The sequence below is a fragment of the Rattus norvegicus genome, chromosome 5 (assembly GCF_036323735.1).
Source record: "Rattus norvegicus strain BN/NHsdMcwi chromosome 5, GRCr8, whole genome shotgun sequence".
Classification (NCBI taxonomy): Eukaryota; Metazoa; Chordata; class Mammalia; order Rodentia; family Muridae; genus Rattus; species Rattus norvegicus.
Genome location: NC_086023.1, coordinates 40859585 through 40927500, shown reverse-complemented (window position 1 = coordinate 40927500; position 67916 = coordinate 40859585). Strand labels below are relative to the sequence as shown.

At 42.2% G+C, this 67916-nt stretch overlaps 1 protein-coding gene and 2 long non-coding RNA genes across 4 annotated transcripts; 2 read left to right on the top strand and 1 right to left on the bottom strand.

Annotated features, from left to right (window-relative positions):
* Positions 1 to 36817: 36817 nt before the first annotated feature.
* Positions 36818 to 39538, top strand: LOC120102845 (uncharacterized). Of its 2 annotated transcripts, none has more exons than XR_010051726.1 (2): positions 36818 to 37162; positions 37696 to 39538. It is a non-coding gene; the product is annotated as an uncharacterized LOC120102845 (long non-coding RNA). The 2 variants fall into 2 exon arrangements; XR_005504676.2 differs by lacking the exon at positions 36818 to 37162 and adding an exon at positions 37210 to 37580.
* Positions 39539 to 41384: 1846 nt separating this feature from the next.
* LOC102553820 (uncharacterized) lies at positions 41385 to 45209 on the bottom strand. The gene is made up of 3 exons (XR_005504675.2): positions 44685 to 45209; positions 44409 to 44504; positions 41385 to 42403 (listed from the first exon to the last, which is right to left on the bottom strand). It is a non-coding gene; the product is annotated as an uncharacterized LOC102553820 (long non-coding RNA).
* Positions 45210 to 46961: 1752 nt separating this feature from the next.
* Pou3f2 (POU class 3 homeobox 2) lies at positions 46962 to 52870 on the top strand. Its single transcript, NM_172085.3, is given in 1 exon segment — positions 46962 to 52870. A coding segment is annotated over 1 exon segment (1338 nt). The 5' UTR covers positions 46962 to 47031; the 3' UTR covers positions 48370 to 52870.
* The last annotated feature ends 15046 nt before the right edge of the window (positions 52871 to 67916 follow it).

The following is a 67916-nucleotide window of genomic DNA, read 5'->3' as shown; positions in this document are numbered from 1 at the left end:
GAGATGATAAGCTTTCATCACTTAAAATGTGAATGTGGCTCTAAACCAGACAAGCAATCTCAACTCCTTCAAATGTTGTATCTCTGAGCCATCTGAGTAAGTGTCATACCTTTATCAACCGTCTTCAATGAGAAATGTACTTATTCACAATATACTTACTCAAGAAGCTATAAAGGAACCAGAGATGATTTAAAATGTCCCTACTTGCTTTAGTATGCAAGAAAAAATACGACTTCAAGCCTGGAAATATATAATGAGGAGTGTATCTTCTATTTTGTTCTGATTGTTTTTTATCTACTGTGAGTTAATATAAAGACACATCTTTTTCATGCTTCTCTATAGGGAAATTCTCCTCTGAGAATCATATAAAAATTATGCCAGGTATAAAGGGTGTGAATTTACTCTGGCAAATTTTTAACAAATACACAACAGAAATTATATATGTAATTTTGGAATGAAAATTGGGAAGATTTTTATTTTCAATCTTTTTCAGGATTCAATTATGTCAACAGTGAAGGACTTAATCAACACAAGCACATCATTGCTTTTATTTTTATTTAGATCTTTCTTTAAAAACTTCAAATATCTAATGCTTTGTAACAAAATAGAGGTTGTATTTAAAACGCCTCCATTCAACACCTAAATGATAAATATTGCATGACACGGCACATCTGTCCTTTGCAGTGTTTTCTTCTAATGCAGGATAGACAGTGCAGCATCTCAGCAAACCAATTCAAACATAAGCATCTCTGCAGAGCAACAGCTCTTGTCACTGTTTGTGATTATCTAATGGTATATGGTCCAACCATAAAGGACAGCTGACAGGCTGGTGTAAGAAATAGATTTTCTTCCTCCTCCTGGCACATCAGTGTAAAGCCCCCTGCTGTAATGCAGAAAATCTTTTATGCAAAAAGAATACACCATCTTTCAGCACATGATTACTAGTCAGAAGATTCTGATTAGGTTTTATAGTGCATTTTTGAAAAAAAATACTCATGCAAAATTGCACGGAGCAAACTGGATCTGGGCTTATGCCATATCACCCCCATTCAGTTGTTCTGTGGCTTCAGACAAACTTTCTTTTCCTAAAACATCTCCATTCCCTATCTTTGAAATGGGACTGGGCATTATAAAATGTGTTTCCTGCACTAAAATAAGATGAAAATTAATGAATATTTGTTAAGAAGTTTAAGTCTATGAACAGACATGACATCACCCAAGGTGTGTTAAAGAAACAAAGGTGAGAGGGGTAATGACCACACAACAAGCCCTAGTCAAAAGTAGAGCAGACGCATTACACGTCATAAAATACTTCAAATAGGTTTTAAATATTGTAGAAAGATTGTCAAGATGAAAACATTTTACTCTCCTTGGGCAAAGAGATCAAACAGCAGACTCACTGGCAAATCCACGAAGAACACTGCCCATAAGTAACAACAACTGTCCATGTTTTCATCTGGTGCTCTCAACTTCTCCGTCAAGTAAACACTATTACTATGCACGAGGAAACTGGCCTAAAGAGTGTTTTTACTGTTTGTCTAAATATTCAGTGGCAGAAAGATGCTTCTAAGTTTTTAGGAGCTCTGGTTGCTAAAACATTTGTACCCTTAATGACAGTACTATGCTAATATATATTTATTCACAGAGGTAGCCAATATATTTGGAAAAGATGGTTGTTTGTGGGGGGGTTATAGATTATTTTCTGCAGATGAAGAAAAGACAAAAGATTGGGATAGCTAAGACAGGCAACCTCAGTTCCCTCCATAAAAGACTATAGAGAGTGACTGCAATAGGAGAGAGACACTTAGGTGAGTTGAGGGGCAGGTGGGGAGGAATCTCACAGCAGGCAGCAGGCGATCCTGGGCCTCACTGAAATTGGTGTGAGAATCAGGAAAGAATGAGAAGAGGATCAGGCAGGTGGGCTTCCCCTGGGAGACCCAAGTACTATTAGACCAATAATAGAGACAAGGCAGAGGGTAGAAGGAAAGCTGGAGGCACGCTAGTCACCTGGGAAAGGGACCACAGAAGGGAAGAGGCACTAATGAATGTGATTTATGTGAGTTCATGTTCATGAGACTGTATAAATGCGAGTTGTTATTGCTTGAGGAGTCTTCATTCGCCAGAAAGAGTTACATAAGACAGACCTAGGAATAAGATATTCTGTGCAAATTAACTGAGGTTGCTATTCTGTGGCTAAGAACATCCTACTTCTGTATCCCATTACCTAGTCTGAGGTGGTCAGAGAATAGATTAATGATACTTTTCAGAGGAAGAGAGAGAAATCTTTACAGTATACGCTGACGGCGTCAAAAGTGATACAGAGGTTTTTAAGGAACAGGGAGCTGCCACCTACTCCTCCTCCTGAGAAGAAGCTGAGGGTAAAACAGGAGTTATTAAAAAGCACGTCTAATTAGAGGAGAGCCTCCAGGAGAGGCAGGTCTTAGTACAAGTGATCATAGCAGACATTGAAATTGAATAAAATGCAAAGTCAATGATTCTTGAATTGGGGACCACAGTATATTCTGAAGAATGTGAGAGGTTTTTTTTTTCTTTAAAGAAAACTGGTATTACTGAAATTCTTTCAGACGTTATCTAATTTTTTATAAGAGAATTCCAAGGGTCCTTCTGGAAAAACAAATTTTAAAACAATAAATAAAAAGTATACACGAGGATGAATAATTTTGCTGTATCTTATAAAGGGAAGAGGACAGATATGAGACAGTGCTATGAAGGAAGAATGGGGGAGGGGGAATAATGGAATGAAGGTAGGTGGAGTATGAGGAGACACAACTAACACTAAAACATTTGAAAAACCCATGTGAAATCCTACTACTGTAGAAGGTTCCTAAAATCTATACACAGAAGAGTTTACGGAATAAGCTTATAATGGAAGGGACGATGCCTTTCTTAGACACCATAGGCCATCAAATAAAACAGCCAGTGCCAGAAATGGGCTACCTCATTTAGAGTTTTTGGTCAGTGAGGTCCTATAGACCTCAAACATTACAAGCTATTGCCATTGATTTAGTTACCTCCTGAATTTGACAGTAAGACCCAGTTTCAAGGTATACTTGAAACATATAACAGGGGGTAATCAATCTGATATTCATATGGACACCTCATCCCTGAGGCATAGCTTTTGTAGTGATGGAAATCTATACACTTGGTAACAGGAGAGATAATCAATCACCAATCTTACCCAGCTGTGAATCCCGTGAGCTACAATAATGACTAAACAGATCATTGTCCAAGATATGCCTACTGGTGCAATACTGGCATGAAAGTTATTAAAGTAACCAACTACTTTATCATTGAATTTAATACCCATTCCACAAAATGGAATTCATGTCTGGCATTCTTAGTGACGCCAGAAAACAGACAAGGGAGGTTATAGGTCCAATAAGGAAATGTGAATTTAAATGACTCCCAATGACTCTACTAATCTGTAGATGAGTGCAACTGTCAACCCTCATCAGAGAGTTTGTTTTAGCACTAGATCTTGATTAACACAGAGACACATAATTGTCTTATGTGTGAAGAGAGCAAAAGACTTTATAATGTTTAGCTTTAAATGGGAGATCCATATCACATTCCTTATTCCAAAAGCTCAAGGATTGTCAAGGAATATTGAAAGATCCAGAGAAGGAAGGGGTGTGACTCCTGGTGGATAGTCCTGGGGTGAATAAGAAAGCAGGAAGAGAAAGCCACGAGGATCAAGCCAGTAGGTAGCACACCCCCATGGCCTCTACATCAAGTTCTGTCTCTAGGTTCCTGTCCTTCCTTCCCTCAGTGATGCAGCTACCTGAGAGTATAAGCAAAATAAACCATAGCCTCCCTAAATTGCTTATGTTCTGGTGTTTTGTCACAGCCATAGAAACTCTACTCAAGACATAAATTCATATCAAGTCATGAAGTATTGCTGGCATAGTCCTGAACATGTGAATTTGAGGAGATTATGGAAGCATAAATTCATATCAAATCATGGAGTCCTGAGCATGTGCTTTTTGAGGGGATTATGGAAGTACCTTGGAACTTTGGATTAGAAAATCCGTTGAGAATTCAGAACTTGGTGAACAATTCTGGGAACTAGAATTGGGCAATAATGGTGAGAGCAATACAGATGATAAAAGCCTTGGTTGTAAAGCTTCAGAAAGAAGAAAAGATTCTACTAGGCCCATTTGTGTGATATTTTGTGTTAAGCAACTAGTGTCTCATTAGCATATGCTGAATAAACTGCTATGATTATCAAGAGATCAGCACCACTGAAGTAAAATATTTTCTATACTGAGATCATGAATGCTGGTCAGCTAGAGAGGAGTATTAAACATCTCTGAAGCAGAATCATCTGGAAAGTGTTTTATTGGGGGTGGTCAACACACAAAGACTACCACTCAGAGGCTGCTTCCTCTAAACCTCATGGTGGCAGCCCAGCTTGGTAAGTCTTCCAGGTGGTACTGGACTTGAAGACATGAAGGTCATGGAGAGGAAGAGCAGCTAAGGTTTCAAACCATGGGAGCCCACTGGTGTGTGTATAGCTTCAGTTGAAGTAGAAGTCTTGGGGTTGAAGGTACCACAGAGAGAATTTGACGGTTGACAGCATGTAATAGTGTTAGACTTCCTAAAGAGGTTATTAGTAAAAAGGCAGTTGCAGCAGAAGACCCCAGGATTTTGGAGATGCCAGTACCATGGGGATACTGGCAAAGACAGAATCAGTCCTGATGTAAACAGCCTGGGAGACAAGCTGTTTCTGCTCCATGGCAGAACCAGAGGTATGGAACTGTTGTTGGAAGCCCTTTGGAGCTCAGAGAATCATAATAGGAATTTCAGAAGTCTGAAACTGAGCTATGCCTTCTCTGACTTGCTTTGTTTTCATTTTCATTCAAATGTCACAGTGTTCTGACTATTCTCTTTCACAGTAATAAAATACCTAACTTATTTTTTTACTTACGAGAGCCCCCACTTAAGATATCTTGGAATTTTATAGATTTTTTTTTAAATTGTTAAAGAGACTTGGGAATTTTATAGAGACTTTGGATATTGTAGAGGCTTTGGGTATTTTAAAGAGGCTAAAATTTTTAAATGAACCAAGACATATTTTTCAATACAAATTAATTTTTAAATTAAAAAACAAAATGTTTGCTCTCTCCTCCAGGCAAACAAGACACCCAAAGGAAAGAAGGCCAATGGGAAGACGGCGGCACCACTGCTCACAGTTGTTAAAAAATAAGAGGCCACTGGTTGCTGCCGCAGCAGAGAGCCCGTGGGCAGCACCCCACGAGCGAACTTGAGCCTCCGGACCACAGGTAAGACCAACTTTTCTGCTGCAAGAAAGCTGCCTGGTGAGCTTGGGACACACGGAAGCAGAATTCCTCTAGGACCGGGCACGTTCTGTGTTTACCGGAAGTCCCACACCCGAGGATCCCAGCCTGAAGCAGCTGTCTGCTCCCAGACCCTGTGAGAGAGAGACCCAACCGCCTGGTCAGGTGGGCACTCCTGAGGCTGCAGAGCGGAAGAGACCACCAACACTGCTCACCCCTGCCCACATCCCTGGCCCAAGGGGAAAATGTATAAGGCCTCTGGGCTCCCGTGGGGGAAGGCCCAGGAGCTGCAGGACCCCTGCCTGAGACACCTCCGGAACCTGAAGGAAACAGACTGGATAAACAGTTCTCTGCACCCAAATCCCGTGGGAGGGAGAGCTAAACCTTCAGAGAGGCAGACAAGCCTGGGAAACCAGAAGAGACTGCTCTCTGTACATACATCTCAGACAGCAGAGGAAAACACCAAAGGCCATCTGGAACCCTGGTGCACCGAAGTTCCCTGAAGGGGCTGCACAGGTATTCCTGGTTGCTGCCGCCGCAGAGAGCCCGTGGGCAGCACCCCGCGAGCAAACTTGAGCCTCGGGACCACAGGTAAGACCAACTTTTCTGCTGCAAGAAAGCTGCCTGGTGAACTCAAGACACAGGCCCACAGGAACAGCTGAAGACCTGTAGAGAGGAAAAACTACACGCCCGACAGCAGAACACTCTGTCCCCATAACTGACTGAAAGAGAGGAAAACAGGTCTACAGCACTCCTGACACACAGGCTTAGAGGACAGTCTAGCCACTGTCAGAAGTAGCAGAACAAAGTAACACTAGAGATAATCTGATGGCGAGAGGCAAGCGCAGGAACCCAAGCAACAGAAACCAAGACTACATGGCATCATCGGAGTCCAATTCTCCCACCAAAGAAACATGGAATATCCAAACACACCAGAAAAGCAAGATCTAGTTTCAAAATCATATTTGATCATGATGCTGGAGGACTTCAAGAAAGACGTGAAGAACTCCCTTAGGGAAACACAGGAAAACATTAATAAAGAATAGAAGCCTACAGAGAGGAATCGCAAAAATCCCTGAAAGAATTCCAAGAAAACACAATCGAAGAGTTGAAGGAATTAAAATTGGAAATAGAAGCAATACAGAAAGAACACATGGAAACAACCCTGGATATAGAAAACCAAAAGAAGAGACAAGTAGCTGTAGATACAAGCTTCACCAACAGAATACAAGAGATGGAAGAGAGAATCTCAGGAGCAGAAGATTCCATAGAAATCATTGACTAAACTGTCAAAGGTAATGTAAAGCGGAAAAAGCTACTGGTCCAAAACATACAGGAAATCCAGGACTCAATGAGAAGATCAAACCTAAGGATAATAGGTATAGAAGAGAGTGAAGACTCCCAGCTCAAAGGACCAGTAAATATCTTCAACAAAATCATAGAAGAAAACTTCCCTAATCTAAAAAAAAGGATACCCATAGGCATACAAGAAGCCTACAGAACTCCAAATAGATTGGACCAGAAAAGAAACACCTCCCGTCACATAATAGTCAAAACACCAAACGCACAAAAAAAAGAAAGAATATTAAAAGCAGTAAGGGAAAAAGGTAAAGTAACATATAAAGGCAGACCTATCAGAACCACACCAGACTTCTCGCCAGAAACTATGAAGGCCAGAAGATCCTGGACTGATGTCATACAGACTCTAAGAGAACACAAATGCCAGCCCAGGTTACTGTATCCTGCAAGACTCTCAATTAACATAGATGGAGAAACCAAGATATTCCATAACAAAACCAAATTTACACAATATCTTTCTACAAATCCAGCACTACAAAGGATAATAAATGGTAAAGCCCAACATAAGGAGGCAAGCTATAACCTAGAAGAAGCAAGAAACTAATCGTCTTGGCAACAAAACAAAGACAGTGAAAGCACACAAACATAACCTCACATCCAAATATGAATATACCGGGAAGCAATAATCACTATTCCTTAATATCTCTCAACATCAATGGCCTCAACTCCCCAATAAAAAGAAATAGATGAACAAACTGGATACGCAACGAGGACCCTGCATTCTGCTGCCTACAGGAAACACACCTCAGAAACAAAGACAGACATTACCTCAGAGTGAAAGGCTGGAAAACAATTTTCCAAGCAAATGGTCAGAAGAAGCAAGCTGGAGTAGCCATTCTAATATCAAATAAAATCAATTTTCAATTAAAAGTCATCAAAAAAGATAAGGAAGGACACTTCATATTCATCAAAGGAAAAATCCACCAAGATGAACTCTCAATCCTAAATATCTATGCCCCAAATACAAGGGCACCTACATACATAAAAGAAACCTTACTAAAGCTCAAAACACACATTGCACCTCACACAATAATAGTGGGAGATTTCAACACCCCACTCTCATCAATGGACAGATCATGGAAACAGAAATTGAACACAGATGTAGACAGACTAAGAGAAGTCATGAGCCAAATGGACTTAACGGATATTTATAGAACATTCTATCCTAAAGCAAAAGGATATACCTTCTTCTCAGCTCCTCATGGTACTTTCTCCAAAATTGACCATATAATTGGTCAAAAAACGGGCCTCAACGGGTACAGAAAGATAGAAATAATCCCATGCGTGCTATTGGACCACCACGGCCTAAAACTGGTCTTCAATAACAATCAAGGAAGAATGCCCACATATACTTGGAAATTGAACAATGCTCTACTCAATGATAACCTGGTCAAGGAAGAAATAAAGAAAGAAATTAAAAACTTTTTAGAATTTAATGAAAATGAAGATACAACATACCCAAACTTATGGGACACAATGAAAGCTGTGCTAAGAGGAAAACTCATAGCGCTGAGTGCCTGCAGAAAGAAACAGGAAAGAGCATATGTCAGCAGCTTGACAGCACACCTAAAAGCTCTAGAACAAAAAGAAGCAAATTCACCCAAGAGGAGTAGAAAGCAGGAAATAATCAAACTCAGAGCAGAAATCAACCAAGTAGAAACAAAAAGAACCATAGAAAGAATCAACAGAACGAAAAGTTGGTTTTTTGAGAAAATCAACAAGATAGATAAACCCTTAGCCAGACTAACGAGAGGACACAGAGAGTGCGTCCAAATTAACAAAATCAGAAATGAAAAGGGAGACATAACAACAGATTCAGAGGAAATTCAAAAACTCCTAAGGAAATAGAAGCAGTCATTAAAGGTCTCCCAACCAAAAAGAGCCCAGGTCCAGACGGGTTTAGTGCAGAATTCTACCAAACCTTCAGAGAAGACCTCATACCAATATTATCCAAACTATTCCACAAAATTGAAACAGATGGATCACTACCGAATACCTTCTTCGAAGCCACAATTACTCTTATACCTAAACCACACAAAGACACAACAAAGAAAGAGAACTTCAGACCAATTTCCCTTATGAATATCGACGCAAAAATACTCAACAAAATTCTGGCAAACCGAATCCAAGAGCACATCAAAACAATCATCCACCATGACCAAGTAGGCTTCATCCCAGGCATGCAGGGATGGTTTAATATATGGAAAACCATCAACGTGATCCATTATATAAACAAACTGAAAGAACAAAACCACATGATCATTTCATTAGACGCTGAGAAAGCATTTGACAAAATTCAACACCCCTTTATGATAAAAGACCTGGAGAGAATAGGAATTCAAGGCCCATACCTGAACATAGTAAAAGCCATATACAGCAAACTAGTTGCTAACATGAAACTAAATGGAGAGAAACTTGAAGCAATCCCACTAAAATCAGGGACTAGACAAGGCTGCCCACTCTCTCCCTACTTATTTAATATAGTTCTTGAAGTTCTAGCCAGAGCAATCAGACAACAAAAGGAGGTCAAGGGGATACAGATCAGAAAAGAAGAAGTCAAAATATCACTATTTGCAGATGATATGATAGTATATTTAAGTGATCCCAAAAGTTCCACCAGAGAACTACTAAAGCTGATAAACAACTTCAGCAAAGTGGCTGGGTATAAAATTAACTCAAATAAATCAGTAGCCTTCCTCTACACAAAAGAGAAACAAGCCGAGAAAGAAATTAGGGAAACGACACCCTTCATAATAGACCCAAATAATATAAAGTACCTTGGTGTGACTTTAACCAAGCAAGTAAAAGATCTGTACAATAAGAACGTCAAGACACTGAAGAAGGAAATTGAAGAAGACCTCAGAAGATGGAAAGATCTCCCATGCTCATGGATTGGCAGGATTAATATAGTAAAAATGGCCATTTTACCAAAAGCAATCTACAGATTCAATGCAATCCCCATCAAAATACCAATCCAATTCTTCAAAGAGTTAGACAGAACAATTTGCAAATTCATCTGGAATAACAAAAAACCCAGGATAGCTAAAGCTATCCTCAACAATAAAAGGACTTCAGGGGGAATCACTATCCCTGAACTCAAGTAGTATTACAGAGCAATAGTGATAAAAACTGCATGGTATTGGTACAGAGACAGACAGATAGACCAATGGAACAGAATTGAAGACCCAGAAATGAACCCACACACCTATGGTCACTTGATTTTTGACAAAGGAGCCAAAACCATCCAATGGAAAAAAGATAGCATTTTCAGCAAATGGTGCTGGTTCAACTGGAGGGCAACATGTAGAAGAATGCAGATCGATCCATGCTTATCACCCTGTACAAAGCTTAAGTCCAAGTGGATCAAGGACCTCCACATCAAACCAGACACACTCAAACTAATAGAAGAAAAACTAGGGAAGCATCTGGAACACATGGGCACTGGAAAAAATTTCCTAAACAAAACACCAATGGCTTACGCTCTAAGATCAAGAATCGACAAATGGGATCTCATAAAACTGCAAAGCTTCTGTAAGGCAAAGGACACTGTGGTTAGGACAAAACGGCAACCAACAGATTGGGAAAAGATCTTTACCAATCCTACAACAGATAGAGGCCTTATATCCAAAATATACAAAGAACTCAAGAAGTTAGACCGCAGGGAAACAAATAACCCTATTAAAAAATGGGGTTCAGAGCTAAACAAAGAATTCACAGCTGAGGAATGCCGAATGGCTGAGAAACACCTAAAGAAATGTTCAACATCTTTAGTCATAAGGGAAATGCAAATCAAAACAACCCTGAGATTTCACCTCACACCAGTGAGAATGGCTAAGATCAAAAACTCAGGGGACAACAGATGCTGGCGAGGATGTGGAGGAAGAGGAACACTCCTCCATTGTTGGTGGGATTGCAAACTGATACAACCATTCTGGAAATCAGTCTGGAGAATCCTCAGAAAATTGGACATTGAACTGCCTGAGGATCCAGCTATTCCTCTCTTGGGCATATACCTGAAAGATGCCCCAACATATAAAAAAGACACGTGCTCCACTATGTTCATTGCAGCCTTATTTATAATACCCAGAAGCTGGAAAGAACCCAGATGCCCTTCAACAGAGGAATGGATACAGAAAATGTGGTACATCTACACAATGGAATATTACTCAGCTATCAAAAACAACGACTTTATGAAATTCGTAGGCAAATGGTTGGAACTGGTAAACATCATCCTGAGTGAGCTAACCCAATCACAGAAAGACATACATGGTATGCACTCATTGATAAGTGGCTATTAGCCCAAATGCTTGAATTACCCTAGATGCCTAGAACAAATGAAACTCAAGACGGATGATCAAAATGTGAATGCTTCACTCCTTCTTTAAAAGGGGAACAAGAATACCCTTGGCAGGGAAGAGAGAGGCAAAGATTAAAACAGAGACTGAAGGAACACCCATTCAGCGTCTGCCCCACATGTGGCCCATACATATATAGCCACCCAATTAGACAAGATGGATGAAGCAAAGAAGTGCAGACCAACAGGAGCCGGATGTAGATCGCTCCTGAGAGACACAGCCAGAATACAGCAAATATAGAGGCGAATGCCAGCAGCAAACCACTGAACTGAGAATAGGACCCCCGTTGAAGGAATCAGAGAAAGAACTGGAAGAGCTTGAAGGGGCTCGAGACCCCATATGTACAACAATGCCAAGCAACCAGAGCTTCCAGGGACTAAGCCACTACCTAAAGACTATACATGGACTGACCCTGGACTCTGATCCCATAGGTAGCAATGAATATCCTAGTAAGAGCACCAGTGGAAGGGGAAGCCCTGCGTCCTGCTAAGACTGAACCCCCAGTGAACTAGTCTATGGGGGGAGGGCGGCAATGGGGGGAGGGTTGGGAGGGGAACACCCATAAGGAAGGGGAGGGGGGAGGGGGATGTTTGCCCGGATACCGGGAAAGGGAATAACACTCGAAATGTATATAAGAAATACTCAAGTTAATAAAAAAAAAAAAAAAACAAGAGGCCAAAAAAGTGGTCAATCCTTTGTTTGAGAAAAGGTCCAAGAACTTTGGCATTGTGCAGAACATCCCGCCCAAGTGAGATCTCACACACTTCATCAAATGGCCTCCCTACATCAGGACCATCCTCTATAAAGTACCTCCTGCCATTAGCCACATCACCCAGGCCCTGGAAGGCTCAGCTGGTGCTGATTGCCCATGACATAGACCTCGTTGAGCTGGTGGTGCTTCTACCTGCCCTGTATTGAAAGATGGAGGTGCCCAACTGCGTCATCAAGGGAAAGACCAGGCTGGGGGGCTGACCCACAGGAAGACATGCACCACCGTCACCTTCACACGTTACTCGCACAGGTTAACTTTAAAGACAAGGCTGCTCAGGCTAAGCTGGCGGAAGCTATTAGGACCAATTACAACTACACATGCCATAAAGATGAGATCCACTGCTGCTGGAGAAGCAACAGCAGAGTCCTAAGTCTGTGGCTCGCATTGCTAAGCTGGAAAAGGCGAAGGCTAAAGAACTCGCCACTAAACTGGGTTAAATATGCACCGCTACATTTTCTGTACATAAATATAATTACAAAGTTTGAATTTAAATGTTTGAATTTAAAGACAGGAACTTGAAAACATATTGTGGTATTAATATGCCATCTTGGGGACAAATGAGACAGGAAAGATTATAGTTGGATAGTTATGTGTTCTTGTCAAATCAATGAGAGATCAACTGTGCTGAAAAGTCTATGGTCAGCATGACATAAACTGGTCATCTGAGAGGAAGAAACCTCAATTGAAAAAATGCCTCCATAGTGTCAGTTGTCCTTCTCTGTATTCCCACCTTCACCTTGTCCTCCCATTCCCCCTACCATCTCATCCTCCTATTCTTATTTCCCTTTTATCACTTTATAACACTATCTTCTATTTCCCCTTCCTTGAAAATTCCCTCCACTCCCCCCATCCCTAACTTCTATGGTTATCCAGATAGAAATGCACATATGTAAAGCTTAAAAGGTAACAAAACACAGGAGAGAAAGCGTACAACACTTGCAGAGTGGGGGCTCTTGGTTACCTCACTTAGGGTAATTGTTTTAGGCTCCATCCATTCACCTGAAATTTTCATAAATTCATTTTTCTTAACAGCGGAATAATACTCTATTGTATAAAAGTGCCATGTTATTGTTATTCATTTATTCATCTGCTGATGGACATCTAGTCTGTTTCCAATCCCTGGCTATTATGATCATAAGCAAGTATCCCTGTAGTAGGATGTAGAGTCTTTTGGGTATATGCCCAAGAGATATAAAAGCTTACTACTGTATAAGCTTCCTAAAATATATGAAAGGAATTTGAATGTGGTCAACATGTAATGAAGGAGACAATGCCCCATCTAGACATCTTCTACCACCAACTAATGCCTGTGGTGCCAAGATTGTTGCAACTTTATGGAGCCATTTGTCAAACAGGTCCCATAGAACCCCCAATCTCGACAAGATCATGGCAAGAAAATATTGCTGAAGACACTAAGTATTTGTGACCTAGAACATAGAGAAATAAAACTGATACTCAACTGGAAGCTTCAGCCCTACTGAGTAGTGTTCATAGTGCTATAATGTGCTAAACATGCTACCAGAGGAAAAAAAGAGATCTTCAATCTCATTCAGCTCTAAATCATATGAGCTGCAAGAGTGACCTGCCTGCAAGATATGCCTAGTGTCCAGTAGTGACACCAATGTTTTGGATGCAACCAATCATTTTTAAACAGTTGATTTAAGACCCATTCCACTAGATGAAACCCATATCTGACGCTGAAAAAGTGACCAAGAACCTGACACAAGATGGGTTGGTGTGCCCTAAGGGAAAGCTTACTAGTATTATTCTGCTAAAGAAATATAGAAATAAAAGACCCTATGGTTATATTGCTGTATCCATAGAGCAGTGCACTGCCCAACCCTCAGCAGAGAAGCCTCTTCAGTAGATGTAATTAACACAAAGATCCAAGTGAACAATGTGCAGAGAGTGAGAAACTTTGGAGCACTAAGCCCTAAATGGAGTATCCTTATAAAAACCCTCCCCTCGATGGCTCAATGATCTGTGCAGAAGAAGATGGAGAAAGATTGTAAAAGCTAGAGGTGGTGGATGACTCCAGGAAAACAACATCTTCAAGACAAGGGCTGATACACACAGGAGCTCATACAGTCTGTGGCAACATTCACAACACTGAGCCTTTTCAAACCAGACAAAATCCCAGCACCAGGAAAAGGAAATGGGTACGTAATACTATCCTTAGCCATGAAGGTTTATGCAACTGATACTGTTGAGAAAGGGGAAAACAATTTCATCCAGTGGAGTGTCACCGGGTCTATCCTTCACAGTCCAGGGCAGGGCTCATGTCCAGAGGAATTCGCCAACACAAAACGGAATCTATATTTTGTGTACTTTTTGTTTTGGCTGGGTTTTTTTGTCTTTTTTTGTTTATTTTTTTTTATTTTTATATTTTACCTTTTGGTTTTAGAGAGAAATAGAAAGAACATGAATTTTCTTTCTGCATAGGGGTGGGAAGAACAGAAACCCTAAGACAGACCATAATCAGAAATTAGCATGTGTGCTCAAGTGAGGGGATCACAGTACAATGATAACCAGCAACCTCTTTATAGGCACAGTACTTTCTCATTACTACATCCTTCTACCTGTGCTGTTCCTTAAACACAAAGAGTAATGAAAGCAAATCATTTTTTTTCCTGAAGAGGATGAGCACTTCACAGGGAGACCTACAGAGCCTACAGGGCTCTCACAGACCAAACCACCAACCAAAGAACATTCACGGACTGGTTCTTGGACCCCTGCACATATGTTGCAAAAGTGCAGCTTGGTCTCCACGTGGGTCCCCCAACAACTGACTATAACATTGAAAAGTATGACAACCCTCCCTCAACAGCTACTAACTGCCAATTCTCAGAAAAGGTTGGAGGTTCATGGATCCCTCCTCTTTCTGAAAACGTGGCAGCCCCGATCTTACAGAAAACCACAGCTGTTGTGAGTCTATGAGGACAACTGGCTTGTCACACTCAGAAGGTCTCTATTTGTTGCACATCTCCCCATCCTCTGGCTCTTACCTTCTTTCCATCTCTTCAACATTCCCTGAGTCTTACGAGATGTAATATAGCTGCGAAGCACTCTGTCTGATGCAGTGAGAAGTTTCTCTGGTGAAGGCTGGGCACAGCCTATGGGATAGATATGAGCATTTAGAAGGTCGTTTGACAGTGGAAACATTTAGCAGAACAAGAATAGTGGGTCCCTTCTAGTGTATACAATGTCCCCAGCCACAAGCTCCTGACTACGTTTGCAGAACCAGGCATAACTTCTCTCGAGTGGAGTAGAATCAGAAAGCTGCGGGCTAGCACCATAATATTTATGCCACTGTTGAACCAAAGGACACAGCTTGCCTGGCAGGTAATTGTAGCTCACAGGAGTCACAACTGAGTAAGGCTGATGACTTTCCTCCCCCTGCAGATTGCACACCGCCTTCCGATACTGTGAAAGCTAGCCAGCAGAGAGGAAAACACTTCCGGTTTACCTGTATCTTGATTTTTCTTTGCTCTGTTACCATTTTGGGGGAAATCGAGAGTGACGAGACTATTCTGTATTTGTCTAGGATTCTGCACCCTGACTGGCTGACCTTGCATAGGGAGGTAATGGCAGCTGATGCTAAGATGTTCATTTAATAATCCATGGCTTCCTGGGAAGTATTATCTATGCATGGAAGTTGGTTCTTTTCAAGCTATTTTTCTTAAGATTACGATTTTTAATAAGCTTACCTCGCTTATTTCCTCTTCTTTCTTCTTAAGCTTCCATTTGGAATGTGTTGTTCATCTGCCTTCTTTAAGCCCTCTTTCTCTCATCACTCCCTCATACTGTTCCTTTTTATCATTTTATCTGTCCATTACTGTCTCTCAGCGTTACACACACTACTCTAAAAATCTCTGCCTAGGATCCCCAAATGAGAAGAACATATAGTGTCTGTCTCACAATATCTTACTCAGTATAGTATTTTCCATATCCATCCATTTTACTGAAAAATTTTATATTCATTGAACTTTTTCAATGAAATCATCAATAATTTTTAACTTTTATGCCTGAGTAAATTTCTACTATATATATATATATATATATATATATATATATATATATATATATATATATATATATATATCATGCTATCATCATCTATTCATCCACTGCTGGACAATCAGGCTGGTTGATTTCCTTGCTACTGTAAACGGACTCATATGAAATTGGAAGTGTGGGTATATCCACTATAGTGTGTGTAATCCTTTGGCTATGTGCCTAGAAGTACTACAGTATGGTGGTTCTATTTTCAGCTCTTGAAGAACCTCCCATAGTGATTTCCGTGGTATTTACACCAGTTTCCTTCCACCAACAGTGAATAAAAGTTCCCTTTCCCGACATCCTTGAAAGCATTTTTGGTCATTTGCGTTCTTGATAATAGCTGTTTTGACTGGATGAAATATTGAAATAGTATTAATTTTCATTTCCAGCCACAGATGTTGAACACTTTTAAAAATATTTATTAGTCATTTGTTTTTCTTGTTTTGAGGACTATTTTTAATGAGTAGTTTTTCTTGGAGCTTCATTTTTGAGCTCTTTGCATATTCTGGACACCAGTCCTCTGCCAAATGTGAAGTTGGCAAAGATTTCCTCTGATTCTGTAGGCTCTCTCAACTCACAGTTTCCTTTTCATTATAGACACTTTGTAATGTTGTGAGATCCCACTTGCCCATAGTTGGCTTGACTTCCTGAACAACTGGACTTCTATTAAGATGTCCTTATATATACTGATAAATTTTCCACTACTTTATTCTATAAGTAGTTTCAGAATTTCAGCTTTAATATTAAGGAATTTAATCCATTTTAATTAGTATTTATTCTTCATGAGATATAAAAATCAAGCTTCATTTTTCTGATAGATTCCCAGTCTGTTGAAGTAGCTGTCCCTTCTCTAGTGTCTATTTTTTGCTTCTTTGCCAGGATGAAGGGATACTCAGGAGGATCTCCACCGGCTCAGAGGAGAAAGGGTAGGGGTATGGGGGTAATAATACAGTGGGGTGATTGGAGGACGGTGAGTGGGATGTAAAGTGAATAAGTAAAATTATTATTATTATTATTATTATTATTATTATTATTATTAAAATAAGGTGGATGGTGTATTCTATTCCATTGATGAATGTGTTTACTTTTGTGTATTTCTGGTTTTATCACTATGGCTATGTAGCTAACTTTAAATTAGATATTATGATACCTCCAGAAGTTTTCTAAGTTGTTTTCATTACCCTTGATCTTTTGTGCCATTCATATAAATTTTAAGAGTAGCTTTCCTATTTATGTGAGAAATTAAGTATTTTGATTGAAATGATGTTGGTTTTATATATTGTTTTTAGTAGGGTGACGATTTTCATGATATTAATTCTACCAATCTTGGAGCATGTGAGCTCTCTACATCATCTTAGAGTCTTCTTCAACTTCTATTCTTTTCCTAATGAGCCAAGAGTTTTCACTGGTAAATTCTCTATTGTAATCTCTAATTTATTAACTTGGGGCTTCTCCTCTCTTCCACTTTACAAGATGATGTCTTAGTGAGGGTTCCTATTGCCGTGACAAAGCACCAAGGCAACTTATGAAAGAAAGCATTTAATTGAGCTTATGAGTTTAGAGGGTTAAAGTCCATGATGTTTGAGCAAAGGTGTGGTGACAAGAACAGCTGGAAACTCAGTTTGATCTGAGGGAGAAGGCAGAGAAAAGAAACATACTGGCAAGGAAACTTCCACCCCCAGTGATATAGCTCCTTAAACAGGCCACATGTCCTAATCTTTGCCAAACAGTTCCACTAACTGGGGACCAAGTTTTCAAACATGTTAGCCCATGAGGGCCTTTCTCATTCAAACAACCAGAGATGAGCTAAAGTGTTGCCTATGATTTATTTCATTTTACTGTTGAAGAATGTCAATGTTTTATGCTCTTCTTTTCGGCATTATTCCATTAATTTACTTTCTGATCCTTAAGTTGTGGTTATCGTTGCTGTTCGACTTGTTTGGGTTCGACTTGTTTTGTTTTCCTAAGAAGTTAAAGAAATCATTGAGTTATTTACTTGAGATTTTTCTGATTTTAATGTATGCAATCATAGCTAGAAATTCTTCCCTAAGAAGATTGTCGTTGCTACCTCCCAAAGGCTCTGTTAAATTGTGCTTTTATTTCTACTTGATTCTAGAATTTTTAAAAATTTTACCTTGATTTCTTCAATGAATCACTGACTATTCAAGCATACTGTATATCTGTACAGTATCATTATTTTCTCGTGCTATTTATCTATAGTTTTATTCTAATAAAACACGAGAAATAGTTTCTAATTTTTTATTTGTTATGGCTTGTTTTATAATCTAAAAGGTAATCTATCTTAGATAAAGTTCCATAAAGTCCTGAGAAAAACTTGGATTCAACACGTAAGCGGAATATTGTTTGGTGACTGTTAAATACATTTCATTGATGGTGTAATTTACCACTGAAGATTTTTTTTTTGTTTGATGTGGTTTGGATTGGATTAGTTTGTTCTGGGTGACTTATCTATTAATGAAAGTGGAGTATAAATATCATGGACTATTATTATTGTATCTGAACCTATCCATCCTTTTACATCCAATAATGTTTGTTCTATGAATCGGTGAAAATTCAGCATATATATATATATATATTTACAATTCCTATATTAACTTGAACACTATAAGCTCTGGATAGTTCCTCCTGAATGGTATTGTTGATTTCACTGATGACATCCCAACCATAACACTGCTACTCAGAAACTCATTTACAAACTGTAAATTCAATATACATAGCATCCTCTAGTCAATGTCTGATTTTATATATAATAAAGATCAGTTTAACATGCAAAATATGGAGCTTTATATAGCTGTACATTTACTCCTTAGCCTTAACTTGACTACAATTGTTGACAAAAATTCTAGTACATTTTCTAGCATACGTTGAATAAATGCCACTCAACGTGGTTGTTCCTGTTATTATGATGGCAACTACAATACGCTTATTACAAGGCAGCAAGACCGTGAAAGAGATAAAAAACACAAGTTCCTGCCCTCTGTGAGCTCAAAGGATAAACCAAATATTCACCACACCAAACGGGGAGGCAGAATCGCAGCAAATGATGAGGTAATGCTAAGTAGGTCTTGGTTCCTTCAAACATTGCAGTTTGTACAGAATAAAAACCAAATGCACAGCAAATTTAAACCACTCGAGTCGATCAAACATAGGAAACACACTGGAGAAGCTATCCCTGTTTAGACAAAATGTAATTCCTGAAAGATTTGCTTTGAATGGTAATAGTCACCTCCTATCATGGTAGACTTTCAACCTCAGTGGTTCCATCATGCTGATAACTGTCCTGCACTGTGAGTACAGTAGGGACAGAGAGAGGTCTTGAGCACAGCTGTGTACATATGTGTGTTGTGCTTGCGCTGTGCATCCGAAAGCACTATACTCGGTGTATTCATTCTCTACTGTGTCTCGCGTAAACAACTTATGAGAAAACAAAATTATTTTAACTTGTGGATCAGAGATTCAGCCTATATACCTGGCTTCCTTGGCTTCTATGCCCACAGTGAAATAGAGCATCATGGTTATGAGAATATGTAGCAGAAAATTCACCTCATGGTGAACAGAAAGCAGAAAATTAAAAGAGACAAGCCTAGAACAAAATATAACTCCTAAGGGCATGTATCTTGTGACATGCTTTCTCTACCTTAGGCCTTATCTCCTTGGTTTCCTAAAGTAGCACTGGAGATGAGCCCATGGAGGATATTTCATATTCCACCTGTAATATTCAGGTACAACCAAGCTATAGCTTACTGTTTGATTACTCCACATCTCTTTCTGTGCAAAAAAGGTACCACTTGTACACTCATCGCATAGAAGCTCTCACTAATACGACTTCAAACTTTCTGCTAAAGCCTTAGACATATTCTGCAAAACCTGAAAACCTAGAGGGACATTACATTCTAAGAGCTACATCCTCTCTCCTAACTTCCAGAGCAAATGAAATCTCACTCTTTCAGTACTATGTTAGTTAGGGTCTTACTGCTGTGAACAGATACCATGACCAATGTAAGTTTTATAAAGGACAACATTTAATTGGGGCTGGCTTACAGGTTCAGAGGTTCAGTCTATTATCATCAAGGGGGGAGCATGGCAGCATCCAGACAGGCAAGGTGCAGAAGGAACTGAGATCTACATCTTCACCTGAAGGAAGCCAGGAACAGACTGAGCATCTTCAGGTAATTAGGAGGAGGGTCTACAAGCCCACCCCGCCCCAGAGTGACACACTTCCTCCAACAAGGCCACACCTTTTAGTAGTGCCACTCCCTGGGTCAAGCATATCCAAACCATCACAAGTACCAACAACCTAATAATTCACCACTCACTTCCTTACTAAGCTACACAAGAACGACATTATAATAAGAAAGTAGCATCCTTGGACCACAGCAATCTAACAAACATGAAACAATTTAATACAGCTAAAATATTTAGAATATATTCATCTGTCTGAAGGGCCATTTTGGATGATTGCCAGCCAATAATGTAAACTGATAATTTGTGTGATACAAACTTTTGTAGACTCTTGCAAGATTTTTTTTAACCTTGATTATTCAGTCATTAATAAATACTGACTTGCTCCTTTGAACTAGGCACTGTCCTAAACCCTTAAGATAGAAGTACAAACCTACAGTCTACTTTAAGAAAAAATAGTTTTCTCCAGTAGAGACTTACAGGGTACATTACTCACACTTGAGGATATTTCCCGTTCCCAGTGGTAAATGGACAACACAAAATGAATTCAATGCTACTTTTGGACTGTTTGTCTCATATTGCTGAGTTTGGCATTATTTGTCTTAGTGGTCTTTTTCCTGTATGTGGTAATTTCCAATTCAGGGGTGGTTATTTTTGTTTGGGGGGGGATGTCTGTGTGTGATTGTGAGTGTGTGGCATGTATTTCTTATGTTTTTCCCTTTGTTTTGATGATGATATTTACTTAATTAATTAATTTAATTAATGATATTTTTAAATTCTGGCTTATTTGTTCTTTGTTGATATTGTTTTGTTGTTGTTGGTTTTTTGTTGTTTGGGTTTTTTTGCACATTTGTTCGATTGCATCTTTGTTTTCTTAAGAGGGAAAGGTGGTTGGGAAAGTAGAAAGGATCTGAGAGTATGTAGAGGAGTGAAAACTGCAGGCTTTGATTTTTCATAACCTACTTTAATAAGAGTTCTTAAATGCTTTCACCTCCCTTCTAGCCTACCACTCACCAGAGGGAGTGGAAAGGTTAGCAGGGCAAAGGTGGATGTGGCACTACTTAAAAACAGTTCTTTGGGGGTGAATCCAACCTTCATTGTTAGGATATCAGCAGTTCAGTTTGATCCATTCACAAGCCCATTCATGTATCAGCCACGGTAGTTCGATCTAGAAAGAATCTTAAGGCTCTGCCAATTGGCCCAAGTCTGCTGAAGGGACAAGAAGCATCTGGAACACCAAAGAAGTTCTTTGGTGACATTTCTCTGTATGAAGTCATGACAAAAGATGACCAGCAAAGAATGACAAGGCAGACCAATAACATCCATCATTGTCCACTGTCTGTTGGGTTATGTTTATGCAAACATCACGTGTTCTTTCAAGAATCCACTGTAGCAAAATGTCACATGCCCTTTTTACAGACTGAGTCCAGAAAATACCATTATTGTTCTCAACAAAATATCCCCCGTATGTCTGCTAAAGCAAAAAACATCCTCTTATAAGACAGTTTTCAGAAAAACATCTCTAAAGAAACCAGAAGTTTCCACTTCACAAAAGTATGACAAGAATATATAATATGAACATTTTCAATAAAAAATAAAGCACAAATGACCAATAAAGATACCTGATGTTACCCTCTTGAGTTCATCTCTGCATGCATGAACAGCTGCATACTCTCACACATGTAAAATTATATGGTTGTATGTACTATATAAAACACACACCAATAGGGGCAGGACCCTTCTGGCTTCTCCATGTGCCCAAAGCAGAAAGCCAGTCTCCAGGAGCTCTGAAACGTCTGAGAGCAGAGGTAAGACCAACTCTTCTGCTCCAAGCTGCCTGCCTGGAGCTCTCAGGACACACAAACTAGGAGCAGTCTGGAACAGGACTTTTCCTGTTTCTGCCTGCTCCTGGATCTGACACAGTCCCAGAACTCTCTGTACTTAGATCTTGCTGTGAGGAAACAGGTCTACAGGATTCCTGACACACGGGCTTACAGGAAGGTCAAGCCACTGTCAGACAGCAAGGTCAGTGAACACCAGAAACAACCTGATGGCGAGAGGCAAGTGCAGGAACATAAGCATCAGAAACCAAGACTACTTGGCATCATCACAGTTCAGTTCTCCAACGAAAGCAAATATTGGATAACCAAACACACTAGAAAAGCAAGATTTGGATTTAAAATCACATCTCATGACGATGATAAAGGATGCTAAAAATGACATAAATAACTCCCTTATAAAAATATAGGGCATACCCAAATCCCATGAGGGAGAGAACTGGACTCTCAAAAGTGGGGACAATCCTGACAGCTCAGGGGAGAACACCATTTCTGCTCACATTCCTGGACCAAGAAGACCCTGCCTGGTACCCTCTGGGCACAGGAACATAGGAGCAGTCCAGTGGCAGAAACCTTACTGTTTCTGCCTGTGCCCAGAGCTGAACTCCAGTTGCCATGAGCGCCAACACCTGAGAGCAGAGGTAAGACCAATTATTCTGCTCCAAGGGACCCACCTAGAGGCCTCAGAATGTACAAAGTCCAGAGCAGAACCGCTCCCACAGCTGTCTGCATCCAAATTCTTGCAAATCAAATCCAAGAACACATCAAAATGATCATCCATCATGATCAAATAGGCTTTATACCAGGGATGCAGGGATGATTCACTATATGGAAATCCATCAACGTAATCCACTATGTAAACAAACTCAAAGAAGAAACCCACAAGATCATCTCAATAGATGCTGAAAAAGCATGTGACAAAATTCAACACCCCTTCATGATAAAAGTCCTGGAAAAATCAGAAATTCAAGGCCCATACCTAAACATAGTAAAAGCAATACACAGCAAAGCAGTAGCCAACATCAAACTAAATAGAGAGAAACCTGAAAAAATCTCACTAAAATCAGGGACTAGACAAGGCCGACCACTCTCTCCCTACTTATTCAGTATAGTCCACAAAGTCCTAGCCAGAGCAATCAGATGACAAAAGGAGGTCAAAGGGATACAAATTGAAAAGGAAGAAGTCAAAATATCATTATTTGCAAATGATATGATAGTATACTTAAGTGACCCCAAATGTTCCACCAGAGAACTACTAAGCCTGTTAAAAAAACTTCAGCAAATCAAAAACAATGACTTTATGAAATTCGTACGCAAATGGTTGGAACTGGAAAATATCATCCTGAGTGAGGTAACCCAATCTCAGAAAAACACACATTGTATGCCCTCATTGATAAGTGGCTATTAGCCCAAATGCTTGAATTACCCTAGATGCCTAGAACAAATGAAACTCAAGACGGATGATCAAAATATGAATGCTTCACTCCTTCTTTAAAAGGGGAACAAGAATACCCTTGGCAGGGAATAGAGAGGCAAAGATTAAAACAGACACAGAAGGAACACACATTCAGAGCCTGCCCCACATGTGACCCATACATATACAGCCACCCAATTAGACAAGATGGATGAAGCAAAGAAGTGCAGGCCGACAGGAGCAGGATGTAGATCGCTCCTGAGAGACACAGCCAGAATACAGCAAATACAGAGGCGAATGCCAGCAGCAAACCACTGAACTGAGAATAGGACCCCCGTTGAAGGAATCAGAGAGAGAACTGGAAGAGCTTGAAGGGGCTCGAGACCCCTTATGAACAACAATGCCAAGCAACTAGAGCTTCCAGGGACTAAGCCACTACCTAAAGACTGACCCTGGACTCTGACCTCATAGGTAGCATTGAATATCCTAGTAAGATCACCAGTGGAAGGGGAAGCCCTGGGTCCTGCTAAGACTGACCCCCCCCCCAGTGAACGTGATTGTTGGGGGGAGGGCGGCAATGGGGGGAGGATGGGGAGGGGAACACCCATAAAGAAGGGGAGGGGGAGGGATTAGGGGGGTGTTGCCCAGAAACCTGGAAAGGAAATAACACTCGAAATGTAAATAAGAAATACTCAAGTTAATAAAAAAAAAAAAACCAGCATAGTGGCTGAGTATAAAATTAACTCAAACAAATCAGTAGCCTTTCTCTACACAAAAGATAAACAGGCTGAGAAAGAAATTAGGGAAATTAACCCGTTCACAATAGTCACAAATAACATAAAATACCTCTGTGTGACACTGACCAAGCAAGTGAAAGATCTATATGACAAGAACCTCAAGTCTCTGAAGAAAGAAATTGAAGAAGATCTCGGAAGATGGAAAGTCCTCCCATGCTCATGGATTAGCAGTATTAATACGGTAAAAATGGCCATTTTGCCAAAAGCAATCTACAGATTCAATGCAATCCCCATCAAAATTCCAACTCAATTCTTCATAGAGTTAGAAAGAGCAATTTCCAATTTTATTTGGAATAACAAAAAACCCAGGATAGTGAAAACTATCCTCAACAATAAAAGAACTTCTGCTGGATTCACCATCCCAGACCTCAAGCTATATTACAGAGCAATAGTGGTAAAAACTGTATAGTATTGGTACAGAGACAGGCAGGTAGAACAATGGAATAGAATTGAAGACCCAGGAATGGACCCACACATTTATGGTTACTTGATCTTTGACAAAAGTGTTAAAACCAGTGGAAAAAAAAGATAGCATTTTTAACAAACGGTGCTGGTTGAACTGGAGTGTCACCATGTAGAAGAATGCAAATCAACCCTTCTTATCATCCTGTACAAGGCTTAAGTCCAAATGGATCAAGGATCTTCACATAAAACCAGATACATTCAAACTAATAGAAGAAAGAGTGGGGAGGAGCCTCAAACACATGGGTACTGTGGAAATTTTCCTGAACAAAACACCAATGGCTTATGCTCTAAGATCAAGAATCCCCAAATAGCATCTCATAAAATTGCAAAGCTTCTGTAAGGCAAAGGACACTGTGGTTAGGACAAAATGGCAACCAACATATTAAGAAAAGGTGTTTACCAATCCTACATCTGATAGAGGGTTAATATCCAATATATACAAAGAACTCAAGAAGTTAGACTCCAGAGAATCAAATAACCCTATTAAAAATGGGGTACAAATCTAAACAAAGAATTCTCAGCTGAGGAATATCGAATTGCTGAGAAGTACCTAAAGAAATGTTCAACATCCTTAGTCATCAGGGAAATGTAAACCAAAACAACCCTGATATTACACCTCATACCAGTCAGAGTGGTCAAGATAAAATCTCAGGTAACAACAGATGCTGGGGAGGATGTGGAAAAAGAGGAACACTCCTCCCTTGTTGGTGGGATTGCAAACTGGTACAACCACTCTGAAAGTCAGTCTGGAGATTCCTCAGAAAATTGGTCATTCCACTACCTGAGGATCCAGCTATACTTCTCTTGGGCATACACCCAAATGATGCTCCAACATTCAACAAAGACACATGCTCCACTACATTCATAGCAGCCTTATTTATAATAGCCAGAAGCTGGAAAGAACCCAGATGCCCTTCAACAGAGGAATGGATACTGAAAATGTGTTACATCTACACAATGGAGTACTACTCAGCTATCAAAAACAATGACTTCGTGAAATTCATAGGCAAGTGGATGGAACTGGAAAATATCATCCTGAGTGAGGTAACCAAATCACAAAAAAAAAACCTGCACATGGTATGTACTTACTGATAAACAGATATTAGCCCAAAAGCTCGAATTACCCAAAATACACAGACCACATGAAGTTCAAGAAGAAGAATGACCAATGTGCAGATGTTTCAGGTTTTCTTAAAAGGAGGAACAAGCATATTCATAGGAGGAGATATGGAGACAAAGTTTGTAGCAGAGATTGAAGGAATATTCATTCAAAGCCTGTCCCAATGAGGATCCAGCCCATATACATACAGCCACCAAACCTAGATAATATTGCTGATGCCAAGAAATACATGCTGGGGCTGGAGAGATGGCTCAGAGGATAAGAGCACTGACTGCTCTTCCAGAGGTTCTTAGTTCAACCACATAGTGGCTCACAAACATTTGTAATGTAACCTGATGCACTCTTCTGGTGTGTCTGAAGACAGTGACAGTGTACTCACATACATTAAATAAATAAATTCATCTTTAAATAAGAAAAAGGAAAAAAGAAATACATGCTGACAGGAACCTGACATACCTGTCTCCTGAGAGGCCCAGCCAGAGCATGACACATACAGAAGCAAATGCTGGCAGCAAACCATTGAACTGAGAACAGGGTCCCTGTTGGAGGAGTTAGAGAAAGGATTGAAGAACAACAATACCAACCAACTAGAGCTCCCAGGGAATAAACCACTTCCCAAAGACTACACATGGACAGACCCATGCTCCAGATGCATATGTAGCAGAGGATGGCCTTGTTGGGCACCAATGGGAGGAGAAGCCCTTGGTCCTGCCAAGGCTGGACCCCCCCAGGGTAAGGAATGTCAGGGCAGGGAGGCAGGAAGGGGTGGGTGGCTGGAGAGGGGGAACACCTCACAGAAGAAGGGGGCTGGGGGATAGGATAGGGAATTTATGGATAGGAAATTGGGAAAGGGAATAACATTTGAAATATAAATAAAAAATATCTAATTGAAAAAAGAACTGGACCAACCACAACAACTAGTGAGTTAGATGGCTCCTATGCCCGAGAGATTACAATAGTGACTTGCCATCTGGTGGGAGTATGAGTTAAATGTAATAAAATGTACACACACACACATATCCCAACAGAAGAATTTTGTTCTCCAATGAGAAAATTTTAGTCTTTACAACTCTTTCATTTTAGAGTTGCATAAAGGAATCAATATTTACTGCCACTTATCTTGGAGATGTTTTGCCTTAGTGTTATTGTTTCTAATATTATTTAGCCACTCCAGCTTGATTAGCACAGAATGTGTTTCCCTATCCTTTTACCTGTTAATCATTTCTGTTTTGTATTAGTACATGCTTCTTATACACAATATATCCTCGGGCTTCATTTCTTACTGCAAATGCCTTTGATGACATGAAGACTATCTGTATTTAATGTATTTACTAACGCCTGGTTTAACTCTACCACTTTGTATTTGCTTGATACGTGTCCTCTGCTTTGTCAGTTTCTCTCTCCTGATTAGGTCTGGTTCATAACATACTTTTCTCTCTGCCATTCAACATTAATGCATAAAACGTGGGGACTGGAGAGGTGACTCAGAGGTTAAGAGCACTGGCTTTTCTATCCAGAGGTCCTGAGTTCAATTTCCAGCAACCAGATGGTGACTCACAATCATCTGTAATGGGAACCAATGTCTTCTTCTGTGTATCTGAAGACAGTGGCAGTGTACTCACATACATTAAATAAATAAATAAATAAATAAATAAATAAATAAATAAATATTTTTAAAAAACAAATAGATAAAGCTCTTCACTACATAGTTTTACTGATTGCTTTAAGGTTGATAGTGTAACTTTTCACAGACTACTTTAGAGTCGCATTATATCACAACCTTTTTTTTTTAAAAAAAAAACCACAACCTTTATAGTAGTAACTGCTATAGTAGTATGCTTTTATCTCTCTCCCATGCATTCCTTCTCCTCAGTGATTTTCTAATTAAACCATAAGTCCCCCAAATACATTAATATTTTGCATGAAATGATTTTTCTCTGACAGAGATAAAATATCTTACGTTTCTTTACATAGTAACTTATTTAGCTGCCTCTTTTCTCTCTGTGTATCCAGATTCCCATCTGTTATTATTTTCCTTCTGCCTAAATGTCTTCCATAAACATTTTTTAAAGTCTAAATCTACTAGTGATAAATTCTTCCAGGTTTTACATGTCTGAAATAGTCCACAGTTCACCACTGTGTTTAAGAAATATTTTCACAAAGTGTAGAGTTAGACAAACTGCCAAAAATTTCCTTAAATTCCTCCCCACCCTGTGCTATGGCCTGGAAATTCTCTTGAAGAAGGAAGCTGGGACAATTGCTGGTCTCACCTCCTAATTTTCTGATCTTTCAGAAATCAATCTCCTTCATCACATGATTTCAAAGTCTTGAAATTTGTTAGTGTTTTTAAATTTTTGCCATTGTTTAATTTAGGAAAGAAAGTTAAGCCTAATCTTCCTAAATTGATTTTCTTACTTTTTTGGGGAAAAAAGAGATATTATTTTAAATGGCCACTTAGACTTATTCTCAACTGGTAATCTGTTAAAGAATCATCTAGGATGGGAGAGAAGGAAAATTTAGCCATTATCTTGAGTCTTCTATTAAGGAAAAAAATCTTCTTATCACATGCTTGGTTAATTAGTTACGTGAGATTGTCAATTGATTCTTTTTGTTTCTACTAAAAATCAGAATGTGAAGACAAAGACAAGAAAGAGGGAGATGTGGGGCTATATTAATATATTATTAATATGAGGTCAATAATACATTCTTGATACATATTTTTGATCATGTGTTTCTAAATAAAACTACAAAATTCTGTACCTTTAGTATGCTACCATGCTGGATTTGCTTTCTTCAACTCTAGGATCTGAGTTATTCAGTTTCCAAACTTTCTAAAGAAATATGACCTGTGATAGAATCTACCTATATATTAACAGTACAGAATGTAGGTGATGGAATGTAGTAATATATGTTGTAAAAAAAAATGACATTTATCTTCAAACATTGACCAGTTAGGAAAATTAAGTAAATCCAATGTGGTAGTCTGAATGAGAATGCTCCCTAGGCTCATATATTTGAATGCTGGTTCACATGTTTGTGGAAATGTTTAAGAAGGATCCGAAACTGTGCTCTTGTTGAAAGAGGTGTGTCCTAAAGAGTAGGCTTTGAAGTTCCAATAGCCTGTCCTATAGTCCCATTTAGTTTCTCTGCATGCTACTTGCAGATAAGAATGTGAGCTCTCACCTCCTGCTCCAGTGCCAAGCCTGCCTGTCTGTGGCTACACTTTCTACCATAAAGGCCATGGACTCGGGTTGGGGATTTAGCTCAGTGGTAGAGAGCTTGCCTACGAAGTGCAAGGCCCTGGGTTCGGTCCCCAGCTCCGGGGGAAAAAAAAAAAGGCCATGGACTCACCCTCTGAAACTGTAAGCCTCCAATAAACTCTTCTATAAGTTGCTTGGGTCATGGCATTTTATCACAGTAATAGAAAGAAAAGCCCTACCAGTTAAATATATTTGTGTATCTATGATATAGTGACTTCTAGTTTGATGGAATATTAATACTAATCTACCCACGGGGGCTGTGGGGAACAGTCTTTAACTAAAATAGTTGCCATGATTCCCAAAGTTTCTAATTTGTTTAAAAGAAAACAAAAGGTGGCTTCACTGAGATTACAAGGCAATAATGAAAGGTGGTGTCTGGTGACGTGGACAGAAGAATAGTTTATGCATTTGTTGAGAATAAACTCAGCTATTGCGTATATTTTAAATAAAAGTTAAAAAATGTGAATTTCAGTAACAGAGATTTAATAGGTAGTAGAAAACATGCTGCTAAATTAGAAATGCAAAGCTAAGTTCATGAAATAATTGTGGCAGTAAATTATGCTTTTTCAGCAGAGGTGACGTCATCCTGCCTCTGTGCTGCCTAGAGGACACCATCTTCACCTTGTATGGGGAATCTATCAGCTTTGAAATGCAAATTTAAAAAGATAACATGGAAATTACATCACCAGTAAAATATATCTGATCCATGCTATGAAATTTTTAATAAAGGTAGGCATTTTAATCTATAAAAATTCTCCAAGAATATCTTTTTAATTAATTTATGTGTACACACATATTGAGTCAAAGAATAGCAGAATTTCTAGGAAAATGGAGACCCTGGCAAGATAGGATTAATAATTATTGTATTTGAAATTATTGTTAGTAAATCTCACTCTTTTTCTTCAGGCTACTCTATACATTGTAAGTATGAAAGGAGACATAAAGGACATTCTTTGATATATATTAAGCTTAAAGATACTTTGTCCTTGATTATCTAAATATTTTGAGAAAACGCCAAATGTCTTTCTCATTTTTTCACTTCCTTTGCAAGAAACAAACAGCCTTAGCCTTAGTTTAAGAAAAAAAAAAAAACGTGGCTTTTTATTAAGTTCCGGACAAATTTTAAAAGTATAAAATGCTTAGAGATGAATCATGTCCAAGATTCTCCTCAAAGATGAACTTCTTGATGGCTAAGGGAAAAAGGGGTCTGGCCCTTTCCCCTCTGATCTCATCCACAAAGGATTACAAAGATTTTCTTCCCTCAACTACCTTCCCCCAGCTTATACCGGCGAAACCAACCGCTCAGTCTCATCCCTTTCTCATAACAGAACGCATGCTGCATCCTCACCCCCCACCCCTACCGCCAACCCCTAATCCTCCCAACCCCCTCCTGCGCACACCTCCTGTGGACGCCACAGACCTCACCGTCCTAACATACCTCTTCCCCTCTTGCCGTTTACTCCAGACTGCAACTCTTAGTAGGCATTCTCAACTAAGCCACTCCTGCCAGGGATATAGGTCAACTGTCTGTACATCTTGCCCCTCCTCTAGCTCCACCCCCTACCCCTTAACCCCAGTTTTATCCCCAGAGCAGACCCTCTGTGGCGACCTCTCTTCCCCTGCTTCCCTCTTGTTTTCAACTAAGCAATAAGTGTGATTAAATGAAGATTATTATGTCCTGTGTTTAACCCACTCCCAATGGTCCCCATTTCTCTGAGGCCAAAATCGAAACAATCTTTAAAGGAGCTCCCAACCATTCCATCCTTCCTCCCTGTGAGGAAGAAATATACTTGATACTGGTGTCCCCCCACACAATGCCAGAGACATCAACAGTCTTCCTCCTACCCCACCCCCACCCCCACCTCCAATTCTGAAGGAAGCTTGCCAAGGACAAAGCTGAAGAAAAATAAAAAAAAATATGTGGGATTTTTTTTTCTTATTGGATATTTTCTTTATTTACATTTCAAATGTTACCTGCTTAAATGAAACAATGAATTAACATTAGAGGCACTTTTATTTTTAGGATTTTATGATGTGTAGGATGATCATTTGCTGTGATGAAACGCTGTGATGAAGGTGACTTATAGAAGGAAGCACATCACTGAGGGACTGCTTACCGTTTCAGAGGGTTAGTTCATGATCACCATGGTGAGGAACATGTCCCCAGACAAGCCGGCATGGTGCTGGAGCAATAGCTGAGAGCTTATATTCTTATCTTCGAAGAGGCTGGGGTGGGAGGAGGAAGAGAGGAGACGAGGGCCTAACATGGGACCTTTGAAACCTCAAAGCCCACGCACCGCCATGACACATCTCCAACAAGGTCACATCTAATCCTTCCTATAAATTCACCAACTGAGACACTAAGTACGTGAGTATATGAGCTTGTGGGGGTCATTTCCATCATACCACCACTACATGGGACACCAGGACGTTTTTATTTTTAGGACAGTTGGTTTCAGAATGGAGTGTCATTAGTTGCATTCTTTCTGATACAGAGAGACATGTTCGATACCATAATAATACTATATATTATGTTATATGCTATACTATATACATTATGTTATACTATATAATTAAATATAATAATAAATACAATGATGTTTAGGATATGAAAATATTGTCTTGACCATTATATGCTGGACCTAAGTAGTAAAATGTAACATTATACACCGTAAATAATTACAACAGCCTAGTTTCATTCATAACTTTTATATAAGACAAGACGCACATCGTGCATTTAACCTTATACCCCAGATCATTTCCAAACATCATAAAATGCTTCTTCAAAGTCATCTGCCAAAAGTAGGGTGCCTCATACTGAGTGATCCCTGTTAAGACTGAGTTTGGCCCAGTTTTTCTGAAATATAAAGGCAAGGCATGTGGTGCATACCTGTATATCAACTCTCCAAGGGTTGAGGTGAAAACCTCATTCAAGGAAATTTCAGACTAGAGAGTGAGCTCTGCCTAAAACACAGAAGAAGGCAAGAAGGCAAGGAAGAAAGAGGAAAGGAAGGGAGGGAGGGAGGAAAGAAGGGGGAGGGAGAGAGGAAGAGAGGGAAAGAGGGAGGGGGAAGGAAAAGGAGGGGAAGGGAAGGGAATACATCTAATATTTTTATAGCTCATAAATAAACCTGTTTTCATGTATAAACTCCTGGGTGAAATAAGTAAATCTAGTTACATATTGAACAAAGACGGAAATCACTGATTCTTAGTTATTTAAAATGAGATCATGGGCTTTGAACAACCATTTCCTCCAACCAGATTAATAGAATTTCCCAGATACCAATAAAAAGGAAGGAGCCCTTACTGATGTGATTACTTTGGATTGTTCTGACACTTTTAAAAATTCGAGACATTCTGAAATCTGAATCAATCATAACAAATATTTCACTGGCGTCTTTAAAGGTTTATTCTCCCATTGCATTCTTGAGGTGGTAAGGGCTTTTTTTTTTTTAAATTCACTTGAAAAGTTGCATCTCCCCTGGAATCAATCCTTGTCACCAGATTTCTGTTTCAGCCTAGCACAAACAGTAAAACTCTCATTTACTTCTTGCTTCTTTCTATCAGGTCAAACCCCCTCATTTTAGTCAGAGCTGCAATGGGACAGCGTTCCCAGGGTTTGGGTTAAGAATCTGCACTCAGCAAACTCCAAATGGATCCTGTAGCAGCGGCTGTTTCCATCCTTCTCTTCTGCTTTAAACACGCCTTGCACAACCTCGCCGATGTATAAAACATCAGTACAAAATGTTGATAAGTTATTTTGCTTTTTGCCTATGTGTACTGTTTTATATGATGAGCTGGGATGTTTTTCCACAGGCAAAAGTTTTCCTAAAATAAAACTATAAAAAAAATAAAGTAGAATAATTTAAATATAAAATTTGCATTTGGAGTTCGCTGCTTCCTGTGTAAGAGGATGCTGTGAAATCTCTGGAGATGCTTTTGAAAATGTTTGAGGATGGTCACATGTCGGCTCCAATACATGTCAGCATGGTATCATGTGGGTCAGATTATCAAAGAGCATCTATCTACCCCAGACTCCAGAGTTTATTCACTGTTCTCCAGGTTTCTTTTAGGTTAAAATTAAACCATATAATTTAACTGTGCCATGTGGATATTATGAGAGATATAGGAATCACAATGTAAAACTGTCTTATAACAGGTATCTGGTCCAGTAAATGTTTTGAGAATAACATTTTTATTGTTTAATTCTTCACTTGAGATGGTTATAACTTCATACAAGTAAGATTTCTACATTAGGATGTACAGAACTTATGAATTTTCTTATAAAATAATGAAAATAATTATTCTATTATTGTCCAGTCTCAGTTCTTGTCTTATCCTTTTATTGGAAGGCACGCTGTAATGGTTCAGGTAAATCTAAGTCTATACTTTGGCTCTACTACTCACCAATCTATGACTCTACAAGCAAAATTGCCAGGTCCTGTGAACTGAAAGCAGAGATTGTCACCTGTCAACACTGGCTAGGTTTTGAGCTCCTGACTTCACTGAGCCAAAAGGCAGACAAAGGGATTGCCCTAGGGCCTCTACCTGCTATCTTTCCTATTTGCTCAGATGAAATGCTGACCTAAATAAAGCAGCTTAAGGATAAAAAGGTTTGTTTTGTTTCAGTTTGCGTCGTGGTAGGCAAGACCCAGTGACAGCTGCTAGAGGAAGTCAGAGTGGATCTTCAGGGAGCAAAGAGAACAACTAGTTAGCTTTCTACTTAAGCTGTCTAAAGCCCCCACCTAAGAAATTAGCTTGTTTTATTTCTGTTGCTGGGGAAATATTCAGACAAAAAGAGACTCAGGGTAGAAAGGGTTCGTGTGACTTTCAATTCCATGTAATTGTCCATTACTGCCAGAAAGGCAAGGCAAGAACTTAAAAGAGCATAGGCACAGTAGAGGGCAGAAGACAATCCACAGGCAGGCTCTTGCCACTTGCTGCCTGCTGCATAGGCCCCATTAGTTTTCTTCACCTTTGCATGGTTTAGGGCCCAGCCCATGAAATTGTGTCTCCCATACTCAAGGTGAGTCTTCCCACCTCACTAACAGTCAAGACAATTCGCAACATACACCCCCCACTGCCTACCCCGAACCCCAGAAATACCATTATTTTTCTCTAAAATGGTTTCTCTCTAGCATTTTAACTTTTATTTCCCTAATTGCTAAGGATAAGGAACTTTTTTTGTGCTATCTATTGGCCATTTTTATTTCTTCTAATGAGAACTCTCTGCTCTCCGAAGAGCCCTAGCCTGTTTTAACAGGGTCAAGTTTCTCGACTTTTTGAGTTCTTTGTATATTTTGGATATTAATCCTCTATCAAATGAGTTCTATTCTGTAGATTTCATCCCCCACTGTGTTTATTATTCTTTAACCGTTCAGAAGCTTTTTAGTTTTATGAAGTCCCATTTGTCAATTTCTTACCTTAACTCTCACAACAGAGCATCTAGAAGATGAAGGCTTGCACCTCGACATAATATAAATAAAATTTTTTTCACTTTAGCTTCTCGCTCTGGCTATCCTCACTTGACTTGATTGATCTATTTAAGCCAACTAACTGCCTTCCCTAGAATAATCACAACAGGACTCGACAGGTTCCTTGGCAAATCATGGGTTGGCCTCCCTAGACCAGGGTCATTTCCACTAAAAATGGTACTAGAAAGAGTTAAAACAAATTCATCAATGCAGCAAAATGTTTCCAAAGCAGCAAAGTTATCAATAAAAAATTCAATGGCACAATTTTTGCCATAGAAATGTCACATCTTAGTAGCTCACAGAGGTAGAGAGCTGGTCTTAAAAGAGAGGACAAAGAAGGTGACTCATGGCCATGTGGTTATATTTTAAGAAAGCTGCAAACTCCTTCTGCCTAAAATATCTTTTCCATCTGCCAACCACAGTCTGAAGCTCCATCGGCACTACAGAGATCGTTGTTTGGTCCTTAACGTGGACCTTTAAAACTTCTTGGGAAAAACAAGCAAATGCCTTTTAGCAAATCTCAACTTTTAACACCTTCACATTGATTACCTTATCAGATAGGGAGGAGGAGAGTGAACTGTCATTCAGAAGAATATGTTTAACTGTTTGAAAATGTCACAAAAGGAGGACCTGAAATCTATGTGTCCAACATAATAGGCAAGAAGAAGGAGAAAGTGGCAGGTCATAGAGCATTTCCAACACAGACATTCTGCTTCGAAAACTCCTTTGTTAACAAAAAACACCCATACCACCTCCTTAGTTCATCTGAGAAGGGGTGTTCTGGGGAAAGGGGCTCAGGCGTTCCCAGCAAGACAGATTCCTTGTAGGAGACATGTACAGTGGCTTCTGTCCTGGTCTATAGGATGAGAGAGGATATTGATTAATGCTCACCAGGAAGAATATCGGTCTCTAAGGATTCACTGGAAGGTATCTCCATCTTCTACTGTCAATAATTAAGCAACTGAGTGTGGGGGACACTTGTTGATCTTCTCAGATGACAGGGAAAGGACACTGTCTAATGCAGCAAGAGCAATAGAACAAGATCCCATGACTAGCGTTACTGTTTTGTGGGCCCAGGTTTTGATCTTTCCCTGTACTGTCTTTCTTTACAATGTCTTTCCGTACACTAACCTGGTTTTGAACGCATTAGAACTAAGGTTTGTATCTTATCAGGCACTGTTTTCTTAAGTAGGAATTATAACAACATACAGCAATAATAAAAAAAAAAAAAACCAACCTCTTCCCCAAAGTTTTAACAGATGACCAAGGAAAGGATAGAAGGAAAAGAGGGAAGGGGAAAAAACTCACTTAAACTAAAATTGCTTACCTGTGAGGAAAGGTAAAATTATGCAAGTAAAAACACTTTTTAAACTTTTCATTCTGTGTATTTTATTGCTCTTTGCCTTTGATAACAGTATCATATATTCGTGAATATTTTAAAAAATCTGGGCCTTGGTAAAATGTCGATTTGAGTTTGCTAACATTTGTCCTTATATTTAGAATTAACGGCGTGGGAGGGGGGAAATCATCTCTGTGGCCCAGTTAGATGCTAACGGCACACGGGGTGGAGGGGGGGGGGAGATAAATATACTCTAAAAGTCTCTACAGCCTGAATTAAGCTTAATGTTCAAATAATATAAAACCAAACCGAATAAAAATGGAAACTATTTCGAGTTTTTGTTAACATTCTTTTTCTTTTTCTTTTTCTTTTCCCCCAAAAGAATGAGCTACTGCTGTTTTTCAACGTGTCCTAAAGACTTGGTCGGTTACGCTTTTCTGGATGGTTTTCCTTCGGTGATAAAGGGTTTTCTGGGCGGTTTGAGTTAAAGCTCTTATGTAAATAGGGAGGCTTACATAATGCTCTTTAAACTAGAACTTTGAAAGAGGCCTGCGGCAAGCATACAAAGTCTGTCTCTGCTGCAAATTGCCCCAGCCAAAGTCATCCAAAACTCGTTTAAGAAAACAAGAAGGGTAAACACGGTGGTAGCATCTATCAGTTCGTTTGAGCTCCCAGTACAGACAAAGAGCAAGTAAGAGGTGTTTCTCCAGACTAGCGCTTGGCCTTCCACACGGTCTTTTGAGGAGCGCTCCTAAGTGTCATTCATTTTGCATTTCCATGTAAATTCTAAAGAGCTGACCCACCTAAGGCCCAGAGCCCGGGCGGACTCCCCCCAGTGACTTCTTACAGGGCGTCCCCTCCCGGAAGATGATGAGCTAGTATTGAATCTGCGGTTTCCGGAGTGGCACAGACTTGCTCTGGGGCGCCGCAGCGGAGGCGTCCTCTGGCTGAACAGAGCATCTCTCAGACTGCCTGCTCCAGCAGAGGGGAAGCGGGCTAACCTGGGAAGCCGCATCTTAACGCCTGTGTGAGGAGGAGCTGGAGAGTTCGAGCCCCGCAGCTATGGCCGTGGGAGTCTGCGGGGCTTGGGGACGAGGCATCTTTCTGCCAAAGTCTTCTAAGGAGAGATTTTGGGAATATTCAAGGGTCCTGGGCTATCGGTTTCCTATACCACCTGGTGTTTGCTACTGCACTTAGGAGTGCGACCCTCAGCGCGCGAGACTGAGCCCTAAGGTCACCAACGCCGCTGCGGTCCCTGCAAGCCCCGCCCCGCCTCTTGCTGCGGGGAACCCAGGCCCCAATTTGACAGCCCTTACCCCCTCTTCCCTATCCCCTGGCGCGCCCAACACCTCGAGAGCTAACTTTCAGGCCCAGTGCCACCCTGGGAAGGTACTCCATCCGGGACAGAGTGTTTGACCAGCCACTACGAAGTCCTAGCGTCCGCTGAGCACTGGGCAGGGAGGCAGTGGTCGCCGCTGGCCCCTACCCCTTCCAAGTTCGGTTGGACTCTCGGGACAGTTCCACCCGTTGGGGTCTGGGGCGGGTGGCAAATCTCCTCCCCCACTGTTCACTTTCTCCACTCGCCCCTTCCCCCATTCACTGGGCCACGTAGAAGCGCTCTCGCTTTCGTGCCCTTTACCCCTAGAAGCCTGAAGGTAACTGAATGGAAACACTGACACGTGAAAACTCTATTCTGAGTGACTTAGAATTGGCCGCCTTGAGGTTTTAATCTTGCCCCTCTGGTCCCGCCCAGCCTTAAGAGCAGCTGTCCTAATGGTCTGCGCAGCCTCTCTGGTCCTTGAGGAAGGTGAGGGCGTTGGGAGGCGCACTGGGACTTGAGCGACCCGGACCATACACTGTATCTAGGAGAAAACTCCACAACCTAAAGGAATTTAACTCCTTGTGTATTGTTTCCAAACCAGATTTGCACGACAGCTTTCTTCTGAGCTCTGAGACCGTCACGTCCCGATTTAGAAACAGAGAGAATGAACTGGCCATCACCAACCATCTGCTAGGAGGGGAGGTGCCCTCTCCCCATTCTGGCCTTTTTTTCTGTTCCCTCCCTATGTGCAACTGGTTTTCGCCTCCAGGAGACGTGCCCTCCCCCATCCCATCACTACCCGAGGGCAGTCACCGAGGCCGAGGCCAGGTCAAGCAGAGGCTGTTGTACCCAGGACAGCCTTGAGTGTTTGTGGTGTCGGCATAGGTGGTATTTGGAGATGTCAGTGCACCAGCGACCTCTTCTAAGACTCTTCAAAAGAAACTGATCTCTATTGCTTGGCTTTTAGTTGTCCCTCCACTTCCCCTTGAGGACCGCTAGGTGCGTTTGTTTACTGTCTCACCTACAAGTTGAACCAACTTGAGACCTTTCACTATGAGCTAAGTGATTTCTATTTTTAAAGAAGGGGCCATAATGTTTGTTGGCTGAACTTTTCTGTTTTGCTGACCTGATAATCCACTCTAGTGTTTGGCTACCAAAAAAGGTCCCTCAAGTGCTCCAGGTCCACCTGGGGGCCATTTGCCAAACTCCCTGCCCTCCAACTACAGTCATCAATGCAAGATCAGACTGAATTTAACTCTCTTTCTTGTGACCTCCTGTCTTGGTTCTCTGCCAGTGAATGTCTGAAAGGAAAACTGACCACAGTTAAGGAAACCTCTGTGCACTTGCCATTGTATCCCTGAAACCTGGAAATGAAAATAGAAATCGTTTGATGTATGAGGAGATGTTATCTAATTAGGATGTAAGAAATTTAATCTTTCTAGCATGCAGGTCATATAATTAATGTTAATTTAACGCTCAAATTCTCAGTCATTAATTTTTATTCTCTTAAATGCAGTTTGGCAGGGGCCTCTGATCCAGGGCAATGGCTTTTACTGGATGTGAGAGCACTCTTGGTATTAGGAGTGACTCACTGAAAACCTTCCTAACCCAATAACAAGATCACATCATGTATGCATTATTAAGCTACATAATTGAACAGTCTATAGTTTGCATATCAGACTATTAAAATAATGTGTTTTGCTTTTCTCTGAACACGTATTGTTCAAGCCTCTGCGAATATGTGGTGATTCTGATAATTATCACCAAATTACAGCAAATGTTCTCTTCATTAACATGATTTCTTTCAAGCATTTTTAAAATGTGAATATCATCATGAATTAAGGGACTTCTTCCAAAGTTATACAAACTTTTATTTAAAGGGACTTACCATTAGGAGAGAAGGGTTGTATTTTAAATGGCAGAAGTAGAGAGATACATTTATCTGACTTTAAAGTGTTTTCCTCCGGTCAAATAAAAAAAAAAAGTTTTCCATTTAGCTTTCAGTGAAGCTTCAAGGGTAGAGACAAAGAGAAGAAGAAAGGGAGAGGGAATGAAGAGAAGAATGTCAAGATTTGGACGTTACTGTAGAGTGAGAAGGCAGTTGAAGTCCCTACCTACTCCTTTGTAGAAAGCTAGTGGTCCCAGGAAAATCTTAACTGCTTATCTGCCCTATCCTTAACGGTGGCTCTCGTCTCGCTTTAAAAAGCCTAAACTCTGAATTTTATGAAGCTAACAGTTTATTACTAACTAAACACTGTTATTCTCAGTCCTGAGCTGTACTGTTGGAGAACCGATACACACGGGAATAAAACCAAAAAAAAAAAAAAAAAAAAAAGCCTTTTCTCAGAATGTCGTCAAAGCTGAATAGCAGGGCTTGTTTCGTTGTTGGTCTTTTTTTTTTTTTAACTATTGCAAAATAAAAGTCTTTTTTGATGTGAAAGTTTTACAAGGCCATCGACTTTACTTTTGAGTGAACTTTCTCTTTGAGTGACTCTGAAGCTCTTATGAAGGGGGCAGTGTGGCCCAGGTAATGCCGCTGCTTCTTGGTAGGTTTTGGAACTCTCTAGTCCTTTTCAGAACCGCCTGCAGAGCCATTTGTTGCTGTCAGTTTTGGGGAGGGGGCTTCAGTCACAGGGAAAGTATTAGGACTCTGTGAGAGTTTCAGGATTTTCTTTCTCTCTTTCAAACAAAATAAGGCAGGAAAAGAGTAGGGGGAGAACATTCTCTCAGAACCCACAATAATCGTCGTGGCTGCTCCTTGCTAATGGACCCCCACCCCCTGCTCCGTGCTAGGGTCCACCGGGCCCCTCTTCTGGAGGCTGCAGTCGGTTCTCTAGTAAAAGTGCCAGGCCTTCGGCGGCACTTTTATTTTGGCTGAGAAGAGGGAGCCCTGCTCCCAGGACCAAGGGAAGCTAACTGAGCCCTTCTGTTTGGATTTCCCTGCTCGCTATAGCAACCAGCAGCGTCAGGACAAAAATGCGCCCTCCCTGGACAATGGCCCGGCCTCCCGCTTCTCGCCCTTGTCTTCCTTCCCGGAAAGCAGCCAGGACCTGACTCGGCGATTGGCAACCAGGGACCCCCCTCTTCTACGCCTTCCCTAGCAGTCTCTTCGGAGGTGGGGACTCCACTCCCGGACCACTGCAGCCCCTTTCCCCACACCCCTGCTGATCTCGCGTGCAGGCGGAGGCCAGGCCGAAATCCCCAGATCCTACAGCAAATTTCTCAGCTAGGATTGGGGGAATAGGGTGTTGGTCATCCTGTGGAAGAGAAGCACCAAGTTTTTTTTCAGGATTAAAGATTAATTGGGGTTACCATGAAGTAGACTTCACCTGTATGACAGGGAGCGCGCACGCGCGAACACTCACGTAAATACAATCATTCTACGTCGGATCCTAGGCAGGAACCCCCACTTTCTTTCACTCTTCCAAGGTTAATTAAGTTCCCATCCAAGAACTAAACTCCACGCCTATTCATTATTCTCTCCTTTTGACCTAGGGCATTAAAATAATCGGGCCTGTGACTCTGCCCAGTCCTCTCTCTATTTTGCATGCAATGCTGCAGCCAAGGCTGCCCTAGATTACCATAGAAATTCTCAGAGAAGCCGAGCAAAGCGAAGAAGTCTCGGTATTCTCTCTACCTAAGTTTTCCTTTCCCCAGGTCTTTACAAACCAAAGAACCGCATTCTGAAAATTCTTGCTTAGAAATAATTCCATCCTTAACTTTTGTTCCCCTATTTATCCAGAGGTCCATAGAATGACGGAATTGAAAGTCAGGGACATAAGCTGAAGACTTGAAAACATTTACTACCACTGCAGTTAACTGCTCTCAAGAAAACATCTCTCTCTGATGCCACCCTTCTCCTTCTGGCTGAAGTCACCAGTACTTATGACATAATTGCTGAGCCGTACTTGTATACAATTTGGAAGGGATTTGCATTGATGCTTGTGCTGCCGGAATAAGAGAACAGAAGTCTAACTTCAACTGAAAACAGCCTGTTTTTTTTTTTTTGTTTGTTTGTTTGTTTTGTTTTTGTTTTTCAGGGACAAAGAACCAAAACCAGTCCTTGGCTTCAGTGAACAAATGATAACTTCTGTTCTGTGAGCAGGTGTGCTGTTGACCTGGCTTGCCTTCTTCTCAGACTGCTCCAAGAACAATTCTTTCCAAATGCTTTAAAGCCTAGAGGGTTTCTGTTCAAGTCCCTTTAATTTACCAAAGTGTTGCCATCCCCTCCTGGTGGCCATCCATCCACCTGCCTTAGGGTAAACTAGAGAAAAAACACAGACCTTCAGGTTTCATTGTTAGAAATTTATTTAACCTTTGGTACTTTGACAACGGAATTTCAAGGAAGTGAACTAAAAAGGCACAAGCCCTTCATGTTCTGTTCCTGAGATTTTAACTCCTCCACACAGGGTCTGTCTAGCTTGTCCCTGAAATGTCTCCTTTATATTTTATACGTTCTTCTGGCCTCACATTCAACACTCAAAATTTAGCAGGCTTTCCTTTGACAATTTACTCTAAGTAATCCAGGAAACAGCTTACACTGCCTGGGTGATATGATGTTAGAAGTCTTCGAACCTGTTTATAAAATATTCACTTTGGGACTACAAAGAGTGGGGCATTTTTAATGATGAGATCTGTAGCTTGAAGAAGGGAAAAGAAATGAATACCCATGGATTCAAACAACGTCAATGTCAAATGCCACTGAACGTGCATTGCAATGGACTACTTGGGAGTTAAAAATAAACAAAATTGTGTGCACACAAGCAAACAACAAATTAACTTGCCAAGTGGATGAGTTAAGGTGCTTCAACTTTCAGAAATCTAATGCTTCACCTTTGTTTTGTTTTGTTTTGTTTTTCCTTTGATATGGGTACAGATAAGCAATCAGCAATTTGCAAAATGCATTTATAGATGGAACATAAAATTCTAAATGGGGGCGTCTTTAATCAACAGCTACATAATTAAGGTTAATTCTCATTTTTTCAGGTAAATTTTATTTTGTATTTCCCAAGAACATACAGCTTGGAAATGCATTTTTCTCTGCTCCTTATAAATGTATTCCCCAAGACTTCAGTTCTTGAAGCTTAAAGGCAGTTTCCGTTAAAGCAACCAGCTGCCTCTTTGTGTGGAGTGGTTCTTAAAGCTGTAGCTCTGAGGAGCCTCAGTTTTGACATTCTGTAGACTCTGAGCAAAGACGTTCCATTCAGATGCGGGGAGAAGAGGTCTCCATCAAGCAGCTGCTGGGGCTAGAAGAAGAGCAGAAAGAGGAGGAGGAGGGGAGGGGTAATCCCATCCCAGGGTGGATGTACCTTTAAAAAAAAAAAAGCAATGATCACTTTTACATAATTTTAAACCAGTTGTCACTTCTACTATTCCAATGGCCACCTAAGAAAATTCCTTTTGTTTTCTGTTGTTACCTGATTTCTACTTTACTGAGATTGCATAATGAAGCAAAATTTCAATTTATCAAATGAGTGTCATCTCCACTGTTTTAGTAACTGTGTGTTTTCGGTGCAGTGTATGAAAATGGTTAGGTACACCTTCGGTCAACTCCTAGCACAAAGAAATACATAAACAACATTTATGTGTGGCATGAGAGTGTTTGCTCTCCTTAACAAGCTAGAGTTCAAGTTATCGGGTATTGCACCACTGCTCTCCTAAATGCTACCAAGGTGATGATTTGGGAATACTTGAATCAAGAGGCTGTTTGCAGCTTTCCAAACCCTGGCACAGTTTCTCAGTGAGCAGGAGTGAGGAGTTTCTCTCTCTCTCTCTCTCTCTCTCTCTCTCTCTCTCTCTCTCTCTCTCTCTCTCAGTGTGTGTGTGTGTGTGTGTGTGTGTGTGTGTGTGTGTGTGTGTGTGGTTTTTAGCTTTGTGTATATATTCAGGTTTTTTTTTTCCTCTAACTAGTGCACTCTAACCTCAGGGAGCCCACATTTCAGACCAGTGCAAACACAGTACCGCTGAATAACGCCCTTCCAGAAGAGCTGAGAGAACCCGAGGTGCAGCCTAAGACAAGATCTCTCCATTGTTGTGCAGCCAACTCCTGCAGTAGGGTCTCTGGGGGTTGGGCAGTCCTCACCCAAGGCAGAGAGGCCAGCACCAAGTGCTTGCTTGGCCATTGTCCTAGCAAGTGCTCTGGAGGAGCTGTGCTGGAGTGAGGTAGATATCAAGGCACCTTGTCAGTTCAAAGCATGTTAAGGTTGTTTGAAATCCTCTCCACGTCATCGTAAGCAGGCTCAGTATTTGAACAGCTGCTTTGAACAGTGAAAAAGAACAAGCTGAATCAAAAGCCAAAGGAGTCTACCCAAGACACCTTCAACGCACTGTGTTTCAGGCGGAGACTGGCAGGCAAACAGGCGGTCTCTTCCCTTACTTGGTCAGTAAGAAGAACGGTGTCAGTGACCGTGAGACCATAGAGAAACGCCCCCACCACCACCACCCTCACCACTAATCTAGAGCTAAAATCTTGAAGAGCCAAGGTTTCTGGAATCCGGAGCGGCTACAAGCCGAGGCGGCGCGCGGGACATTGGGGAATGGGGAGGACTACTAGACACTCAGAACCCGGCGTTCGAGCGAACCAGGCCCCCAGAGACAGGAGGAGGCAGTCTTGGCTCTTTGAGGGGTGGAGAGGGGCGGTGCTCCAAGTGGAGCTCTGCTCTCCGCCCAGCCCTCCCTTTCACTGGCCCTGCACTGTAGGCGAAGTGTGTGTGTGTGTGTGTGTGTGTGTGTGTGTGTGTGTGTGTGTGTGTGTGTGTGTGTGTGTGTGTTCCTAGGAGAATGGAAATCGTGCTCCAGCTGACTCGGTGAGAGAGAGAGAGAGAGAGAGAGAGGGAGAGGCTGAGGCCCCCTTGGCGGGACGTCATTTAGTAAACTCTGGGGATTCAATGAGCTTTCTAACCGGGGTACAACCCCCACCCCCAGTTAGACCAGTTAGAGAGCTAGTCAGAGCTAGTCCGTTCGCACGCCGGCGAATGAGGCGGGGCTGGGGGGTGGAGTGCAGTTCTGGGAGGTCAAAATAGGGAGGGTCTGCTGGCATTAACGGACAGTAGAGTCCCATCACAATAAGTTTTGATGTTCACGCGCTGCCTCCTCCTCACCGCCATCAGGCACATGCATTTAACTTCCTATGCCCAGGGTACCCCTGGGGGAGGAGTTCTTAACCTGGGTAGCCACAAATCCATTGGAAATAAATCTGGAAATGTAATTATTATTCCCTTGAGAGTATCATCTACAGCCTGCGAAGAATCTTCTAAGAGCAACAACCCCCCAACCCCACCCCAAAATTGAAATTAAATAGGAACAGGAGGTCACCTCTCTTTACCGACGGAGAAGGGAGACGTCCTCCACACACTGCCTTAAGTCCTTTCAAAGCAGCTGAGTTCTTCCGCGGCTTGGAGGTTTGAACTCCTGGGGAAGCAAGAAAGCAAAAGCAAGGAGGACTAGGAAGGAGGACTCCAGGGAAGAGGCCTGTACATTTCTCAACCCGGCAATATCCTATTGGGCGCGGAGGACGCACCCCAGTAGACCAGAGGAAGTTGCCTCTCCCGCCGCCCCCAGCCGAGGGCGCAAACTAAAAATCACCCTCACCAGACGCTGAGTCTGCGCACTGAAGAGGGTGGAACTTTTCAATGTTTCCTAGCCGGGCAAAGTTACTAAATTTCTAACAGCCCCTAAATGCGCCTCCTAAATGGCTGTGCGTTCGCAATGGGACTCTCAGCCCTGCGGATCATAGCCGAGCCGCTGTGCGCGTGCAGGTGGAGCTCGGTTCTGCTGGCTCCGGGCAGTCTCGCCCCTCCCCTGGCCGTTTCTGTCCCCTCCACACATGTTCATAAACACAGAACACGTGGAGATTCGCAGCCAAGGCTCCTTGCCCGGGCGGGTGCTCAGCCGCAGTGATTTATAAACAGTTCAGCCACTCCCGGAAGAGCAGCGCTCCTCGTTAGTCGTGATGAATTTTTTCCGGCCCGCTCCATTCTGCTATATAGATTAAGATGCTCCGAGGCCTTAAAATGCTCCCTCTGAGCGTTAATTTGGCCAAAAGAGCCAACCAGAGTTCTACCAGGCCCTGGGTCAGGGCAAGAAGTGAGGAGGCCATTTGTGATCCCGGGGTCTCTCCTTTACCCGCATTAACTTTTGATTCGCTGTGCTGTGCCGGCGTGCGACCCACTCCAGGCAGTGCTCGCTGGTCTCTCCTCCCAGACCGGAGTTTGAGCTTAGATCTCTGCTAACCAGCTCGCAGGCGCGGCGCGAATGCTGGCAATTCATCCAACTCCTTGGGACTTGGAGGCACGATGTTCTGTCTCCTGGCAGATCCCCGCCGCGGGTGCATTGGCCCTGGGTCTTGCTGAAGTTTACGGATAAAAGCAGAGAGGAAGGCTAAGCACCAACTCCCGCTACTGACCCCCCCCCCACACACACACACACACGCGCGCGCGCGCGCTCCTGCTCTAGTTACGACTTAGAAAGTACTCCCTAGCACCAGCCCGCTCGCCGATCTTCCTTCTTTTTGCCCAGATTAGCGCGAAAGTTGCACAGACAGGCCTGGGGCAGGATGAAAACCCGCAGCTCCAGCTGCGCAGCTTTCCAGAGCGGCGCTCGGCGGCTGAACCGCTCCGAGGCCGCTCCCTTGCTCACCCTTCCTGCAGCCTCGCACAAGGCGAAGGTCTGCGTACGAAAGCTCCAGGTTTTCTGATCCAAAAGCTTTGTGCGCACCCGAGTGTCAGTGTGACACACGCTTCCAGAGTTTTGTTTGCAGTTCAGAGCGCTGAGCTGTTAGATAAGGAAACTCTGCTACTGGAGTTGCTCAAAAGCCAGGGCGTAGGTTGAGTCTGCCTCTCCCGGAGTCTTTTGAGAAAGATTGGGATAAAATTGGATCTGGAGCTTAAGGGATCTTTGTTACTGGGTGAAGGGGGGAAGGCAAGGGTCTTTATTTGACAACAAAAGTATCCGCACCGGACACCTGTGCGCTGTAATTCTAACTATAGTGCAAAAGAAGGCGTCCATGGGAGATATTAGTCTAGCTTTGGCTCTGGTTCTAGGTTTAAATGACGTTGGTCCGCGCGCGCGCGAGGAGCGTGTGTGTGTGTGTGTGTGTGTGTGTGTGTGTGTGTGTGTGTGTGTGTGTGTGTGTTCCTAGGAGAATGGAAATCGTGCTCCTGCTGACTCGGTGCTACCCAGTCTTTCTCTTCCACCGTACACCCCACCACCACCACCACCAAGACCTATTGGGAAAAGAAAGTAGACTCCCTCCCATACAAGTCTTCCAAGCCGCTGTGGTCCACCAGAGCGCCTGGACCGCCCGGCTGCCGGGCTTCTCAGCCTAGGAGACAGATGGGGGGCGGGGCCCATCCTAGTGGGGCGGTGGAGGCCGGGGACAGAAGAGGAGAGGGGGGTGAGAACTAAGAGAATCTGAATCGCTGAGCTGGGGGTGGGGGTACCAAAGGAAGGACTGAGAAGACTGGGCGCCCGGGGAAAGAGAAGGGGGGTGCTGCTCTGCACCAATCGGTGGCTCCGGTCTGGGAGGTTGCTAGCGGTATCCACGTAAATCAAAGGGCGCAGAGCCAATGGGAGGGGGTGGAGGGGGCGGGGCCCAGGCGCGTGCCGCTGCGAGCGGGCTCTGCCAAGAGAGCGGGAGAGAGCTTGAGAGCGCGGGGAGAGGGGGGAGCGCCCAGCGAGTCAGAGAGTGAGCTGGAGCGAGAGGAGGGAGAGGAGGAGAAAGAGCGAGGGCGGGCGGGAGGCAGCGCGGCAGCAGCAGTAATAGCAGGAGCAGCAACAGAAGGCGTCGGAGCGGGCGTCTGAGCTGCCCGCTAGGGGAGAGAGAGAGTGGGAGAAGCGGGCGAGCGAGGAGAGAGAGAGAGCGAGAGCCCAAGGCAGAAAAGTAACTGTCAAATGCGCGGCTCCTTTAACCAGAGCGCCCAGTCCGGCTCCGAGAGTCATGGCGACCGCAGCGTCTAACCACTACAGCCTGCTCACCTCCAGCGCCTCCATCGTGCACGCCGAGCCGCCTGGCGGCATGCAGCAGGGCGCGGGGGGCTACCGCGAGGCACAGAGCCTGGTGCAGGGCGACTACGGTGCGCTGCAGAGCAACGGGCACCCGCTCAGCCACGCTCACCAGTGGATCACCGCGCTGTCCCACGGCGGCAGCGGCGGGGGCGGCGGCGGTGGTGGAGGAGGCGGGGGAGGCGGCGGGGGAGGCGGCGACGGCTCCCCGTGGTCCACCAGCCCCCTAGGCCAGCCGGACATCAAGCCCTCGGTGGTGGTACAGCAGGGTGGCCGAGGCGACGAGCTGCACGGGCCAGGAGCGCTGCAGCAGCAGCACCAACAGCAACAGCAGCAGCAGCAACAGCAACAGCAGCAACAACAGCAACAGCAGCAGCAGCAACAACAGCGACCGCCACATCTGGTGCACCACGCTGCCAACCACCATCCCGGGCCCGGGGCATGGCGGAGTGCGGCGGCTGCAGCTCACCTTCCTCCCTCCATGGGAGCTTCCAACGGTGGTTTGCTCTATTCGCAGCCCAGCTTCACGGTGAACGGCATGCTGGGCGCAGGAGGGCAGCCGGCTGGGCTGCACCACCACGGCCTGAGGGACGCCCACGATGAGCCCCATCATGCAGACCACCACCCGCATCCGCACTCTCACCCGCACCAGCAACCGCCCCCGCCACCTCCCCCACAAGGCCCACCGGGCCACCCAGGCGCGCACCACGACCCGCACTCGGACGAGGACACGCCGACCTCAGACGACCTGGAGCAGTTCGCCAAGCAATTCAAGCAGAGGCGGATCAAACTAGGATTTACTCAAGCAGACGTGGGGCTGGCGCTTGGCACCCTGTACGGCAACGTCTTCTCGCAGACCACCATCTGCAGGTTTGAGGCCCTGCAGCTGAGCTTCAAGAACATGTGCAAGCTGAAGCCTTTGTTGAACAAGTGGTTGGAAGAGGCAGACTCATCCTCGGGCAGCCCCACCAGCATAGACAAGATCGCTGCGCAAGGGCGCAAACGGAAAAAGCGGACCTCCATCGAGGTGAGCGTCAAGGGGGCTCTGGAGAGCCATTTCCTCAAATGCCCTAAGCCCTCGGCCCAGGAGATCACCTCCCTCGCGGACAGCTTACAGCTGGAGAAGGAGGTGGTGAGAGTTTGGTTTTGTAACAGGAGACAGAAAGAGAAAAGGATGACCCCTCCCGGAGGGACTCTGCCGGGCGCCGAGGATGTGTATGGGGGGAGTAGGGACACGCCACCACACCACGGGGTGCAGACGCCCGTCCAGTGAACTCAAGCAGGGGAGGGGCAGAGCTTGGGGCTCCCCTCCCCTTTGGTCCACAGTCTTAACTGGGACCTCTGTTCCCCCTGTAACTTCTGATTGTTTTTTTTTTTTTAATTATTATTTTCCCGGTCCCTTAAAAAGAGAAAAAAATAGAGAAATTAAGGAGAAAGGAAAGTAAAAGTAAAACACTGGACTAACCTATAGCAGGTAGCAGGTGTATTCATGGGTTTTGACCTTTGCAAGCGAGTACCCAGGCAATGAAGTAGAATGTCTCCTAGTAAGAGTGAAGTGTGTGTGTGTGTGTGTGTGTGTGTGTGTGTGTGTGTGTGTGTGTCTGTGTGTGAAAGAGAGAGAGAGAGAGAGAGAGAGAGAGAGAGAGAGAGAGAGAGAGAGAGGGAGGGAGGAGTCCTGGTAAAACTAAATAAATTACCAAAAAGAAAAAAAATCCACCAAACCGTACACAACACAAAACTGCAGCTTCCCATGCTCAAAGTTGACACGTGCTGCTGTGTTTATTTAATATGGTCCCCATCAGGAAAGAGGGAAAAATACACTTTTTAAAACTATTGGCAAAATTTAAGCACACGAATTTGCACTGCAAGAAAATTGAAGTTTACATTGACAAGTTCAACCCTTTTTTTTTTTTTCTCTTAATACCCACTGTTAAATTTGAAGCTGTCCTTTGGGTTCTGTTCTGTTCTGCCTTATCCAGTGGAGAGGACAGAAGCCAGCTCCTGGCCACCCTCCATTCCAGCGTTCTGATGCCCCTTGTTCTTATTGCTTGTAAACTTTGTTTTCTTCAACGCCCCAGACCTGGTGTAACACTTATTGGCTCTTTTCACCAAAGCGAAATGATTGGCTTCACACAAAATAAATAAATGTTTGCATTCAGGAAATGTGTATGGTTTGCCCGCTTTATGCAAGGCAGGAATATCGTTGGAAATACAAATATAAGTGTTGAGCACTGTTTTTTGTTTGGTTGGTTTTTTTTGTTTTTTTTTGTTTTTGTTTTTGTTTTTGTTTTTGTAAACCACACAGTAAACTTCATCTTCAGGCAGTATTTCTGGGTAGGAGAGAAAAAGGAAAATCAATAGTGAGTGATCAGTCACTTCATTTTTTTCAGGCAGGGCTATTGTGAAAGAACTAAAAAAACAAACAGAAAAAAACCTGTGAGGTTAAATATATTGTCCAACAGACAGAAATTAAGGACTCTGAGAACTTGGAAACACACTGGGTTCTCTGCCTTTGGGTTTAATAACTTAATTATAAGGGATTAGTTGTGATGACAGCAGTGGTTAAACTTTGTTCCTCTACTAGGTTTTATTTTTTAACATAAAGAAAATAACCCAGGAACTCGATATATCATATGCACACTGTGTTTCTTAACACAGAAATGCATATACTATAATGCATATATATATATATATATATATATTGGATAGACAGGTTTTTGTACCCAACAGTTCAATTGTTTATGAAGTCATATTTTGGGCTTTACACCATCTTCCCCCATAAGTTATTGCAGAAAAACATCAGTTCAGATTGGACAAAATTCCCCCCACTTTCATTAAAACAGACAAATGAAGGGGAGGGGGCATTTTCAATGATTTCTTTCTCCCCCTTTGTTAATAAATTTTCAGTGCATTTTTTTTTACCTTGTCTAAATGGGAAATGGTTTACACCCAACACAATAGAATATTCTGGAAGGTGTAGGTAAGAAAACAAAAACAGAAAAGGCTATGGCTAAACTGAAATTAACACCATTAAAACTGTGATCAGTTTAAAAAATTAAATAGTTATCAGCACAAAAGGGCGCTAAAAGGGAAAAAAACCTTAAATAGTTGGGGTTTTATTTCTTTGTTAGGTATCAGATAAATGTTATGTTAAAAAAGTAAATTCTCACTACCATAAATTGATGGCTCAGCATCGGATTAGCATTGCACTCCGTAGTTAAGGTTTTAGGTAATATGCTTTATCAAGTATTGTCTTTAGAAACTCCTGTGATTGTTTCATTTTCGATGTTTTTACAAGATAAATGGTGACTTATAATGGGCATATTTATTTGCCTGTATTTCATTTCCCCCAATGAATGTCACAGGAGATGCCATAGAGCTATTTCAGGTTATATCACACTGCTTCTTCCTGATGTGTGGGGACTGGCCTTCAGTAAAGCAACCCAGAGGAGGGCAGATGGCCAATGGTAAAAGGAGGAAATGAATTTGCAGATACTTATTACCAAGTAGGTAAGGTCAGGAAGCTGGGGTTCCGGGGATGTGCCTACATCTTCTCTTGCTCTCTTAGGCTTACAAATATGAAAGTTACCACTGAACCTTACCATATGTATATATGTTTAATATCTGTCTTTTGAAATGCAGAAATAGTTTAAATGTTTCTTTGTCTATTTTTCCTTTTGTTTTTAATGCTACCCAGGGAAATATTTTCATATCGTTTTACGTGGCCTGCCTCAATGTATATTTATTTCTTTGGAGAAAAAAAAAGGTTCTGAAAACTGGTTTTCTGTAGCTTTAAATGAGTAGGTAGCAAGATCTATATGGGATGTCATTTTTTTGTTCAGTTTCTTTAAAAAAATGCTTTGTTTTGATACATTTGGTTGTGCTTGTGGGGAAAATAAAAGCGCAGAGATCCTTATATATTTATGTTAAAGTAATATTTTATTATTACATAAAACAGAAATGCACAATACCTTCATAGTTTGTTCTAATTATTGAAATATCTTTATTTTATTTTTAAAGATAGTGCCAAGTTCTAAGAGGTGAGGAAGCCCTACCTAGACCTTATACTGACTGAGCTGTGTATAAAATACTTCCCTTCCTTTATACGTCATAAAGTTTTGGAATAAATTTTATGCATATATTGCCAGCTTTCATGTTTATAACTTCCAGAGGCATTTTCTTAGTTTTTTTTTTTTAAAGAGGAGTGTTCAGACTTTTCTTTGCAGAAACTACCATGGGGCCCAAATATTGTCTTCACTGCCTTGTAGAATTCAATCAAATCAGTCATTGGGTTTCAGCTCCAATTTGTTGGCCATTTCCTGAACAAACGAAAAAAAAATACTTGCCTTGTAAATACATGCCCAGGTCCCTACACCTTCCCTCCAGGTTAGCTGCTCTTTGCCAATGGATTGTTAAGGATAGCATCAGTGGGACTAGATGGACCTTAACCTCTGCCACATGTCCTTAGGTAAACTGGTACCTTCAGAAAAGTGAGGCTTAGACAGAAATTATTATTCATTATTAACAAATATCCCTCAACAACAAAAACTCTTAACGATATGCAATATATATGTTTACCAACTGATTAAAAGTAGATACCACACATTAGTCCTCTTAGGTTTACAGGGGAAAGATACTTTTTTTACAACAGTGTATCTCTCTCACCAGGCAAACAAACAAACAAACCACATCAAGATCTACATTAAAAGAAGAGGGAAAGAATGTATTGGAGAGATACAAGCCATGGTTTGTTTCAGAAGGTTTTAGATAAAGCACTGCACTTAAAACAACAGCAAACAAGCAAAAAGATAGTCTTTAATGTTGGTGAAGTGTTTATATATTTGTTGGTGTATTTAAAGTCCTCCTTGGAACACTGACTTAAAATATAAATGTCCATTTAGGAAAGGAGTTTCTGGGCTTATTACTTCTGATCATCTTTTCTAATTCCTAGTCAATATTACATGGGTCCCAAACAGATTCTGCCAAATGATCTTATCAATAGTCTGAACAAGAAGTGACAGAAAGAAGAAGTGTTTTGTGACCACAGACATGCTGATGGGTAAAATGTTTAAGCTAGGTATAGATTTGAGTTCTGGGTCAATATCCCTCCTCTGAAGGAGGAAAGCGAGCCTCATCTGCCCTCTGCAGGGCGTTTCAGTGGACCCTGAGAAGGCATTTTTTTTTCCTTTCCTCAGGCACTGTGAACAGACCTGGAAACATCATATATTAAACAGACACACTATGTTCCTGACTTGTGTTGGTCACTGGGGTCCTCAAGCTGCTCTGGTAGCTTCCATGCCAGTCTTAGAATGTATTCCCACTTAAAAAAAAAAAAGACTGCAGAGTCATTAATACAAATCTGTGGGGACAATTGTCAGATATCGACAAGCCATCTCTATCCTAAAGGCAAAAATGCAGTGTTTGTGTTTGCTCAAAACATGCCATATTTTAGATTTTTATATATACAGACATACTGGGGAAGAAAAGATTGTATATGAAAGAGTATGTGAAGGTCATAAGGATGGAATGGCCACAACTAATATTATGCTTGGTGTGTGTGGTTTTTTTTAAACATTCTTAGTTCCCCTGAAGAAATGTCCTTTATGTTTCAGATAGTACCAGTAAAACAGCTGTCCTCGTTCCTCTCCCTCCTGCTCTTACAGAGAAGGCCACACGCTGTCAGAATTTTCTGGTGAAATGTTTTTAATTAAGGCACTTGTCTCTCTATCTTATTCCTTCAAAAATAAAAACCAATAAAACAACATAACAGCAAAGGTGGGCGGCTCTTACATGCATTGGTCCCAGCCCTAGGACTCACTGATCCTTCAGTTTCCTTATGGAAGCTTGGGTAGTGCTGGGGAGTATGATGAAATCACCATCTTACTACATCTTACTAAGCCTCTCTTTGGTTTGTCTTTTTGTCTTTGTTGATTTTTTCAACCAACCCATGGAACTGTGCTCTAGATTCTCCTGAATTCCTACACAAATTTAAAAATGAGACAGAGAATGGAGTTTGTACAGGGGCGGGAAGGAGAAAGAAGGTTGGGTTCAGTGAGGGTGTTTTGGTTCTCCTTGTATATTTCAGTGGTAAAGAAAAGGAATGATGTTTATTTCAAATGAAAGCGGGTCCTGAATCAGGAGATACTTGGAATCTTGACAATGTGACTATTCAGTTGGGTTGTAGAAAAATATTTTCTCTTTGGGGAAAGTTTACTTTTTAAAAAATGATACATAGTCTCTGAATGGGGTTCAAATGGTGGTAGCAACAGAGTCCAGAGGCTTCTCATAGCTATTTCAACAACTTGATTCTGGGTAGGAAAAAAACAAAACAAACAGAACCCCCTCCCCCCCAAAAAAAGTGGCAGGGGTCTCACAAATTCATAGAATCAATTGGGCCACATTCCCAGAACTTGGGCCAATGTTTGTTTCAATGTCCATTGATCTAGAGACAAGTACTGGAGAAGAAGAAATGGCTTTCACCTGCTTCAAGGCTTTGCTTAGGTATGAAGATAAACAATCAGAATGTTTTCACATTGTTCTAGCATTTCGTGGGGGAGGGGGAACGGCACCATTTATTCCTTCCTTTTAGAAACTTAATCAACTTTATGACTAGTACCTTTCCTGGATCTTAATGACACTGCCGCTCGGCTTAACTCTTAGAGGTTATTAGAAACAGTATCTTATTCCATCAAAACAGTCTAGTCTCTTATTGTTCCTAGGATTCTGATGGTTGGTAACATTAAGATGTATTTCTTTTTTTTTTCTAAAAACAAAACAAAAAATGTCTGCTATGTTATTTAGTAACCAGTAAAAGTGCATCTATATCTTGAAGTCCATTCTTCCCGTCTTTTTGAGTTTTTATAGCTCTTTGTCTGGAATGGGGAGGGGCAGGGGAGCTTCCATAAGTGGTTTGTGCCTAAAGAGCTCAGGCTCTGGAATGGTCTATAGTTGGCCACATATATCTCCCCCCCCTCCCGTTAAGAATTGTGAGTTGTCGTGGGGAGGTGGGTAGAAAGTAAAGGTTCCTACAAAAAAAATTTTTTTTAAAGAAATCTCAAGGATTTTGGAAAGACAAGGAGTGTTAGGGCCCTTTCTTAGAAGCTGGAGGGGAATTTGATTATTATGAATTAATTCTCCGTGTGCCCTAAGTGTCAGGAAGCAATTTCGTTGGGAAGTGAATTGAAACTTGAGATCTTAAAAACCGGGGTCCTATGTTTTCCCTTCCCACCAGTGTTTCTTCTGCTTCTGTTGTTTAGAAGGGAAGGAGAATTTTTTTTTTTAAGCTCCACTGACCAAAATACAGGGCCATAGAGTTTGGTAGCACACTGGGGAAGAGAAAGTTACTTGCACATCTGTTAACACAAATTAACCATTGCAAACCTAAGGCTTTAAGGCTCAGGCAAATCCACGTGAAAAGTGTGGACGCTCCTTCCCTCCCCTTGATAAGAAATCTCATTCTGTCAGAGGAATTTTTATGTGACCTTTTATGTTCCACAGCGTATGATTCTGGAGAGAATTATTTGACATTAATAACTTTTGTTGATGTTGTTTCCCCTAACAAATATTCCTTCAAAGTTCTTACAGCATTCCGGACTAGGCGGGAAAGGGTGTTGCCTGTCAGGCGTCTACTGTGGCTCAATGGTGGCCTTTGCTGCCTCTCAATTTAGGGGTCCCTGGCAGCTGGCCTGAGCACCGAAGGAAAAGAGGGGAGCTGCTCGTTCCCAGTACTCCCAGGCCTGGCTGATGCGGCAAATCTGGAATTTTTCTTGTCTCCAAGGGCAGTGAAGCCCTGACCTCCATGGGAAGGGCAGTCGTCGAGGTGGACGCCAAGTCTCTCTTCTCAAGGGAGGTCCGTAGGGGCGGGCGCTGTCTGGAACGACTGAGACTGACAGATCCGCCTGCTAGGGCCTGAGGCTAGGGGTGCTGCTTTGGGTACTGATGTATGATGGCTATGGTGTGTAAGGCTGTCGCTGGGTTGGCAGAAAAACGCAGGCGACAGAATAAACAGGCACTCTCAACAGGAAGTTTGGGGCAGGGACAGAGGTACCTGGAGTATAGAAGCCACTGGACATTTAGTGCGTAGAGTGAGTCCCCTCCCGACTTTCTGCCGGCCATCCTTTCGCCTTAGACTCGGCAAAATCTCAGGGTATCTGCTCAGGAGAAGCAATTGTGAGAGATGTGGCCCAGAGTAAAACAAGTTGGCCTCAACAGCAGGCAAAGTGCAGGCAGAAAACACGGCTCCTTGGGAAGTCACTTGGCCGGCTTCTAGCTTTGTGGAGATTGTACATTGAAGGGGGAGCCACCGAAAATTGGAAAACAAAGTTCTAAACGTGTACTCCTTCTGCTCTTACTGGACAAACTTTTGATAGTTTCTGGCCTCAGCGGTCAGCCTCCAGTGGAGAGGAACTTTGTCTTCTAAGCGCTAACGCAAGAAAGAAAACAGTTCTCAAACTCCCCAAACCCGGCACTCACTCCAAAGTCCAAAAGTCCGAGACCAGTGCGGAAAGAACCCCTGGGTATCCTCTCCTTAGCAGTCAGGGGACCCTCCAGAAGCTCCCCAAGACTGGAGGCCTCACTTCAGTTTCCTGGGCCGGCCACTCACTCTTAGGCTGGGTGGATGCTTCCAATCCTTAGCCCTTTCCCAACCTCCAGAGAGCCTTTACACGTGGGAAGAAACTCTCAAAAGCCTCACAGAAGGGAGTTGGGGGTTCTTTCACCTCTGGGAGGGGAGGCCGCCTGGGGCGCGCGGGGCATTGGGGGTGGGTGGGGGCGGGGCGGGCTGGAGTACTAAGGGTTTACCTAAAGCTGCCGGACTGTAGAGGCGGGCGCTGGCTGAATATAGTGGGAAGGCGACCAACCACCCAAGCAGGGACTCGGGAGGGAGCGCCTGTCTGTGCCGTAGCCGGGCCTGGCTCGGCCCCCAGTGCAGGAGCATCCTGGAGGTCCAGCCGCCGCTGCCTGTGGTCACTCCCCAGGCCCTGAGGGTAGCCGGGGCAGGGTCGCACACAAACAGGGATGCTTCTATTTACTTGCCTCTGCCTGTGGATTTCTAAGACATTCAGCAGACACAATCATTAAACTAATTTGTATTTGATTGTTTGGGCGGACGGAGGGTAGTTTTATTGCGCTAAGCATTCAAGCAGGCACGCATCGCTGATTACCAGTATACATTAAATAAAGTTGTTTGTACACATTGTCTTACCACATATAGGCAGAGGCTTATTATTCTAATTACTCTAATTAGTGCATTGAAATGTTTTCTACTTGATTTGAGGAGACAGTGATTACTTCTATTACTTCTTTTAACTCGTATTTTATGGAAAACTATTGATGCATGCTCAAATTACTTTATTTGCCCCTCGAATATAAGGCTGACCCAAACTCAGTGAACTGCACCGCCCTTATGGGGCCCCAACTTTGATGTGGGCTTCAGCTTGGAAGAGGCGTCTCCTGTTTGTTGTTTCCCTCCTACAAGCGCAGTGTTCTCCCAACGCCAGGCCCAGTCCCCTACCCCAGATGTGCACCCTCGGACGAGTAGGACAGGCGGATCCTGAACCCTCTTGGATGCAGCGTCTCTGACCTGCTGGCCCTCTATTTTCCTCCGCGCGATTACTTTTAAAAGTCTCCCTTAAGCATATTTTCTGGGAATTTGCTTCTGTAGCCTTAACGTTACTATTAATTGATAAGATCAGCTCATCAAACATACGATTTCGATAGGGCGTTGTAATTAAAACCTTAATCCTGTTTGAGACCTTTTTTTCCCTTTAAATTCCTTTTTCTTAGGGAAGGGGTACAAAGTTCACTATAAAAAAGTATTATAACAGGGAGATTAATTCGTTATCTAAATAACAATCTTTGCTATTGATCCAATGCACTTTTTGCCACCTTTTGTGTTAGTTCGGTAAACCCTTAAAAAGGAGAATCTGACAAAGCGAAAGATTTGGACCGAACTGGAAAGGCTAAGATCTTCTTGGGAGAGCGAGGAGTCTGAGGCTCTCTACTCTCATCACAGCGGGGGGAAGCAGTCCAAGCGTGTCCCGGCTGCCCTGACCGTGCCACTGGGGCAAAGAAGTGCTGATGCCCGCGGCCAACTCCTCAGAGTCATCTCCTCTGGCAAAAGGAGATCTGCTCGGTCTCTAGGTAAATACTCCACTGGTTCTGATTTTACTTTTAATATTTAAACTTGGATTATCGTGTCTCTAAATGCGCGTTCCTAACCTTTGAGGGTGGCCGAGATGTAATAAACACTGGCGGGCAGCAGCTCAGCTTCTTCTGGCCAAGGCTACAGCCTCCCGCTCTGCCCGCCCTTGGTCCCCAGTTCCCCCACCCTCTACCACCCGCCCCTCCGCCCCCCTCCCCCAGCAGCGACGGCCGCGCGGGAATGAAATCAGCGCCTCCCGGCAGCTGACGGCTGAGCATCCAGGGCTCTTGCAGGCGGGGGAGGCCGCCCTTTATCCCAGCTGAAGAGTCCTCGGGGGCTGCAGGAGGAGACACGCAACCCCGCGGCGTCCCTGAGGAGGAGAGAGAGACCGGTTTCGTGGAAGCAACGACCCCAGACATGGGAGAAGCCATCGAGAGGAGTGGGCGACCGCAGAAGGCACAAGGTCGCTAGTCTGGGTGGGGGTGGGTTGGGCGTGGGAAGGGAAGACCCTGCCCAAATCTAAGCCTCCTTCAAAAGACGTCAAGGGCCTCTGTTTGAGAAGCGGAAAAATTTCTGAAGCGAAGAGGCCCGTTTGTGCTCCCAAGTCAGTTCACAGGAGATTTTCCTCAGTTGTAAGAGTTTGCCCCCACTAACACTCTCCTTCTACCTCTCTAACAAAGTCTTCTTCCCCCACGTACAGACTTGTTATGTAACAAAGTCTCCCAGGCTAGTTTAACAGGAGAATAAAGGACACCCTAGACCCCCCTCCCCCCAGTACATCTGCTCTCACCCCAAGATTGCAGGCTTTAGCCGAATGGAACTTTGGCGCCCCAAAGTGGCATCAGCTTGTAACTACTCTTGATTGTACAGTCTCATCAGTTCAAAAGTTAGGTGCTTCGGCGCTTCTCCCTACTCTATATGCTTGGCCTTGTTCCTCCTACAAAAAGTTATGAAGTGACCCCATGCACACAACTCATACAGAGATTTCTAAGTGTCCAGTCTGAGGTTTGAAGTTTCACTGGAGAAGACAGAACGTTTTATACCAAAAGTTACCCCAACAAAGGCAAGAAGAAAGGATTCTACCCTAATATCTAGCACCTACAAATTTATCTGTAAAAATCAAGTATTTCATGCGTCAGAGAAGTCTCAGCTTCTCATAGGAATCAAGAGTAGAATAATAAGTTGGAAGCCACGGTTAATAATGAGGGCCCAGCATGTGGCATTTTAACCAAGCCAAGATTTGACCTCAGACATCTCTTTATACAGAAGACCTGTTCAGTTTTGAGTTTAAACGTGATTTCATTTAAGGCATTCGCTTGAACAGAGACACATTTGTAAAAGAACTGTGAAGAGGGGGAAATAGCCACTTTCCAAATTCCTATCAGAGCCCTTTTCACCACTACTCTTCCTTTACCCCAGGTCATTCCAGGAGGGAACATGCAGACACAGAATCACAGGCGGTTCAAAGTTGTGGTTACTGGATTAGATAGGCTAGATTAGTTAGTTAGAGCACCTGTATTGTGTCATCCCCACCACCACCCCGCCCTGTACTTATCAGCAAGCAAACATAATGAGAAACCCATGTGGTACTTCCAAATCTGTTTCTTCATGTACAGACTGTCCATAATGGCACTTTTTAAAATTTTCCGATAGCATTTATATAACATACATGGAAACACAAAATAAAGTGGAAGTCTCATATGGAGAGTGGTCATTTCAATCTCTAATGGAGGCCTCTGCTGTGAGGGCCCAGCAAGAGATCCTTCCAACCTAAAAGTAAGGCTACACATCTACTAGCATAGGAGAAGGAACTGCAGAGCCAGCATCTCGATTTTCATACATGGGGACACACTACTGACTCTGACTAGTGAGACCACCATTCACTAGACTGTTACTCAGAATGCCCAAGCTTGAGGTTGTTGTTAGCACCGTTGTTAGAACCACCAGCACCACACTCTAGTAATTGCATTGAATGTGGCTACTCTATTATTTTAGGGAGGACTAGCTTGCAACTCGGCAAGTCATTCCATTTCTTTAGTGCCGTCCAACTTAACTTTTAACAGCGTATGTCTCTGGGTATCTTTTATTGCAGCCCGAATCAGTTGCGAAGAGAACACTGAGGTCATACACTCAAAACCAACCGAATACAAGCAGCAGCAGTGACAGCAACAACAGCCCAAGCAATGTGCATGGTGCTGATGGGTCACATTCTGTCCTCTGCGTTTGGATCACACAGGAGCTCTCAACATACTGAGTTCTAAAAGGGGGGTCCCTTTCTACTCAGGAACCGTGCCCTGCTCCCCAAGGACCCTTGTATGGAGCAAGGGAGAGAAGTCCTTGCTGCCGCTGGGGAAGAGACAATGGTCTGAGATAGTTCTCTCCTGGCAGCACAACCTCCAGTTCCCTCAATTCCGGGAGCCAGAAGGTTTCTGTGCTGGTTGCAGGTGGCTGAGAAAAGTCTTGAGCAAGGCCTTTTGCTGATCCCTGGGATGGTTGTAGGTGCTCAAGCTTCTATGCCAGCATTCTAGGGCAAAAGAAAAATGAAGGTTTCTCTCCTGTTAGAGGTTTAGCCAGTCCTGAATCCTCCACATGCATGTGGTAGGCTGGCTGTGCCAGATAGACTTTTGTCTCCTAATGTGGAAAGCCTAGATCAGGAGACCTGTCTACTCTAACTCCCAAACCCTGGGAACAGCTGGAACTCCTAGTCACCACCATCCAGTACTCTTGGGGGAGCCAAACCACTTGGATGAGACCCAAAAGCAGCCCTGGCAGGAAAAGCCCCATGTCATATCAGCTCCCACCACACCATCACCTCAGCTTGCACCCTAGCCAGTGTTCCTCAGTCCTAGATCACTAAATGAGGGGTCAGAGGAGAGGGGCCGCTGTGGTGTCTAAGGCCCCAATAGCAATCCATCTTCTGTTGATGGAGGATAGTAGAGGCAGGAATCGGGAGTTTTTGATGTACATAGAGCCATCATGACCTAAAGTCCACTCACTAGAGACAGTTTGAATTTGTGGGGAAAAGATCAAATCACCAGTCCCAAGGAAAGCAGGACTTACCTGCAAGTGTATTAGAGCCTCTTAACCAACATGAGTGCTCCATCAAGACATGCGTGATGTAGGAGCACGTCCCATAAGGCATTGCCTAAAGGACAGCTTAGGACTCATAGTTGGAGTAATTAAAGATAGAAGGGGACAACCTGGTTTAAACAGGCAATCACAAAAACCAGGAGAAAGACTAAACTTTGGATAAGAGAGAGCTGGCCCATTGTGAGGCAGAAAAGCAGAAGGTAGGGTTCTCACTTTGAACCACAAAGCAGAAATTGCACTTTAAGGATGCCAGGGGAGAGTGCCTAGAGTTAACTGCTAGAGGGCTTAAGGAAGTTTTAATTAGATTTAAAAGGCAATTAGGAGCCATGGCACAGGGAAGAGTCAATGAAAGTAACACTTTGGGGAGGAAAAAGAGCTGGCATAGTGTATAGGACGGTGCTTATGGGTTGTAGGAGTGACAGAAACCAGACTGGGAAAGAAGTAGGCAGGGCACACTAGAGTCTATACAGTCAGCAAAGGAAGTCTGAAGAAAGGTGAGGAATAATGGTGTTTAAACAGCTGTAGGGGCTGAAAACAAAGAAAATAGAGCTGGAGGAGGAGAGACCATGTCCTCGTTTGGATGAATCCAATGGAAAGGAGGTGAGGAGAGAAGGGAAGGGGGAGGGGGAGGGGGAGGGGGAGGAGAACAACAATAACAGCAAGAAGACAAAAACAATTAGAGAAAAATCTTCTCAGTTTTGGATATTAGCCTGTCTCTCTTGCGCGTGCTCTCTCTCTCTCTCTCTCTCTCTCTCTCTCTCTCTCTCTCTCTCCCCCCTCCCCCCCCCCTCTCTCTCTCTCTCTCACACACACACACACACACACACACACACACACACACACACACACACACCGAAGCCATGGTTTTACTAGCATCCCTTGAAACCACTCAAAGGCTCATGTTAACCAAAATAACAACTTCAATTCAAGGATATTTTATTACATACCTACTATGTTGGCTGCAATCCTAAGTGGTGTTTGTGACTAAGAAAGTTTAAAGGAAAGAATAAAATGAACATTACCAGAGGTCATAAAGTTTCACTGCCCATAATAAGGAGAAATCTCCATAAAAGAACTTCAGCCAATATCCTTGTAACTTCCTGCGATTCAAGTTGACGTTTATCACTTTTCTTTAATACGCCTTCCTGTCTTATTTTCTTCCAATTATTTTTATTAAATAATCACATGGGCATAATCCTGTAGTCCAAACTACCTGAGAGGCCAAGGAAGGAAACCTTTAATCCCAGCACTCAGGAGGCAGAGGCAGATAGACCTCTGAGTTCAAAGTCAGACTGATCTAGAGAGTTCCAGGTCAAAGCTACCAGAGAAACCCTGTCTTGACAAAACAAAAAAGGAAAAGAAAAAGAAAAACAATTTCACTTACAATGGCATAAAATATTTAGGAATAAGAATAAATAAGGAATAAATAAATAAATTAGCTGAGTAGGTGAAAGATCTAACTGAAAGTTTATGATACTGGTTTTTCAAAATGAAGAAGTAAATGAAAATATAACCCACAGGCACATATGGGAGAACTGACATAGTTGAAGTGGGCACGTTATCTAAAGAAATCTGCAGAGGTGAATGCTAGCAGCAAACCACTGAACTGAGAACAGGATCCCCTTTGGGGGGAATTAGAGGAAGGCTTGCAACTTCATAAGAACAACAATGTCAACCAACCAGAGCTTCCAGGGACTAAACCACTACCCAAATACTGTACATGGATAGACCTAGGGCTCCAACTGCATATGTAGCAGAGAATAGCTTTGTTGGGGCACCAGTAGAAGGGGAAGTCCTTGGTCCTGCCAAAGTTGAACCCCCAGTGCAGAGGAATGTCAGGAGGGGGGCATGGTAATGGGGGAAAACCTTTATGGGGGAGGGGGGGGAATAGGGAGCTTATGGACAGGAAACCAGGAAAGGGAATTACATTTGAAATGTAAATAAAGAAATATATCCAATTAGAGAAAGAGAGAGAGAGAGAGAGAGAGAGAGAGAGAGAGAGAGAGAGAGAAGAAATCTACAAATCGAGGAACTGCCACCAGAATTCCAACTACATTTTTAATGGGACAAAAATCCAATTGGAACCAAAGGAGATTGCAAACAATTGAAGTAATTTTTTCAATAAATAATTTTATTCACAAAACATTGCAGCCCATCTCCCTCCTCTCCTCCCAGTCCCGCCCTTGCAAATCCCTCCTCCATTACTGCCCCCCCTTCCCCAGGCAGGGCCCATCTTCCCCGACACCCTGTGGGTACAACCCTACCCTGGGACATGTAGTCCCAGCAGAACTAAGCACACCCTTTTCCACTGAGGCCAATCAGGCAGCCCAGATAGATGAAGGGGATCCAATGGCAGGTGACAGAGACAGAGACAGAGACAGAGATAGAGACAATCCCTGGTTCAATTGTTAGGGGACCCTTATAAAGACCAAGCTGTACATCTGCTACAAATGTTTAGGGGACCCCTGCATGCTCTTTGGTTTGTGGTTCAGTCTCTGACCCAGATTAGCTGACTGTCTTCTTGTGGTGTCCTTGACCCCTCACAACTGAAATGATTTTGAGGAAACAAAACAAAACAAAAGACTCAAAGTATCATACTATGTGGTTTCCAAGTAAGTTCCCAAACTATGTTATTGAAAATAGGATAGCACTGGTATAAAAACAGGTGTATAGACTAATACAATAAGATGGGGAGCCATGAAATAAACCCTTTTGCAGCCAATTAATCTTTGACAAAATTATAAAAAAAATACAATGGGAGAAAACATCATTTTCAATAGATGATGTCTAGAAAATTGGACAGGCAGAAGAATGAAATTGAATCCTCATTCTGCTCCATAGATACCCAATGCTGATTATATATTTCACTTTGGAGAGCATGAGAATTCACATGCTAGGTAAGGGCTCTTCTGCTGAACTGCATCCCAGGCCTGAATGAAATATAAGATCGGAAACAGTTCAAACTACTAAAACAAAATGCACCACGGAGCTTCTTGATGTTTTTCTTGATGATATTTTAAAATCATGAAGCCAAAAGCAGGTGACCAAAGGAAAAACAGATGGCACTGCATGAAAGGACAAAGCTCTTCCAGGACAAGGGAATGATTCATTTATTGAAAAGACAAACTTTTGATAAGAGGAAAATTGATAAAAAATACATCTGATATGGGATTAATATGTAAAATACATAAGAAACTCACCCAGTAGTAAGGAAATATTAGTAGCTTGATTGATTTTAATGGACCAAGGACCCAAATAGAAGAAAGCATATAACTGACCAGCAAGTGTATAAAAAACATTCAGTCATAGATTGCCAAGAAAGTACAAACTGTAGGGTGCTATTTCCTCATACCTGTTAGAACGATTATTATTAAAAATACAAGAGACAATAGATGTTGGAAAAGTGTGGAAACGAAAGTAGTTACCTGTCACTAGGGGACATGTAAGTTAATTCAGCCATTCTGGAAAATGGCACACAAATTCTCCAAAGATTAAAAATAAATCCATACACGACCCAATGATTCTATTTTCAGATTTATATTCACAAGAAAAGCCATTGGTATGCTATATACGTATCTTTCCTCCCATGTATGAGTAGCCATGATATAGAATAAGATGAATTGTCCATCGATGGATGAATGGATAAAGTTAGATATACATCCAACCACACATACAATGAAATACTATCTATAGCCATAGCCTCCCAAATGAGCCCAATCTCATCTTAAAATAAAATATTCAGTCTTCTAGATACCAGGTTTATTTGTAACAATATGTGTCATTCACATTCAACACAAATAAACCTGAAATATAGTAAACCATGGAAAGAAGCCGGGTAAAGAAAGATAAATGCTACATTATTTCACCTACAGTCAATAAAAAAGATTCACTCAAGGAACAGAGGGAGAATGTTGGTTGCCAAGGGCTGGGAGACCGCAAGGAGCTGTGAAAGCTACCCATGCTCAGCTATGCAGGCAGGAAAAGTCTGGGGAGCTCTCTGACTAATTCATTCACACTGTCTCACAGACTCGAAGGCTGCTAAGGTATTCTTCCCATCAAAAGACAGGCATAACTGGCACTGGCATTGCCGCAGTAGCAGAGGAGACCTAGGACCCCGGCTACCTCCCTTATATTGTCCTCCTAAACCTCCCCGCTTCCCTTGTAAGAGCTGTTAACACTCTGCCCATTTGCTGTCAGACCAGAGACACCGGGAACCAACTCGAGCCATTTTCACCGAGGGCCACATCTACTTTGAGTTTGGGTCTATACTCAGAAGTGGACGTAGATAATGTAGTGCTGTAGTAATGCTTTGGATTTCTGCCACGCAATTTCCACAGTAGGAGCATCGTTATATCCTCTCACCTATTTCCTCTCTTGGGACATGAAAGTCAGAGGATCAGGAATTCTGACTATTTGGGTTACATAGAGTCTGACTCAAGGAAAAAAGGGCTGAGGATAGATCTAAGTGGTAGAGCACTTGCTTAGGGCACACACGACTCTGGATTCAATACTTAGATTATGCCCAACACTCTGAACCCCAGTACCCATCCATTTAGGTATGAGGAAGCCTCTCCTCTGGGTTTTGTATGATTGGTAACTGAGAGCATATTTTCCTGTGCTTATTGGCTATTCATACATCAAACCTGTTAGATTACTTTTTCATTGATGATAAAATTAGTTTTAAGAAGTCTATATCTTTATCTCTTATTGAATATAATTTCAATTTTGTAAGTTGCCTTTTCACTGCTGTGTGATTTGATGCAGTTTTAAATTAAATATTTATTTTCTTAAAAAAAAAGACAGGCATACATACATTGTCAAATAGATAGATCAATTAGTTTGATATAATCGTTTCTCTATGTGTGCCTATATCATAGCCCAGTATCATATTCTATAAAAACAAATATACAGTTTTTATTTTTAGTTATATGTTAATGGGACTGAATAAAGACAGATCATGCCCTTACACTTCTCTCCTGTTCCATAAGACTGACCTAAAATGGTTCTATTTTCTATTTCTTATTTAAAATAAAAATAACCAGAGGACCTTAGCTTTTCCCTTGGAAGACCCTTAAGTAACTTTTAGGGGAGAAATTTCCACCTAAAGATGTCTGTTAGAAATTAATATTTTAAAGTCTTTGGGGGAAAATGGGGGATTGTTTTGTGCAACTTTGTTGCTAAAATTGTTAAGAAAATCAAACTTTCTGGAACCATTATCCAGACACTTGTTTCAGAAGTACAGTGTTTGGTCAAAATGGATGATGAGGAAGATAAATTGTAGCAAGAAACTCCTTGATCTGGTGAGGCACCTGGCTTAGTTAGATGGTGAATGTGCATGTTGGAGGAGTAGGTGAGTTGTGCTAGGTTTTCAAAATGTCTTCATTTGGGGAAGATAACAGCATAGCTGTCTAAACAAGATCTGCACACCAGCTTGGCATGGTGGTGCATGCCTTTAATTCCAGCTCTAGAGCAGCAGAAACAGGTGGATCTGGGTGAGTTTGAGGCCAGCCAGGGCTGTCATAGAACAACCCCTCCCCCTGAAAAAAAGTGAGCTGAAAAGAGATAACAGCAATGCACATATTAACAGGAAAGGAGTACATCGCATGGAACCACAACCCCATGGGCAGCTAAGGAATGCTGAGAGCAGGACAGCAGTCCTCTCCAGGGAAGAGAACCAAACTGCTAATCTGACATCAAGTGGTCAGTCTGTAAAACATATATAGAGAAATAACTTAACCTGGACAGAGCATGAGGTGTCTATCTATTTAGGAATATATATTTACATACATATATATGTAAAAGGAAAAAGATTTCTGTGATCTGAAGAGATCTGTGTGTGTGTGTGTGAGTGTGTGTATGTGTGTAAATTAAAGAAATGCCAGACCATGAATTTAATGAAAAACAAGGGAGAAGGAAAGAGGTACACAAGGACAGTGAAAAGGAGAACTATGCAGTTATATATTATAATCCCTCAAAGTAAAGAGATATTTTTTAGATAAAAAACTGTCATAAGTTGGTACCACAAAGGGAGGCAATATATTTTTTTTGGTTCTTTTTTTTGGAGCTGGGGACCGAACCCAGGGCCTTGCGCTTCCTAGGCAAGCGCTCTACCACTGAGCTAAATCCCCAGCCCTGGGAGGCAATATTTTGAAAGCCGGCAAAGTTTTATTTGCGAAAGGGCTTCGTGTGGCATATATTTGAATGATATCTTAGTCAGATAATAAATATAAAGTCTTCTCAGATCTTGCAGCATCTTAATTTAAAAGGTGATTAAACACAGGTCTGAAAATGATTGTACAGGCTGGGGATTTAGCTCAGTGGTAGAGCGCTTACCTAGGAAGCGCAAAGCCCTGGGTTCGGTCCCCAGCTCAAAAAAAAAAAAAAAAAAGAAAGAAAATGATTATACAGCCAGCACAGATGAAGAAGCAAATCTTTGGCCACATGCTATCCCTACTTGTAACTTCCAGTTACCTTCCCTCACTTCCACACCAGAGACAACCTGCTGAATAGTTTATTTACAACTCCAACACTTCTCATCTTTTTGCATACATATCCATATTCTCTAGAGTTTGTCGAATTTTAAAATGGTCTAAAGATATAACACTTTTAAATAAAAACATTTCACTAAAAAATAAATACCTCAAGTGCAAAAGATAGCTATTTTGTACATAATACTATCACTTTCCAGACTCACACAATGAGATACCTTGGTTCACAGACCTATGTATATCTTCAAAACCAGTTATGTACTCAAACTTACTTCAGAGTAAAGCAAAAGGAAGACAAATGCTCTATCACCAAGCTACATCCCCCAGAGCAAAGCCTGTATTTTATAACTTAACCAAATTAATTGTATAAGCAAGTCAAAGAGAATACCAGTTGTCTTAGTTATTTTTCTATTGCTGTGATAAAACACCATGACCAAGGTGACTTAGTGTGCCCTTTCTACTTCCTTTTGAATTCATGGCCTCTGTTTTCATTAGTTGTTATTAATTCCATGTTCTTTTAAAATTATCTTTAGATTTACTTAGTTGTGTTTTATATGTATGTATGTATGTATGTGTATATATATATATATATATATATATATATATATATATATATATCCTAATATACTATACCTGATGACTGTGGAGGCCAGAAGAAGGCATCAGATACCCTGGACCTGAGCTATGAACTGCCATGTGTGTGCAGGGAATTAACTCTGGGTCCTTTGGAAGAAAGACAAGTGCTTTTCAGAACCTAACTATTTTTCTAGTCCTGTTTGTATTTTTAAATTGTCCCTTCATAAATACTTAACAGTAAAAAGAACTCCATTTTCACTTTTGGACATACTTGCTTATATTGTAAATACCAAGAGAATTTGGAAATAAAGGGCACACCATTGACTTTGTGTGTTATAAACAATACCAGCAGTGTGGCAGGCTGCTTCCAAAGTTTGCCATATCGATAACCCTGCCCCACAAGCTTTATACCACTAACAAGCCTAAATTTTAAAAGATCTCAAAACTTTACTTTTGCTCTGTTGGAAACACCAAGAAGAGAAAGAATTGAGGCGTCCCAGACAACAACTCAACTTCAACTACAGC